This window comes from Mustela nivalis, assembly GCF_964662115.1.
Source record: "Mustela nivalis genome assembly, contig: HAP1_SCAFFOLD_889, whole genome shotgun sequence".
NCBI classification, from domain to species: domain Eukaryota; kingdom Metazoa; phylum Chordata; class Mammalia; order Carnivora; family Mustelidae; genus Mustela; species Mustela nivalis.
In genome coordinates, this window is record NW_028135775.1 from 79,662 (window position 1) to 140,609 (window position 60,948).

Here is a 60,948-nt window from a genome sequence, read left to right on the forward strand (position 1 = left end):
TACATACATATAATCAGTAATGTTATTTGACCTTGTGTACCAGGTGTTTTACTGAATAATATTTTAGGGTAATAGTTGAGACCTTCTGCCAATAGAAGGGTAGAAGATATTCTCAGTTAGGATTATTTCTCTACCCTTTTACTGTAAACCTTTGCTACTGTATGATTCTGATGTTACAACTACTATTTCTAGGGCTGGGTCTCTCTCTCTGTCTATATACTGAAGGAATAGAGTCTAGAGCCTTTAACAGCAGAAATATATATGTATAGAGAGGTTAAAATATAGCCAGGGACCTGTACTATTTTTACTTCTTGTGTTACCCTGATTGTTTGATATTTTAATAAAGATAGAGTTAGAAATTAAATTTGAACTAGAAATTATACTAAACTCAGGGTTCCTGGGTGGCACAGTGGGTTAAGCCTTTGCCTTCAGCTCAGGTCATGATCTCAGGGTCCTGGGATCGAGCCCCACATCAGGCTCTCTGCTCAGCGAGAGCCTGCTTCCCCCTCTCTCTCTGCCTGCCTCTCTGCCTACTTGTGATCTCTGTCAAATAAATAAATAAAACCTTTAATAAAAAAAGAATCACTGCTCAATATACTGATTGTAACATCTCATATGGGTACAAATATGTACATAATGACATAAATATTCATATTTATGTATTTATAGAAATATAACTATTTTCTCATTGATGGAAGCATGAGAGTCAAAGTTGTTCTTCTGTTTATCCTTCTTGTGCCATAAATGTGTGATTATTTTTACCCCACCTGATCCGAAAAATGATTTGAGATAACCTATACAATGAAATCAGTCCAACAGTGTAAAGGTAATCCAAAAACTTGTAATAAAGTAAAAGGTCAGTAAAATAATATAAATTCAATAGTATGTTTACTATGTAAAATATGGTAACACATTACATTACATTACATTACATTACATTACATTACATTACATTAAAGAAAGAATCTAATCCAAATATTCAAGGATGATTTATCATTTGAGTATCAGGCAATGTGTCACTGTGCAAAAAAAAATATGTATCTTGGTAGATGCCATAACATTTTAAGAAAGATTTTATTTGAGAGAGAGAAAGAAAGCACAAGTGATAGAGGAGAAGGAGAAGCAGACTCCTTGAGCAGGCAGCCCTACATGGGGCTCCATCCCAAGACTCCCAAATCATGACCTGAGCCAAAGGCAGATAGATACTTAACCTACCAAGGCACCCATAGACCCCATAACAACATTTTATAAAGTTCAGTATTTTCAGTGATTACAAAATTTTAAAACACTAGGCATAAAAGGGAACTTTTTTTTAGCACAACAAAACCTGCATATTTAAAGACATCATATATGCAATGAACAAATTTTAAGACATCCCATCCCTTGCCAGTTGCTCTTTTGTTGAACTTATTTCTCTGACTTTTCAGGAATTCCACATTTGGAGCTCTCTAGTTTACTTTCCAACCTTGAAACTCAGAACTTGTTAATACCATTCAACTAATAATCTTTCCTGTTTTGGCCCTGTCTGTCACCTTTGGAGGCTAGAAGATATATACTTCCTAAGGAGATAATTGGCCATTCAAAAAAACCTCCAATTTGCTAATAGGCCAACTAGAAATTTATGAAAACTTGTACAATTTTAATTGATATGAACCATTCCTTCTTTATAAACTATTTTCCTGGTTTATTTCTCAATTTGTGTATGCATTTTATATTCTTGTTTTTGTAAGAATATGAGTATATAGTATACATGTATGTGCACATATTATGTAAACAGAGAAATGTCATAAATTTATGATTCTCAAATGATGTTTATGAGTACATTGGTTTTGGTTTTATTTTTAGACATTATTAGAAATATTAAGAATACAGATTCTATTAGGCTATTTCTGACCTAGAGTGTTGATTTCTGATCAATAGATCAGACAGATCTCTCTGAAAGAGAAGAAAAGGAAAAGGAAGAAAAAGGGGAAAGGAAGATACAAATGGAAGAAAAAAAAACAGAATTTGGAGTCTTTGAGATTACAAATAATAATGTCAGCTCTTAATATATTTCTTATTTAGGGGATTTAACCACACCCTAGCCTTCTGGTCCTTTGAGAGAGCCTAAGTGACCTAAGAGGAGAAAAATACTCAATTCCATTCCATTGGAGCCATATTGTCCGACCAAATAGTGTAAGTTTTTGACCCTCCATAAGATTGAACAAGTACAGACAGACATTTACTGTGCTTTTGTTTATTTGCTCATTCATCTAACAAATATTTTTGTACATCTGATGTGTGCTAGGTACTGTATTCAATGAGGATATAGCAGCAAAGAAATACAGTTCCTGCCCTCCTAAACTTGATATTCTAGTGTAGAAGAGAGATGGCAAGTAAGTAAACAAACAAGGGAACTACGTCATTTTATGTGTTAAAATTTTCCATAAGTAAAATCAATTAGGTTAAAAACAGTAATGCATGAAATGAATTATCATAAGGTTTTTGCCTTTGTAAGTGAACTGTGTTCATAATGTTTGATATGCCTACTATGGAAATGGAGGTACATAAAAGCAAAATTCCATGTGGACCATACAAATATAAAGCAATTAAGAAAAAATAAAACCCTGAAATGAATAAGTTATTGAGTTATATTGCGTTAACTATGTGATTTTGCTATTTAGATATATTGTGATATGGTGTTGAAGTGAAATTACTGTGTTTGCATTGGAAGCAAGTTCTATAGTGCTTTCAAAGGCCAGGTCCTCAGACCCCATGATAGACAGCAACATTGAAATATAAGAAGAGATCATGCTTAATTCGAGCACATTTGCAAAGTGACAAAAATCGAAGTTCTCCTATTCCTCAGCATACACAGAGGCAATATTTTAATGAATCACACGTATGAAATTGCCAGTAAGAACTTGCCAATGATGAGATTCATTAAAAAGTTTTGTTGTTGTTCTAGAGATTTAGAAAGATCTGCAGATAATAAACAGGATGTCTGCTGTTTGTCTGTATTGATTAAAAGTTCTTAATTAGTATCTTTTCAAGGTGTAAAGGGAAAAATGAATGAAACAAAACAATTAAAAGACCACAATGAACACATTATTGGATAACTAATTTATTTCAGGTACCAGGTAAAGCACTTTTGTATAGATTATCTCAATGCAAAAAGGAGAAAAAAAGAAAATAATGACCTACGTGGCAGTGGATTTAGTGACTCTAAACCTTCCTTCCATCTATCATTAATAAGGGGTTAAATAAAGGCAAACTCTGGATGTTTGTAAGCAATGTTGATTTCTGTAAGTGTGTCCTACTGGGAGAATGGAGCCATAGGGTCTAATTCTTAGTCCCAAGTATTGTGGTTGCTTTGAAGTTCTCACTAACTTTTTCTTTTGACTGAATCATCTATTTTACTGCATAAAAACTGATTTTTATCTTGAAAAACCTGAGGCTAAAAAAAACGGATGACTGTCAGTATCAATTGAAATGGTGGGGATCAGAAACATTCAGTGAATCTTTGCTGTTCATTGGGACATATCTTTATAAGCATATAATCCCCCTAAGACAGACCATGGAGATTAGATCAGATCTGGCTACGATGTGCTGAATTTTGGTGCAGAAATGAAGGGTAATATATTTGTCCCCATGGGGACAGATCCATGACTGCATTTTTCAAAATGTCAAGGTTACATTTGAAAAGTAGTTGCAATTTTCTCCCATTTCCTAAAGATAATTCTCTGATTGTCCTTCACACATAAAAATCCATGACTTAATGAAAATTTTCTTCACAGTATTAGGATAATAATTCCAACCTAGCATGGCTTAGAGTAGAGTATATTTTTTCTTTAATCTCTAGATTTCAGCGAATAAAAACATAGTATTGTTGGCTATTTAGTAATATTTTGTCTTTTCAACCACTTCAGTTTTGTAGGAGGTCATAGTTTGTTTCAGAATCTTTGTCAAATAAGCTATCTCTTTTTGGAAGTATTAATCTATAAAAGAAGAAAACAAATTCCTATTTGTTCAAGATACTTCTATATAAAACAGTCTGCCTCAGATAAATTGAATCTTACTGGATAAAAAATGTACATTTGTGTATATTTGGTATGCTTTACCAAGTCCTGATTTTATATGAAATAGCAGTATAGCTAAACATTGCAGTATACTTTGCAACTATTAAACCATCAAAGTTTATTGTGGTATAAATGTAAAAAATGCTAGTAGCTATTTGAAGATAGATATTAGATAGTGATGTTTAATGAGATGGAATAAATGGCACATGCAAAATAAAATTCTCAAATAATTTTAAGGAAAATTAATTTCAATTTATTAGAAATCTTTTTTTTAAAGATTTTATTTATTTATTTGGCAGGCAGAGATTACAAGTAGGCAGAGAGGCAGGCAGAGAGAGAGAGAGGAGGAAGCAGGCTCCCTGCCAAGCAGAGAGCCTGATGCAGGGTTCGATCCCAGGACTCTGGGACCATGACCTGAGCCAAAGGCAGAGGCTTTAACGCACTGAGCCACCCAGGCGCCCCTAGAAATCTCAATATAAGAATTATTTTTAAAAGTCCATGTAAGAAAATTTTGGAGGATGGTCAGTTGTAGAAAATCAATAACTAGAAGCATTAATTAAAAATTCTGTCACCATGCTGGGAAGTGAGAGGACATATGGACAAGATTTTAAAGATTTAAGTCATTTTGCAGATGTCAACAGGTAATTTGCCTTTATATTGGACAATTATTTTTAGTCCATAAACCACTGATACAGAAAAATGGTACCAAAATTATGGCCTTTCTGCAGAAATTAAACAGTGTATCTTTGTAAGAAATACTCAAACATGAAACATAATTTGGATTCAACTAAATATCATAAATATTATAATTTGTATATGTTAAAAACAGACATTTTCACATGGATCATTTTTTTTTCAAGAATTCATTTGTTTATTTGAGAGGGAAAGAGAGGGAGAGAGTGTGGGCACACAAGTGGGATGGAGCAGGGGTAGGGGCAGAGGGAGAAGGACAAGTCAACTCCCCACTGAGCAGGGATCCAAATTTCAGGGTCCCAGGACCCTGAAATCCCACCTGAGCTGAATGCAGCCACTTTAACAGAGTGAGCCACCCAGGCACCTCTTCATGTGGATTGTCTTAGGTCATCTTCACAAGGACCTTGTGGAGCAATTATTTCAATTTTAAGATAAGCAGATTAGACTTATAGAGTTAGAGAGTCTAAGGAACTTGTTCAGAATCTCAGCTACTTGATGGTCAATGTGAACCTTTAACTGAGCTCTTCTACCCCCAAATATTGTGATTTTCCCACTACCTACACCAACTGAAGTAATTAATAGCCTCATTTGGACATCTCAAAAAATATTTTATCTCTTCAGTAAATATCTACAAGATGTCTACTATTTCTGACATCTCTGCGTTACATTGTGGAGATTGAAGAGTTACCTTTACTGATCTCAAGTAAATTTTGTTCTTCTGTATGTTGTTTAATATATTGTTTTTCTATGGCTGCTTTCAAAACTTTCAAATGAAGCATACATTTGACTGTATGTGTGTAGATGTTATTTTCCTTGCACTTACTATGCTTATGTTCCAATGAGCTTGAATTTGTACATTTATGTTTTTCACCAAATTTGAGAAACAAGCCACATTTTTTCATCCATTTATTCTGTCCCTTTATTTTTTTTTCCTCTCCTGGTACAATCACTGCATATATGTTGCAATTGTTGCACCTTTTCTGAGTCTGTTCATTTTTTGCATTTAATTCTCTCTTATCTAATTTATTATTTATGTGTCTTAAAGTTCATTTACTTTATCCTCGATATGTTGTTTAATCCTGTCAGGTGAAATTTTTATTTCAGATTGTATTTTCCACTTTTTAATTTCTTTTTTATTCTTATAGCTTCTATTCCTTTGCTGAGATTTGTCTTTTTATTCATCATCAATGTATTTCCATATCCATGAAGATAATTATAGTAGCTTGTTTAAAATCTGTTCTGATGCCAACATCTTGATCCATCTCTACTTTTGTCTTTGCTGATTGTTTTTTTCTTTGAGTGTGGCATTTTTCCATTTAATTGGAATTTGTGTAATTTGGATTTGTGTTCTGGGTATGAATTATACATTGTAGAGATTCTGAATTAGGTTATATACTTTCAAAGAATGTTGTTGTTTTTGTTTTTGAGTGTGCAGTTTGACAGAACTCAAACTACATTTTTTTTCCATGTGATGCATGGCAACTTCGCCAAATATTTAGGCATAATGTGATGTTTCTACCTTATCTCTCATTTTAGAAATCCTGCCCTCACTCTACTCTGCACCCTCTTAATTTTTCAGCTGTGTAGTTGTCCCAGACTCTGCTCTTCTTGGTTCATCAGTCTATTAAAAAAGTTTTATCACATCCGTATTGTAGTTGCACAACATTGCACTAATGTTGGTGCTTTCTGTCCTCAGGCTCTGAGTGGTGAAACTAGGAAGCTTACCTAGGATTTTTCTCTTCTAGCAAGTGTTGACTTACCTGTGACATATGTCTGCTTTGCTCAGTCTTCAGTGACCTTAGATAATTGCTTTTCTTTACACATTACACTGTAGTTTATGGAATCATATAACATCTGGTGTTTGTACCTGGCTTCTTTTACTTAGCATAATGCTTTAAAATTAATTTGCAATTTTGTATATATAAGAGATTATTCCCTTATGTTCATATTCTTTTACTATTGAGTAGTATTTTGTTGTGTGAATATGCCACAATGTGTTAATCCATTAACTATTTAATGAACACTTGGGTTGTTTTTAGTTTGGGCTATTCTGAATAAAGTTCTTTAAAAATTCAAATAGAAGATGTTGGGTGGAAATATAGTTTTATTTTATTTTATTTTTTTTTTGGAAATACTTGGTCATGTGTTGGTGTTACATGTAACTTAAAGTATAATTTTTTTTTCAAAAGCAATGACATTATTTTATATTCCCATCAATAATGTTTGAGATTTCCTGTAGATCCACATTTTCACTTGGTATTATCAGTCTTTAAAACAGTAATCATTCTAGGGATGCCTGGGTGGCTATATCCTCAGAACCTATTCATCTTTTACCTGAAAGTTTGTACCCTTTGACCAACATCTCTCCATATTCCTCAGCACCTAACTCTTTGCAACCACCATTCTACTCTCTAAGTAGAAAGCCTTTTTCAGATTCCAAATATAAGAGAGAACACATGATATTTTTCTTTTCTGACTAATTTCACTTGGCATGATGCCCTCAGTTTCCACCCGTGTTGTTACAAAAGGAAGGACAGGAAAATACCAGGGACTGACACTGACAGAGTCACCACGATCTGGAGCAATGCTGATCAATGTTTCTGGGGGAAGACAATATAGCACTGCCTCTTGAAGTTTTCTGGCATCAAAGCAACACATGTTGCTTCTGCTCTTATTTTATTGACCAAAACAAATCACATGGCCCGACCTATCTTCAAAGCACATTCTTACCATGAATCTGGAAGGTTATTGGTTATTAGTCTTCATGTCAACCATCACTCATTAAAAATAACATTAGATAAGGATTCTAATTCAAAATGTGTAGCCTGCATAATCATTTTAGTCTTGTGGTTTTAAAGTCAAAGGTCAAAAGATTATGCATAATATTGGAATATTTAAGAGAACTTGATGTCCATCATGTCTATAAGTTTAATTTATGTATAGAAGAGTTAAATATATGAAAGATTTTAAATATGTCTGTAAAATGGACAATTAATTATCCAAATAGATATAGATGCAATTAAAAATATTTAAAGAAATCTAAACTAACATTTAAAAAATTTTAAAAAGACTTTATATATTTATTTGAGAGGGAAAGAGACGGTGTGTGTGAGTGCATGTTTCTGAGAGCAAGGGGGAGGGGCAGAGGCAAAGGGAGAAGTACAGGCAGACATGCTGGGTGAAGAGCCCACCTTGGGGCTTTCTCACAGCCCTGAGATCACCACCTGAGCCAAAACCAGAGTCAGATGTTTAACTGACTGAGCCACTCAGGTTACCTAAGCTACCTTTTTAATGTGTTTATAAAGTAATCTCAGTCTCCTGAGAAGTGATTGTTAATATTTTTTGAGTTATAAATGGAGTAATAAATTTTGCCTGTTGAACTTAAAAATATAAGAATGATTTAGGTTTATGAATTTATTACTCAAATAAATAAATATTAATTTTTAAAACCAAAGTAAACCTGAAAAAATGCTATCCTTTTTGGGTATCAAATTCTCACATTTAATACTAGTCAATGCTATTATAATATCAAGGTCTCCTTTATTTTCCTTTCTGAGCACAAAAGCCTGTGAAATGAATACTATTAGAGATTTAGTATGAAGGACATACTAAAAATATATGTTATAACAGAGGAAGACCTGTAGATGCAGTGGGCTAAGTTTTTAACAGAATGATTATCTTTTCTTTTTAGCTTACATTAAAAAAGAGACAAATTTTAGAAGGAAAAAATACCATGTTTTCGAGACCCTTTAACATTTCTTTTTTACAAGAATAACCAGTACAGGTTAAGTTGACGGGATTTAGTGTAAGTAAAGTACTTACTGGAATTGAATGAGGGTACAAAGAGAAGAAAAATATTATATTTGATGAAACCCACTGTGCACACTTCCTTTAAGTATGGGCCTATGCAGTGATTTACCTCTGATGAGTAAGAGCAAGTAAGATACTCAAAAACATATGAGACAATTTATGTAATATGTGTATATTTATAAATATACTTATTTATATGTATAAATAAAGTATAAAGTATATATATAAATATACTTATTTATAAATAAATATAAATATATTTATTTATGGCTTCATCTGTACCGCAAGAGAAATTGTAATGACTCTGCAAAGACCACAAATATTTTGCATATAAGTCAAAGTGTCTATTCCATATGGCTTAGGGATATGTGTAAAGCTTCCATGTGGGAAAAAGATTTTCTGATACCCAAATAAAGAATCAGGCATCAAAGAACCTACTGAAAAGTTTGGCAAATATTGACAATTGTCACAAATCTTTGAATTCCAATTTGAAAGTCTACATATTCTATTTTGCAATATTCTCTATCATTTTATATTAGAGATGTTCAGAACTTTCTTCCAAAGCCATGGGATTTAATATATGATTATACCGTATAAACAATGCATACATGTATATGGATATATATATTAGCATTCATTTCAGTTTGCTTCCAGTTTACACATCCTACTAGATACCCCAATGACTGGTTATTGTTCTCACAGTGAAACTAAAGATATGCCAACTCTCTTGAAGCAAAGTCCAAAACTTTAGAATAATGCTTATATACTTGATTTATATAGTTTATTTCTCCCAGAGTTTTCATTTTAAATTAACTCCACATTGAAATAAGTGATCATGCTAATAGCTGACAGGGCTAGGTTAGGCTGACTTTGTCTTCATGTCATTGACAGTAACAAGAAAAAAAAAGAAAGTCATAGATCCCTTTTTTAAAATACATTGTTTTTTCTTTAAAAGTATTTAAGTTTTGTTCAATTTTTCTGTTTTTTTTTTAATTTTTATTTTCAGCATAACAGTATTCCTTGTTTTTACACCTCACCCAGTGCTCCATGCAATATGTGCCCTCTCTAATACCCACCACCTGGTTCCCCCAACCTCCCACCCCACCCCTACAAATCCCTCAGATTGATTATCAGAGTCCTTAGTCTCTCATGTTTCACGTCCCCTTCCAATAAATTTAATTTACATTTTTAATTTTAAATTTTAATTTGTTTTTTAAATTTTAAATTTAAATATATTTAATTTAAATTAATTTAAATTTAATTTCATTTTTTTCTTTTAAATGCTGATAAATGCTGTCAGCCCCCAAAACTGTGGTCACATAAAGCACATGCAAAATGAGAAAATGGAATGCAGACTCACAAAAAAAAACCCATTTCGCTTTTCTAGGTCCTTGTTTTTAAAGAGTAGAAAATTTACTTTCCCAAAAAGGAACAAATTCGGAAGGAAAGAGTAGGACGAAAGTCACCTTTATCAGCCTATAAACATATACTCAAACCAAAAACACTGTAAACTGCAAAAAGATGCCAACTGTTTTTAAAAATAAATGGCAGACGACTTTAGGTAAGAATAACTTTCATGGAAATTGAGAAGGTAGAGGTGTTCAAATTGTTCAGAAGGCACCAAAAGCATGCGAATCATATTCTTTTATTTTTTAAAGATTTTATTTATTTATTTGACAGTCAGAGATCACAAGTAGGCAGAGAGGCAGGCAGAGAGAGAGAGGAGGAAGCAGGCTCCCCACTGAGCAGAGAACCTGATGCGGGGCTCGATCCCAGGACCCTGGGATCATGACCTGAGCCAAAGGCAGAGGCTTTAACCCACTGAGCCAACCAGGTGCCCTGCGAATCATATTCTATTGAAAGGAAGGAAGACTGAGATTCTGAACAAAAATGTTTTATTAGGCAAAAAAAAAAAATCTAAAAGTATATGTACATATAAATATAAATGTAAATATAAATATATAGAGAGAGAGACATACACACACACGTGTGTGTCTGTGTGTGTATGAATATATACTATCCCAGTCCTACCCCAGCACCTGGGTTTGTGACCTTATTTGGAAATAGGGTCCCTGGAGATGTAACTAGCATGGATGAGATCATATTTGAATAGCCTGGGCCCCTAATTCAGGAGGACTTGTGTCCTTCTAAGGGAGACTGTGGATACACAGATATGCACTGAGGGAGAGGGCCATGTGAAGAAGTCCAAAGTCCAAATACATCAAGCTGGGAAAGGGGCCTGGAACAGATCCTCCCATAATACCTCCAAAAGGAGCATGGTCTATGAGCACTGTAGCCTCTAGAACTGTGATACTGTCCACTTCTGTTGGTTTCAGCCTCTAGGCTTGTGGTATCTTGTAATAGCAACCATAGAAATCTAATACAATCCTGTTAGAGGAAAAGTAACCAATCAGAAGCCCATGAGGAATTGGAAAAGAGTAAAAAAAATCTATCTATATATATAGATATGTCTATATCTATATCTACATAAATTACTCTTTAAAACATTGAAAACGAACGGACATTTGAAAACCATGTGAAAAGGAAAGCAAGCAAGCAAACAAAAAAACAAAAACTGAGCCCCAGGATTCACTCAAATTTTCACCTGGAATAGTTCTGGATGGTGCGTGTAGGGAGGAGATTCCAAGGAAAAGATGGAAGTCTCCCTGCTGTGAGGAAAGAGAGATTGGGATTCAGGAAGGCTGGAGTGATGAAAAGGCCATGGGTTCAAGAGAAAAATAAGTCAAGTAGAAATCAAACTCTTGGAAAAATACACACTGGTGTCCTCTTCAGTCCTTGTTCCATAGGAAGCAGTGTGTGCCTAAGAAAATACTTCAGGTACTAACAAAGAGTCAAGGCAATGGAACCAGATGGTTGACAAAACTCCTACAAGGCTAGAGGTCATTGGAGTAACAAACAGCCAGAGGGAAGAGTTCCTCTGGCTAAGTCAGAATATTCTGTAGAGACCGGGTAAGGAGCCTGAGTTAGTTAGTTGTAAAAAGGGTCAGAATTACCTACTAATCTCTCACTGCCCATGTGACAGCCAATAAAAGAAGGCAGACAGTAGCCTCCAAAGGACTCAGGTTATAAAAAGGAAGGCAGTTCAAAAGGGAAAGGGAAGAAGGAATAGACAGGGGGAAAAAATATGCCTAGTGAGGTAGTAGACTTCAAGTTTAATATTTCAGCAATGACCTTCAGAGTGAACGACTCAAATTCTGTCCATTTGTTGTTTCAGCCTCTAGGCTGTGATATCTTGTAATAGCACCCCTAGAAAACTAATACAAACCTGTGAGAGGAAAAGTAACCAACCAGAAGCCCATGGGGAATTGAAAAGAAAAAAAGTATCTATCTATCTATATAGATATAGATATGTCTATATCTATCTATCTATCTATATATATATCTATATATCTAACTCTTTAAAACATTGAAAATGAACGCACATTTGTGAACCCTGTGAAAAGAAAAACAAGCAAAAAAATAAAAAATAAAAAAAAATAAACTGAGCCCCAGGATTCACTTGGCTTTTCACATGGAGTAATTCTGGATGGTGAGGGTAGGGAGGAGATTCCAAGGAAAAGATGGGAGTCTCTCTGGTATGAGGAAAGAGAGATTGGAATTCAGGAAGGCTGGAGTGATGAAAACACCATGGGTTCCAGAGAGACGGAATTCAAGTAGAAAACAAGCTCTTGAAAATACGCATTGGAGTCCTCTTGAGTCCTTGGTCCATAGGAAGCAGTGTGTGTCTTAGAAAATGCTCCAGGTTCTGACAAAGAGTCAAGGCAATGGAACCAGATGGTTGCCAAGACTCCTACAAGGCTAGAGGTCATTGGAGTTCCTACCAGCCAGAGGGAAGTGTTCTTCTGGTTAAGTCACAATATTCAGTAGAGACCCGGTAAGGAGCATGAGTTAGGAGCGGGATGAAATGATCCCTCGGAGAAAGCTGACTCTAGAGCTTCCCTAAAGAAGGGGAGAACAACTGTAAAAAGGGTCAGAAATACCTACTAATCTCTGACTGCCCCTGTGACAGCCAATCAAAGAAGGCAGAGATTAGCCTCCAAAGGACTCAGGTCATCGAAAGAAGGCAGTTCTAAAGGGAAAGGGAAGAAGGAATAGACAGGAAAAAGAAAATACACCTAGCGAGGTAGTAGACTTCAAATTCAACATTTCAACAATGACCTTCAGAGTGAACGACTCAAATTCTATTGAAAGAAAAGACCTCAATAGGGCAGTGAAAAATAAACTCTACTTAGAAGGAAGCAGAGGCTAGTATAGATTTTGTGGAAAGAAAAAGGATGAAAAGGACTAGACATTACCCAAACGAATACTCAAAGGCTGCTTTTCCTAGGTCTTGAGAAGAGACAATGGAAAGACACCTGATAAATGAACAGAGAAAGAAGATATTTCAGAACACAAAAGGACCCTTTTAGAAACACATGGCTATCCTCAAGTTGTCTGCATCCGATGAGAAAACTCATTGAGATCAACCATATTGAAGCCCATAAAACAAGGCTAAAGACATTTTTTGGGAAACTTTTCTTTCTTTGTGAGAGAATAAGTGAGAGAGAGCATGGGAGAGTAGAATGTCAGTGGGAGAAGCCAACTCCCCAAGGAGCTGGGAGGCCGAGGCGGGAGGAGATCCTGCAAGACCGGGGTCATGACCTGAGCCCAAGGCAGTCGCTGAACTGACAGAGCCACGCAGGCACCCCTCTCCAGAAATTGGTCCACAACAGCTGAGGGACACCTGGGTGGCACCCTCAGTGAAGCGCCCAACTCTTTGGTTCTGGCTCAGGTGGTGATCTCAGGCTCTTGAGATTGAGCCCTGAGGCAAGCTCTGGGCTCAGGGCAGAGTCCACTGGGTCTCTCTTTTGGTCCTGCCCTTTCCCCCTCACACTCAATTGTGCTCTTGCCCTAAAACCAAGTATGCAAACCCTTCACAGAAGGGAACAATGGTTGAGAGTGGGAGGGGTGGGGAGAGAAGGGACAGGCCCCAGGGCGAGCGGGAGGTGCCCTCGGTGCTGCCCGCCCTGCCAGGGCCGGGCTCCCTCAGCGGATGCCGCCTTCGCCCACGCCGCCCTCCATGCTGCTGTGGCAGGGAGCAGGAGGGAGCAGCTGAGCCCAGGGAGCCTTGAGGCAAGCCTCCTTGAGCGCCTCCAGCACCCTCTGAGCGTGCTCGTCGCGGGGGTGGGGGTGGGGCGGGGCCACAGGTCGGTCCAGGGAGGAAGTGAGGGCGGCGCCCAGGTGCCCCCGGCGGGGGAGGGGCAGGCAAGACCTACAGAGAGATCCCCTTGGGACTGCTGGAGCTGCTGCAGGGCTTCATGCTGGACTTGGCGAGGCAGCAGCCTGTGCACCCTGCCCTGCATCTGGCTCTTTCCTTAGCAGGGAGCCTGTTCACCCCTCCCTCTCTGCCTGTCTCTCTCCTTCTCCTCTCTGTCAAAGGAAGAAAGAAAATCTTTAAAAAATCATCAAACAACCCTCCATATTCTTGTCGTTCTTTAGGGCCACATGCGTCAACATTTGATTTTTACTTCTTGAATTGAAGGAATTGGTTGATTGATTGATGAATTGGACAGAAAGACAGAGACAGCGAGAGAGGAAGCCCAATTTGAGAAGGAGTAGAAGCCATGGAAATGGGAGAGGGAGAAGCAGGCTTCCTGCTGAGCACAGAGCCCAGAAAGGTCTGGAGCCCAAGACAATGGCATCAAGACCCCAGCAGAAAGCAGCCACCCAGGTGCCCCACTCCATAATTAAATCCGTTTTTCACAATTCAATCCATTGGATTAAGCAACACTCTTTGGGGTCTGCTCCTTGGGTTAACACTAACACGTTGTGTTTTCCTTTGCTCTTTTGTGAACACTGAGGATTTCAGGAATCTTTTCATGTTTCTTGGCTGATGGTTTTCTCCTTGGGATATTTCTGCTCTAGGATTTTCATTGTTTTGAAGTTACCTATCTATCCTTCTTGATTCCTAGTTCTCCTATTTAGAGTTGTATACAGTTCCTTATCTGGTATCTCCATAGAGCCTTTAATAGTTTTAGTCTTGTCATTTGTTGGGCAATATTTTTTTGTTTGGAATCTTGAAATGAGTAGAGTCCAACTTCCCAACTGCTGGTACCCCTCGGAACAACTTGTTACTTCAACTGTAACCCCTGGAGAATTTTACTAGTTACCAAGCACATTTACATATGACCACTAGAAATACATATACGGGCAACAGGTCTTTGGGGAAAAGGATAATATATGACTGTGAAGCTGGGTAGCTGGGGATGCCCAGCTTGCTCAAGGCGGAACAGAGAGCCTGATGTGGGGATCGATCCCAGGACCCTGAGATCATGACCTGAGCCGAAGGCAGCGGCTTAACCACTGAGCCACCTAGGAGCCCCGAAAACAACTTCTCTTGATAGAACAATGCTTTCCTTAGTCTTAGTCCCTACTCCGTCCACAAACAAACAAACAAACAAACAACAACAACAAAAAAAACTACTTTTGAAAAACATCTTGGTATTTTGAAAATTATAACTGCAGTGAGTGATGAGAGTGAAAACAAATTGATAATCCACGTTTCCTCATTTCTTATCCCTTTTATGAAGATGAACAGTAAAATCATATGTCAGAATTAACCAGAGAGAAGTCCATTTTCCACTCACCATAATGAAGCTGGAATTCTCAACTATTATTTAGTATTAGTTGATTCTGGTGGCAAATGCAAGTATGGTTTCACTTCTTGGGCACATGAGGAAGATTTGGTCGGTGAAACAGACATACCAGGTTGGCCCAGGCCTGCACTGCCAGGGTTCGGAAAATTGCAAGATACAACCTGACACTTAAAACTTCCCATCAACAACTACTGCTGCCCCCCAACATCTTTCTTCCCACAGACAGCTCACACTGAGACCTGTCCACTGTCAGGGTCAAGCTAAAGGGGGATGCCCACAAACTAGGTGGGAAATGAGAGGATGCAACTGCAGCTCTGTGGGGATGCCTAAGGCCACTGAATGCCCCGTCATGATTCTCCAGCACAGATGGGGGCAGCCTGCACCACGTGGGTAGAGCTCTAGGACACAGAAAGTACTGGAGTGGCAGTCAACAAACAAATGTGTTTGTGTAATATATAACCCCCCATAGGGTTGTCAATTGGTGGGATTCACTTTTTCTAACTGTTCACCCCATGACATACAACTTCAGGAAACCCAGAGCCCATGGATTATTGTTAAGGGCACATTCGGACTCAATCAAAGTGTAACTAAGCATAATCATACAAATAAATACAAATATCATTAAAAAATCAATACCACCTCAAACTTTCTTTTTCATTCCCAAATGAGCGTTTATGGGTTTTAATATCAATTAATGTGCTTATAGAACTGGTAAAAAGCAGTCAATGATGAAATTTTAAAATTACCACTCTGCTTTCCCTAATTTCTGTTGATGTACTTTTATCTCACACAAAAATGAATTACTAAGGAATAAATCATACTTCACTGAACACGTTTCAGCTGAAATGATGCACCAAGATGTACAGCTTTGGTCAGGCTTATACTGTTGTTGTCAACATAGTATATGGGGTATAAGAGCTACTGTCTTTTCCTTCTCCCATGAATATTAGTCCTAATAGATTCTTTACGTGGAAAGAAAACTTAGTCTAGAAGATACACTAATTTCTCTCCTCCCTGGTGAAAAATACTGTTAGAGGTATTAGTTTTAGATAGAGAAGCAAGTTCACTTTGGAAAAAAAGCACACACACAGAAAACCCTACAACATGACCTTTAATACAGTGATAAGGGTGAAAGTGTAAACTTCATTTGGAAACAGCACTCAAAATACTGTTTTGAAGGGCCTTTACAACAGCGGTATACTCTTTGAAAAGATTTTTCAGATCAATTGATTGAATCATATTTAATTTACCTAGGGACAATTAGATAAAATTTAAAATTCCAAACAAAAACTTTTAGGACACAAATAAAATTATATGTGCTTTTATTCCCGCAACTATCTCCAAAATCTAATATTCAATGGTTTAAATTGCTGCATTTCTTATTTGCAATGCAGACACGTGTGAGATGAGGTGTGAGGCATAAAAGGGAGCACAAGAGGCAACTGATCAGCTGAATAGAGACTGCCCCAAAGATGACCATACCCTGAGCCCAAGAAGCTCTGAGTACTTTACCTTACCTGGCAAATGGGATTTAGCAAGCATGATTAAATTAAGGTGTGAGGGGGGAGAGATTATCCTGGATTACCTCGGTGGTCCCAATGTAATCATGAGGATCCATAAGGAGACAGGAGGATCAGAATCAGAAGGCAATGTGAAGTTGGAAACAGAGGGATAAAAGGTGGTGCAATGAAGGGCCACAAGTCAGGGAATGCAGGCAGCTTTAGAAGCAGGACAAGGCAAGAAAGTGGATTTTCTTCTAGAGCCTACAGAAGGAACACAGGCTGTTACACCCTGATTTTACCACACTGAGACTGATTTTTGAACTTCTGACCTCCAGAACTGAAAGATAATCAATTTGTGTTGTTTCAAGCCACTGAGAATTTGTCATTTGCTACAGTGGCACTAAAAAACTACTAGAAGAACTCACTGAGACATATTGAGTCTGTACAATGGCAGGGACCATTTCTAGGTAGGACTATCTTCAGGGTGTGGTAGTACTGGGTCTGGAGAGTTGACTGCCAGCATCCTTCCTCCCTCCCCCTCCCTGAACCCCAGTTCACTGCGTGCCTCCTCCACTGCAGTCCAGGTGACTCACAGGAAGCTGGCCCCATCCGCACTACAGGGAAGGGGTCTGTCATGGAAGCCAGTCATGTTCCTCCTGGGCCATTCACACAGCCAGCTGCACGACAGTCAGTGCCTTGTTACTGTTCTATGAGAGACAGTAACCTAGGTTGTCCCACACACACAAATGGGAAGGGCTTTACAGAAATATCTGGGTTGTCTCTGAATGTGAACAAGGAAAGCAGTGCCCCCACTGCGGGCAGCCATCACACAGTCAGCAGGGGGTGGAAGACAAACTGGCCAGAGGGAAAGGGCAGAGTAGGGAAAAATGGAGAAAATCATGGAGACAGTGTGAATAAAACACATTCTCTGCAAGCCCTGCCATGAGCTGCTTCTTCATGAGATTGAAGGGTTTTTGTTTTGTTTTGTTTTGTTTTTTTAATCTTTAAGACAGTTTGAGTTAGGATGAGACAACCATCCAAACTGATTCAGGAGGTCAGACTTTATGGAATCTAAGAAATCCAGATAATAAAAGTAGATGACTCACATGTGTGAAAAGTTTCCTTTCCAACTAAGGGCGGGGGGAAAACTAGAACCTTGAATTTGTGGCTATTCCGTTATTCTTGCTATTTTTCATCACTCAAATGTATTTTTCAAGAATGAGGAACTTATTCTCCCATCCAAGTACTAACCAGGCCCGACCCGAACTTATTCTCAATAAATACAGTGATGGTTCCCTGAAAATTTTTAACCAAGTAAGGAACAGTCAGAGTCTCTAAACAGATTGTTTTGAATTGATTAACAATCACACAAAATAGACTGTAAAATTTATCAAAGAGTGGGGCTGAGTTTCTTATATATGATTTCATGCAAATTTTTGTCTACCTGATGATTTTTAGTTTTTGTCTACAGGGTGAGTGAATAAAGGTGTCTCAAAATGGTCCAGAACTAATGGTGTTCCCTGGCTCACTATGAAATCCAGGGTCATTTCTGTTTCCTTTTCCATGAACTTCTCCTTCCTCTCATTTGGTCTGTTTTTCAATCGGACTGTTTGTCTTCTTCTCAATTTGTAGGCACGTCAGAGACATGAACTCCTTGAACAGCTGATGTTACAAATGCTTTTCACATCCTGTTGCCCACATGCAGCTTTACTCTTTTTTGATATACAAATCTTTTCAAATTTTTAAAATAAAGTGTCATGTCATTTCTTCTATGGTTTGTGGGTCTTATCTCTACCTAAGGTAGTCTACCACTTCCCAAATTTTTACATGTCCCTAGATTGTCTCCAAATTCTTTATCATTTTGTTTGTAGAGTTAGAACTTAAACCAATTTACAAGGTTAATCAATCTGACATCTGCTTACATATGTGATAGGAAGCAAGAGTTCTAAGAAAGAGAGTTCTTTCAGCTCTGAGGGATAGAGCTTAAAGTCAATATTCAATGATACTCTGTCTCATTTTCTAGAAGGAACTGGTGGTTTCTGTTTGGAACTCTGACAATTTTTTCTTAGTCCCTGAAAGTCAAATAGGTTTATGTCTGTTTTGGTTTGAGTCTGTTCAGCTAATTCTCCCTGGGACCTGAAGGCTTTATGAACTGAAGGCATGACTGTTTTTCAGCTCAAGTAAATGCTGCATTAGTTCAGTTATAACTTCTCTTATTTTCTCCTTTTGTCCTCAGGATACTTGCAAGGTAGATTTGGACCTGACCTCAGATCTTACTTATTCGTTTCTCATTTCCATCTCTTTGAAATTTTCCTCAGTGTTCTGGGATATTCCTTTGGAAAATCAATTTTGTGGGGCACCTGGGTGGCTCAGTGGGTTAAGCCACTGCCTTCAGCTCAGGTCATAATCTCAGGGTCCTGGGATCGAGTCCTGCATTGGGCTCACTGCTCGGTGGGGAGCCTGCTTCCTCCTCTCTCTCTGCTTGCCTTTCTGCCTACTTGGGATCTCTCTCTGCCAAATAAATAAAATCTTAAAAAAAATCAATTTTGTTCTCAGCAGTGATCATTACTGTTTACAGGGTTCCTATTACATGTTACAACTAGTGAATTTAAGTTTCAAATCTTTCTTGTATTTTTATGTTTTAAAAGATTTATAAAATTTATTTGACACAGAGAGACAGAGAGAAAGTGAGCAAGACAGGGAGAGTGGCAGAGGGAAAGGGAGAGGGAGAAGGAGACTCCCCACTTAGCAGGGACTCCCCACCACCCACCACAGGGTTTGATCTCTGGCAGACATTTAACCAACTGAGCCATCCATGCACCCCAAAGCTCCCTTTCAAAATCTTCAGTAAGTATTTTGCTGCTCTTTACTGTAACTGTATCCCCCTCAGACTTCTTGACAATAAGTTTGTCTAGCTCTGTAGTCAGTTCTTAATCAATGAGGACACGTGCTCTGGACCTCAGTTTGGTGCTCCTCCACCAAGATGCTACCTGCCACTCAGGTGTGTGAACTCTTGCAGCTCAGGCCTAGTCACACTTTTGGGAACTCTGGGGCATCAGTGAACCTGCTCTAAGGGGACCATGCTTTGTGCATAAAAGCAGGCCTTTGCCATGAAGCAGCCCCTCTCAAACCTCCCCAAGTTGTCCTTCCCTACACAGCACAGAGTCTCTAAGCAACTCAACCTGCTGGGAAAGCCCATTTCTCTATGACCAAAGACCACAAGAGAGGAAAGGTATACCATGGGCCCCACACAGAAAGAGGTCTTCACTGAAAGCCTTCTAAAGAGAGTCTGCCTTTTCTTCCAGGCATTCCATCACAGCACCTCAAAATCCTGAGATGCTCTTCCACTGCTCCCTCTGAGATGCCAAGAGGCACTTGGCAGTCGAATAGGTCCTTCCCAAAGATCACCTACATGATTATTGAGGGCCTGCCTGGTGCTGGGGATGGGTGAAGGCAACACAGGCCCCTGATCTTATGCTCTGATGTCACTGGCTCTTGAGAAAAGGAAGGAAAATGAGAGGGTCCAGGAGACTGCACACAACACCATGTTCTCAGAACATCTCCCTGGCCCCAAAGATCACCTTGTCATGGCAATGTCAGCAGAGCATGGCAAGTGCTATCTCAGAAGTCCCTCTGACACCTCAGCAACAGAGAGAGAGCCCACCCATAAACATAATCCCTAGAACCAGCATCCTTTAGGAGCCAAAACCCCTATGAGTCAATTACTTTGGTATGTGTTAGTGTATTTTTACCTATGTAAAATATAAGAAAAAGAGGAATGACATACCTGTATGATTTGGGGCAGTACAGCAACTCGATTTTGAGTGTTTTGGATTATAGCTAGATACTTTTTTTCCAAAAAGAAATTTATAATCCATTTAATAAAAACAATGTGAATTGCCATGTATGGAATTTTTATACTATAAATGTTCTCATTGTCTTGAGTTGTAGTAATGTACATACACTGGCGCTGGTCTCAAATGGGGGATGTCTGGAAGGAAACAGAATACATGATTAGGGGAGTGAGTGTAAGCCACCACCCTAAACAGTTCAATTTCTCACAAACATATACCTCAGCTATATATTTGGTTGGATGAATATCAACTAAAACTTTAAAATTAAAGTACCAGAAATTATTAGGGATGACATTTTTTGGTAGACTTGTTTCTGATTCTGCCTTGTGACCTGACAAAGGTGGGATGGTGGCTCCTGTTACTGCTTGCTTATTACAGCTATGGCATACAGCGGTGGAAGTACTAAGCCACTAAAAAATTTGAGAAAGGATAAGCAATTCTAATAGTAAGAATATTTTCACATACATTATAACTAATTTAATATTTTAGGACTGAAACAAATCTAGAAGAATGTACAGACATTCTTCATCATTTCAGGTACTTTAACATCCAATACTACCCTAATCAAATCCATGGGACTTTAGTTTTATAGCCTTTTCCTTGTAGATGAATCTGAAGAATAGAATCAGTATAAACTACTTTATGTCTGAAAGAATTCATCTTTGAGTATCAGACTTGACCAGCTCCACAGAATTAATAACAAGTCCCTTTCTTGATGCAGCCACATTGGGAAACAGTGTGGAAATTCCTCAAAAAAATTAAAATGGAGCTGCCCTCGGTATATACCAAGAATATACAGATGTAGTGAAAAGAAGGGCCATCTGTACACCAATGTTCATAGCAACAATGGCCAAAGTCACTAAAGTGTGGAAATAACCAAGATGCACCTTCAATGGATGAATGGATAAAGACGTGGTCCATATACAATATGGATTATTATGCCTCCATCAGAAAGAATGAATACCCAACTTTTGTATCAACATGAACTGGACTGGAAGAGATTATGCTGAGTGAAATAAGTCAAGCAGAGTCAATTATCATATAGTTTCTTACTTCTGGAGCATAAGGAATAACACAGAGGACATTGGGAGATGGAGGGGAGAAGTGAGTTGAGGGAAATTGGTGGGGGAGACAAACCATGAGAGACTGTGGACTCTGAGAAGCAAACTGAGGCCTTTAGAAGGGAGGCAGGTAGGGGGTTGGGTGAGCCTGGTGATGGGTATTATGGAGGGCACCTATTGCATGAAACACTGGGTGTGGTGCATTAACAATGAATTCTGGAACACTGAAAAGAAAGAGAATAATAAAAAAAAGTCCCTTTCTCCTTTAAATTTCATAATCAATACAAAAAGTTACATGGTATTGGACTTGAGCTACTGCTTGTTGTATGTCCAGCTCTCTTACTGACTTTCTTTTTTTTTATTTTCGGCATAACAGTATTCATTGTTTTTGTACCACACCCAAGCTCCATGCAATCCATGCCCTCTATATTACCCACCACCTGGTACCCCGACCTCCCACCTTTTATATACCTGGAGGCACTTGCATGAGGCAGACAAGTTCTCAATAAAGAACTTTAATTTCAATATATTAAAGTATACTTGTTTTCCACAGTGAATATAGACTATTTATCAAATCAGAACAAGTTCTGAAAAAAATACCCATATAGAGATAGCTAACAAATACACAGCCCGGTACCTCTAAAGGTTAGTACTTCTACATATTTCAAAAGGCATCATGTTTTTGCTGTTTTCCCCTGATCCAAGCATGCACATTTGTGTGTATGTAAGTAAACACCCAAAGACAACTGAATTAGTAGTCCACATTCACCACATGGATTAATGCCTGTTGTGATCTCTTTCCCTCCCAAATTGTTTCTGATTATTCACTTTAACTAATTTTGCCTGCTTTCCAATATTAGGGAGAAGAAAATTTGCTTCCCCACCCCAGCACCAATCAAAGGGATACTTATGTCCTGTGAGCCTTCATTTTTCATAGGGGAAAACAAACAAACAAACAAAAACCCAAAAAACCCTGGGCAGTGAAACTAGAAATTCCCTCATGTTTCCTTCCTTTCTGGAGCTTACTGCCCTTAGGTTGCACAGTTGCCCAAATATTGGCCCCTCCATAAGAAGCTGTAAGTAGCACCTAGTGGATGAAAGATCCAGGATATAAGGAAGGGCTACTCTGGGCAGTTGCATGGCCTGGGATGGTCTGCCTCACCACTGGGCAAGGTCTGGGGTCTGCGGTCACCATACCTCAACACCGTTAAGAGAAGACTTCAACAAGAATGTTTATTTCACCATCTTTGCCTGAGAAAATAAACACTGCCTTCAATAAACAGTTTCAATAAAAAATTAAAATTTTAAAACTTAATTTTAAATATAATTATACCAAGAAGAATCATGACACATGTTGAATTATTTTAAGAGCCACAGTCTTCCTGAGGTACAAATAAATAGTTTGTACAAATAGGTAAAATCATTTATTAGGAAACTTTAAACCTCTTACAATAAAGTTACCATTAAATATAAGAATAAAGTGACTATTTTGCTTAAAAATAAACAAAGGTCACTTTGAAAGAGAATGGCAGCTTCCCTGTGGACATCCTCTATACCCAGCCCAATCAGTACTTACCAAGTACAAGTTTGTAGATTTTGCTAACATGGTAAATGATGGAAATAAATGAGGAAGACAATATTTTCAAAACAGTGTAAAAAGAACTTTAAAACAAGTATCTTGATTCTCCTTATTCTACCACTCTAATTTGTAGCCTTTGGATAATATGTGGGAAAAAAATATATATACATTTAAATTTTAACTTAAATGTCTACTGAAATAAAATGCTATCTTATTAAAATTCCTATCCAAAATTTAAAAAAAGTCATGGTGACAAATAATGTTGACAATCATGTAATGTAATCCTATCTTAAAACTCAAATTATGCTAAGAATGAATATTTCAAAACTAAATGGTTCACTTTGTTAAAAATATTCTTACTGAGTATTAAAAAAAATCACCCAATGGTATCATGTTTTTAAACTCATTCTACTCATCATGCCTGTATTTTATCCCACCAGTTCTCTCTAATGACTTAGCATTCATTCTTGTCTGCTCTCCTCTCTCATTTCCTTTCACCAGCACCAAAAACACAAAGACTCCAAAGTCCTGAGAGCAGACTGGAGTATCCCTTTGCCTTCTAGAAGCTGTGCATTTTGACCCTACTGGTCCATTCCACCTGCCCAATAGGCAAGATTGCCCAGTAGGACAGTGCAGTCAGGAAGGGAGGCAAGGACAGAATCTTGAGGGATAGCAGAGAGAAAGAATCACCTTAAGAAAACTGGCAAGAATTCCTATCTTACATTGAGGTCTTCCATCCATTTTGAGTTTAATATTTTGTTCTAATAACACAACTCTGGGTGGGCTCCTAGACGGCTCCTCAGTGGGGACACATCACCAGGAAGACCACACCATGATTAGAATTTAGAATCTTTGGCACCCCCACCCCAACCCCTACATTCCCCCAGAGAGGGGAGGGGGCTAAAAGCAGAGCACATCTATGTAAGGAAGCCTCCATAAAAATCCTCATAGCAGGGACGCCTGGGTGGCTCAGTTGATTACACAGCTGCCTTCGGCTCAGGTCATGATCCCAGCGTCCTGGGATCAATTCCCACATTGGGCTATTTGCTCAGCAGGGAGCCTTCTTCTCCCTCTGCCTCTGCCTGCCATTCTGTCTGCCTGTGCTCGCTCTCCCCCACCCCCATCTCTGATACATAAATAAAATCTTTAAAAAAAAAATCCTCATAGCAGGGGTTTCAGGAAACTTCCAGGTAAGTAAACATATCCAGGTACCAGGAGGGGGATGAAACCCAGCTCTACAGGAATAGACATTCCTGTGCTTGGGACCCTCCCAGACTGTGCCCTTTGTGTCTCTGCATCTGACTGTTCATCTGTATCCTTTATCATATCTTTCATAAATTGCAAATGAAAACAAATGTTTCCCAGAGTTCTGCGAGCCACTCAGTTGAACTGGAGGAGGAGTTGAAGGAACCTCTGATTTGTAGCCAAGTTGTAGAGAAGTTGTGGGTAACCTGGGCCCCTCCTACTTGTGACTGGCACCTGAATGTGATGGAACAGTCTCACGGGACTGAGACCTTAACCTGTGGGATCAGATGCCATAGCAAGGCAGACAGTGTCAAAGCTGAGTGAAACTACAGGACACCCAGCTGGTGTTGCAGAGTTGCCTGGTAAGGGAAAAATCCACAGCCTCAGCCACATTGTTAGAAGTGAAGTGTTCTGTGTGAATATGGTAATATGAAAGCAGATGGGAGAACTGAAATGTTTGCTTGACATACACTCTCACACAAAATATTATGTATGCCAGGTCTTTGCTGATGTGATATAGCACATATTCAAGTTCTAGTGGAATATCATAAAGAGTCAACTCAAAAAACAAACAAACAAGCAAACATACAAAATATGGATGAACTTGGAGAAAATAAGCAATGTTTCCTCTTTCCTATCAAGAGAAAGACCATTCCTGAATTATCCAAGATTTTGCTTTTACCTGAATAACCATACAGTTCAAAGTATTTGAAGGAAAAAGCATGTTTGGTCCTCAGCGATCCTTTCCCCTGATATGGCCGGCAAGAGTGGAGTGATTCTTGTGGATATATCTTTGCTCCAGAGTGGGGAAAAAAAGGAGTTCTTTCACCAACGTTCAAAGGGTTTTATAAAATGGCCTTCATTAAAATACATCTGCCCCTCCTTTGGATCCTGCTCACACTACACTCCAGGCCAGTGAGCATCAAGGGGTTGGAAATACGGTACAAAGTCCCATGAAGCCACCTCTCCCTCTAAACTATTCTTCTCTCTGCCAAATTCTGCTTCGGTCAGCCTAAGGATCAAATACCTGTCTTTGGGCAATAAAGTGATGTGCATTAATCAATCATTGGCCCTAACTGGCAAGTTCCTTAAAAACTCATGGGACACAGATGGTTGCCATGACTTTCCCAGGAAGCAGCTACTGTCTTTCCATGAATGCGGCATGAAAATACAGAGCTGGGTGAGCAGATGAATGTCCACTCGTGAAACAATCATGCTGAGGACAATAAACAGTAGTTTTGGATGGCAGATTTAAATTTCATTCACAGCCAAGAAAACACTCCAGATACATGATGTGTCTCCACTTCCTGCTGTTTCCAACATCTGAGTCCTTCTTCCATTCCTGTTTCCACCACTTCAGTAAATGTCTCCCGTCTTCATTGCATATAAATAAGGCTCTGATTCTTTCTATTCTAATGTCTGTAAGACATTACTGTGAACAAGAGCAGGGGATAATTCCTCCTCCAAACCCATCTACGAAATAAAGGGTTCTATTCAGGATCATGACAAGCTGAGGAATCCCTCAAGAGAACTTCCAGAGTCATTTCAACCTGTAAGGCTGGCTAAAATGTTCCTCACCATCCGCCACACCAGGGCTAGGACTGATGAGTGTCTCCACCATGCAGGTCCCTCTGGATGACATGATCGCTGGGAAACCAGGCACGAGGCAAGCAAAAATCAGCACCTGCTCTTCTGCAAAGTTTGTCTGAAGTGCTTGAAGCCACAGAAGAAACAGATTGACTCCTTCAGATCTTACCTAAAAGCAAAATTAAAGGTGAAAAAATTAAACACATGTTTATGCAGAGATGCACTGCAATGCAGATTCAGTTCTGAGAAAGAAAAACTAGAAGTTAAAGGTACCGTTAAACTCCTGCACCAAGTTCTTAGTGACAAGAAATCAGGCGTGCTGCAAGAAGCCCAAGGGTGAAGAGTTGGGGTCTGGAGCCACAGTGCCTGGTTCCAGTGCAGGCTCTGCTTTTTGCTTTTTGCTAGCTTAGATGTGGCCAGTGGAGAACCACCAAACTTCTCCCTTTGCATCAGTCTCTACCTCTGAAAAATAAGGATGATAAAAGAATTTACCACAAAGTGCTGGCACAGGGATAAGTGACTTACAACAGTGCCTGTATCATCAACTGTCATTTAATCACAAAAATAATGCAAAGACAATCTTCCTGCAAATTTACAGTATGTTTTGAATTTACAGGGTTTTTTCTATAATATGCTTATGTATCATGGAAAGTTCTTGAAAAATCTCAGAGCTAAATAAGACCTTAAAGACCTGGCTCAGTTATTTGACCTTGAAGCCAATTCATCAGGCATTTCTACACCAGCCCTCCTTTTTTTTTTTTTTTTTTTTTGCCTGTGCAGGTAGCTACCTCGAGGGCTGCCACCAAATCATCACTTCCACAAAGAACCATTCAGAAATTTCTGGAACTCATATCATTGCTGGACTTCTGGCATAAGTCCATTGTTCCTGGTGGATGCTTCCAGTAGTAGGAAATGGAACATGCTCAATGAGGGCAGGGGGTTGTGTTTGACTTGCCCACTGCCATATCTCCAGCACCTAGAAATGTGCCTGAAACACATAGCTGGCATCCAGTAAATGTGTGCAATAAATGAATGAACTAGACAAAAATAGACATACACTGGTAGACGTGGCCAGTGGAGTACAGCTTCAAAAGCAGGAGAGTATTGAGACTCCTACATGGTAGGTTGCATGGCATGGAGTTAAAGAAAATGGGTCCTACAATCAGACCAAAGGTTAAACCTCGAAAGTTGTGCGATCTTGGACAAGTCACCTACAAGAACAAAGACCCCTGTCTTCTATTGATAACAGCTGGGAAGAGAGAATCCATTTCAGAAGGAAAGGGGACACAGGACGGCTGTGTACGACACTTATATTGAGGTCAAGATGGCAGTGTAAATTTACTTCATGGGGTCCCACACCATCATCCCCCACTACCATTTGAAATACATGGTAATGATAGATGAAATATATATATATTTTTTTTCAGTGTAACAGTATTCGTTGTTTTTGCACCACACCCAGTGCTCCATGCAATCCGTGCCCTCTCTAATACCCACCACCTGGTTCCCCCAACCTCCCACCCCCTACCCCTTCAAAACCCTCAGAGTATTTTTCAGAGTCCATAGTCTGTCATGGTTCACCTCCCCTTCCAGTTTCCCTCAACTCCCTTCTCTCCATCTCCCCTTGTCCGCCATGCTATTTGTAATGCTCCACAAATAAGTGAAACCATATGGTAATTGACTCTCTCTGCTTGACTTTTTTCACTCAGCATAATCTCTTCCTGGAAGAGATTATATATATATTTTTAAAAGATTTATTTACTTACTTATTTATTTGACAGAGAGAGATCACAAGTAGGCAGAGAGGCAGAGAGAGAGAGAGAGAGAGAGAGAGGAGGAGGAAGAAGGCTCCCTGCTGATGCAGGACTCAATCCCAGGACCCTGAGATCATAACCTGAGCTGAAGAGACAGGCTTAACCCACCCACTTAGCCACTCAGGTGCCCCTAGATTAAACAGATATATTTTTTAAAGATTTTATTTATTTATTTGGCAGACAGAGATCACAAATAGGCAGAGAGGCAGGCAGAGAGAGAGAAAGGGAAGCAGGCTCTCTGCTGAACAGAGAGCCTGATGTGGGGCTCAATCCCAGGACCCTGAGATCATGCCTTCAAGCCGAGCCGAGGGTAGAGGCTTTAACCCACTGAGCCACCCAGGCACCCCTAGATTAAATATATATTTTTTTAAGAGAAGAGAAAAGTTAGCAAGTGAACCTCAGTAAAAAACAAAAGAAAACAAACAAAACCCAAAACTGACAAACATCTCCATGAAGCAGCAACCGCAGAAATTCTCAGTGATGCACAGATGTGTAGTGACAGGAAAAGATGTCTGGAGGCTGACTTCAAGGAGGACAAGTCGCTCCCACTGGAGATAAAGGCAGACAGAAAGGCCTGCTCGCTTGCTGCCTGAAGCCACAACTTCAACTGGGCTGGCGGAATTGATTGCACACCACTTGCTTCACCAGAACACTGTGAGGTTTCCAATAGCTCATTACATCTAAACACTACTGCCTCCTTTAACAAAGTTTCCCTTCCGGATTGCCCCTGACTTACAGGGATAGGCAGTAGGTGTCCCTACACGTGCTCCTTCCAAATTCTCTCCTCTCTCTTTCTTCTGATCCACTATTTATTTATGGGCTAGCTTTACAGGATATCCCTTCTGTGATTAAACAGATATTAATAATTCTACCTTTTGTAAAGGAAGCCTTCTCCAATTATTTAGATTTTGATAAATATTTACCTCTGAATCTCCATAAATCATCACTTTATATGGCACCAACATGTAGAAAATAAGAATGAAGTTACCCAATTTTCAGAATGAACCATACAAATTACAACCTACCATCTAAAGCCAGAGACAGAAAGAGAACATCTGCATAAACTAAAGTAATGCGGGTTCCTTATTCATTCATATTTATTATGCAAAATGGAAGTTTTAGGAAGATTAGAATAATGCATACTTGTTCTATTATATAGGCAACTAATCCTCTGTAGATGGTAATGTATGCATAACTCAATCTCCAATCTAGAATTTCTGAACACAAGGAGAGGATATTAAAATCTCCTCTGTGGGAGGCAGAGCATTACAGTGTCTGGCTCTGGCCTTCCTGCTGCAGGATGAGACTTGCAATTAGTGATGGCAAATGGAATTCACAAAACATTTCTGGGCTTTAGAGGACATCGGAAAACTAACAAAGGACTTAGAAAATGGTAGGAAAGGAAGCAGGAAGAGGGAGGTGGCAGAAACAAGTGAGCCAAAACCTGATCTGTAAGCAACAAGCTCAAGAGAAACAAATCAGGGTGCCAGAGAACAAATGCCATTTTCACTGCAGGATCTCTACAGGCCTGTGCCCTCCAGACCCCGTTCCCACCACATGGTAAGTTGGGGGAACTGAACCTGAGATTTCCTTAATAAACCAGGACCCTCAAATGGAACCAAAGTGATCCCAACCAAGAACACTCCCAGCCTCCTGGCAAAAGAAAGACAAACCCTCCAGGAAAAAACAAACAAACAAACAAACAAACCACTAAAAAACATAATTAAAAGAGATTACATCTATGTTCCAATAAATCTGGTCTCAAAATCCCTTCACAGAGCATGCAAGAAATGAGGCCACTGTGAGAGACAGAAGACTGAGGGAAAATGAAGACTTCAGACACTGGAATGATCAGATACAGAATAGAAAATATTACATGTTAATTGTTTAAGAACACAAAAGAGGTTTAAAAATGAAGAAGGATCAAGAGCCTATCAAAAGCAACAGGCCAAGTGTGAACATGGAACTGAAGGAAGTTAAACAGGGACCAAAAATCACTGAGACGTAAAACACAACAGAAAACACACCAGAATGGTGGGGCAGTAGATGAGCCCCGAATGAAGGACTTCACAACACTGCACCAAGAAGTGAAGACATTCCCCAGAATGCAACACAAGGAGGCAGGAGAAGAGGATGAACGCGAGCTTGAGAGACACGAACAACAGACGGGAGGTTTAAATAAGAATCCTGGGAAGTACAGCAGAAGGACAGAGTCAACATTTCAGAAGAAAACAGCTGAGGATATTACAGAAATGATAAATCCAGAAATACAGGAAATGCACAGATACCAAGCAAGATGAGAAATCTTCAATTAAACATTTTGTGGTAAAGCTATAGAACACCAAAAACTAAGAAAAGGTTTTAAGGAAAGCCAGAGAGAAAAGGCATTTAAAGGAATGAACAGGGTGGAAACAGGGTTTAAAGCTGCTACAGTGGTAAGGCCATGCTAGTAAAATGGTACCTGTAAAGGGTGACAGGAGTATTTTTACTGCCACTACTGCTAATACTGTGTCTAATGCACATAACAACTGAAGACTGCGAAGGTTAAGCTGGAGCAGAAAAAAATTAAACGAATTATGACCCTCAAAAGAAGAATCATTTCGGGGCGCCTGGGTGGCTCAATGGGTTAAGCCTCTCCCCTCAGCTCAGGTCATGATCCCAGGGTCCTGGGATTGAGCCCCGCATCGGGCTTTCTGCTCTGCAGGGAGCCTGCTTCCTCCTCTCTCTGCCTGCCTCTCTGCCTACTTGTGATCTCTGTCTGTCAAATGAATAAATAAAATCTTTAAAAAAAAAAAAGAAGGATCATGCCAATGAATTTCACAACTCTGGTGATTACTTTAAAAGCATCTCTTCTTTTTATCATAGCATTTGTATCATGTCCAGGATGAGATGTTACAGCACACATGATAGAATATTTTAAAACAATAGTCCATTTTGCTCAAACTCCATGTTGAAAGCAAACGACTCTGTCAAACACTTTGAAGAAGGTAAAAGTAGTGGAACCATGTTTTGTCAAGAAAGCCCAGGGAGAAAAGCAGGTAGTAAAACCAAGTAGCAGTACGGAGGAAGGGCAGCCTCAGGAAGAAAATGAACACCGTTTTCTTCTGCTTTGTTCTCTTTTTTGTTTTCTTGTTGTTGGTATCTTTTTTTTTTTTTTGGTCTTTTTAGAAATCACTTCATATATATACATTTATCTGTTCAACTTCAGTGAAAGTTGGGAGGAAAAGGTGCCAGAACTTTTGAATGGTCGTCTTCAGCTGAGTGCTTATTTTCTTCCTTCAGTTTCTCTGGGGTTTCCCACTATTCTTCAATAAACATGTGTTGCTTTCTGGCAGGGTAAAGCCAAATGCATTTTTAAAAGAAGTAATGGCAGGTCATCCGTCCATCCAGATCAGGAGAGAGCCCATACCAGGGAAGGCAGAGAGGGTAGTAGACTCCCCTCTGTGAGTTCCTGCCCTCTTGGTCTTTCCTCAGCCCTTGCTCTCTGCTCGGTCTCTCCAGTCACACCCCAAACCCAGAGCAACAAAATGACTGTTCAAAACTTAAACCCTGTGAGAAGGGCCACGCAGAGGCAAGGAGAGCCTTGTCAGACTCTGAGCCATGTGGTCTGTATCTGAGACTGCACATCTCCTTGAGCCACGTTCCATTCCCTCCATGCCTAATGTTGGCCTCGTGTTCTACAGAAGCAGTCAGGGCATCCATACACTCCTCTCTGTGTGCTTTTCTATATACAGGATCCCATCTCAACCCACAACACCCAGCAGCATGCACCATCTGTCATCTCCCTTCAGTCAACCTGCAAATAGGTAAACACAGCCTGTAAAACCCACCCTTGTCCAAGCTATGTCTGGAGTTATGATCATCTGTGTCTTTACCATCAAACTTTCTAAAAGGCTATTCTTGTGTGTGACCTCCATGGTCTCACGCCCAGTCACTCTATCTCTCTGTCTGGCTTAGGACTCCACTACTCACCTCCCATTTTCTTTCAGTACTCAGTGACAACCTCCTCGATCTACCCCTGCCCCCTAATCAAGCTGCTTTGCAACTTTTCACATCATCGAACATTGCTGACATTTCATTCCTTGAAATCTCTCTTTTCTAGACATCTGTGCAAAAATGCCTTCCTGGCATCAAAGCCACGTCAATCCACTTCCATCCACTACTCCTTTATTCTTACCCTTTATCTGCCCAAGAAAAGAAGGAATTACCCTAAATCCTTAACTGTCACTTCCTCTCCAAGGAATATATCCCTTGGCAACAGCATGATTGCATCTCTCTTCCCCCAAGCACCCAACACCTACATTTTGACTGTCCAACCAGAACCTACACCTGCGGGTCCCACAGACACCTCAACTCAGATTGCCTAAAGCTGCACTCCTCCTCTTACCTCCTGGACCCGGCTCCCTTCCTGAGTTGCTACGACTGTTGTGGCAGTTGACACATCAGACTCAACATTCTGAAAGCACAGATGCACCCCTAAGCCTACTGCAGCATTTTTTTTTCCATAGCCGAGGTACGGAAGCAGCCCAAGTGTCTGGAACAGAAGACGAAGTGGTACATACACACAATGGTATATTACTCAGCCATCAAAAAGGATGAGATACTGATATTTATAACAGTTTGGATGTACCTAGAGGGTATTGTGCTAAGCAAAATAAGTCAGACAGAGAAAAACAAATACTGTATCTCCAGGGATGAATCCTTGAAAAATGCCCTACATATTCAAGTTTTAATGCAGGACCAGAAGCAACAGTTTTAGCATATATCACCACGATATAAAATAAAATCTTAAAAAAAAAAGGGAAATAATAGGACAACAGCAATTAGGGTAAAAAGACTTAACAACTGTCTTGCTCAACATCACCAGCACCTCACCAGTTACACGTCTGACCCCCAGGCCAGCATAGCAGGTGTGAGGACAGGTCCAGGCAGAAAAAGTGTTACTTGTCACATTTTTTGAAAAATGATAAATAGAAGGGATGCCTGGGTGACTAGGCTGGTTGAGTGGCCAACTCTTGATCTCAGCTCGGATCTTGATCTCATGGTGGTGAGTTTGAGTTCCACACTGGGCTCTGCACTGGGTGTGGAGCCTGCTTTAAACTAAACTAAACTAAAATAACACCTCTGTCAAAAGTACGTGAATTCACAACTTACATGTAAGTCAAGTTCTACTTGTTCTAAGACAGCATGAAAACCAAGATGTCGTTATCAAGACAGGAAGCAAGATAAATTGTGTATTCCATGTGCTGTGAGATGACTCCAACTGCATCCAAGTCAGCCATGGCCCTCCACACATCTGCAAGAGAGGGTATATTATCCACATTAGCACAGAGGAAACCAAGGCTTAGAGAGGTTAAAAAAAAAAAAAAGAGTTCAAGATCATAGCATCATTTAGCAGCATAGCCAGATTGTATAGGAATTACCTCAAAACAGGCCACACTAGTGGAAGAATACCTTAGTGTGGAGTTATGAAAACCCAGGTAGAACGCTGCCTCAGAAAGGCAGATAATCAATAAAGGAAAAATAAAGAGGCGCCTGGGTGGCTCAGTCGGTTAAGCATCTGCATTAGGCTCAGGTCATAAAAAATCCTGGGATCGTGCCCTATGTCCGACTTCCTGATCAGCAGGGAGTCTGCTTCTCCCTCTGCCTCTGCTCCCCATTCATTCTCATAAACAAACAAATCAATAAAATCTTACCCCCAAAAAAGAAAAAAATAAAGATTATAAGCTTACAATAAAGATATGAATGATGAGTCAAAGCTTTCAGTGACACACCCAGACCTGCCTACAGTTCTCTGGCTAAAACATGGGTGGAATTGATGGGGTTAGAAGAACAGGAGGCACATAGGCCCGGACAGCACAGCCCCAGCAGATGCAGAATCCTGGTGTAGGTTTAGCTAGCTTTCATTGTCCTTCAAAATGTCAAAGCTAAAGAAATCTGGTAGGGTTATTGAAGTCTGATCCTGGGGGAGGCCTGGTTGGCTCACTCTGTTAGGCAGCAGCCTAACATGATTCAGGTCATGATCACAGGGTCCTGGGATCAAGTCCTGCATCAGACTCCTTACCCAACCAGAAGCCTGCCTCTCCCTCTGCCTGTTGCTCCCCCTGCTTGTGATCTCTCACTGACAAATAATCTTTAAAAAGAAAAAACAAAGAAAAAAAAAAGAAAAATAATATCTGATCCATAGTATAGAACAACACAAAGGATGGTACTTTCCTGGGCTGATTTCTGTTTGTTTGATTTTAAGTAGGTTCCACAGCCAGCACGGACACTAGTGCAGGGTTTGATCTCAGGACCCTAAGACCACGAACTGAGCCAAAGGCAGACAATCGATTAAGCCACCCAGGCACCCCACTTTCTTGGGTTCTAATGGGACTTTTCCTAGGTTCTAATCCTAGCTGTACTGGCTGCCAGGGGGAATGAAGTCCAGCACCACAAGAAAAGCATCCCAAGGCAGCAGTCCTCTGCAGAAGATTTGCTGGTGGCTGCCATCATCAAAGAGTCAGTGGGTGAAGTTGTTGAAGCACAGTGGGAACAATGATAGCCACTGCCTTTTGGGTGTCACTGAATCATCCTACTCATCTTCAGGAAGCCTGGCCGTTCTTCAGTCAATGCAGCAAAAGCAAACTTGTTAGAAGAACAGGGGAGGGGGTCATCTCCCTCCCTCCCAGAAACTGAAGCAACCAGCCAAACAGTGCAGCACTGGAGTAAAAATAAAAATATGAATGAATGTGGCTGCACCTGGGTAGCTCAGTCTGTTAAGCATCTGCCTTTGGGTCAGGTCCTGATCTCAGAGACCTGGGATCTGAGACCCACATCAGGCTCCCTGCTCAGTGAGGAGTCTTCCTTTCCTTCTCCCTCTGACCCTGTTACTAGCTCATTCTCTCTCTCTCTCAAATAAATAAAATCTTTAAAATAAGAAATTTAAAAATGAAGGAATGAATCAAAATGCAGAATTCAGAAACAGAACTACAGTTATAAAAACTACATATAAAAACCTGAAATATGACCCAGTGAGTGAGGAAGGATTATTAAATCATGATACTGTATGAATTGATTGCCAATTTTTTCTTAGAACATAGAGCACACTGCACTACATGAAAACGAAAACACAAAATTAGGATTGAATACAAAAACAAAATTATCAGTGTTATTCCATCAAGTGTTTCTCTAACCTACTGATCAAAACCTCAGTTCATCCTCCAAAAGAAACTGGGCACCACCTCAGCACACATGAACACATTTTCAGGCCACAGTTCACACTGCTCCAGTCCCCACTCTAAGTCCTGAGCCATGGGCTCCTCCAGGCAAAGCCACCACCAACTAGGCCCCTGCCCTAGAAATCCCCAAACCCAACCACTTCACAACAGGGAGACTCAGGGAGATTCAAATGCGCAGAAACGTGGGACTTTGACTTTTTTAATTAAAAGAAAAATACAGCAAGAAATATTTCTAGCACAAAGTGAAGAGCTAATCTTTCACAATGTCGAGAGTATTAGAGTTATCAATACACCATCAGTAGTTTGATAGGTCAAACAGGCCAAAAGCTGGAAACACAAGAGGAAATGCTCACAGCAAACAGACCTGAAAGCCAGGGCCTGGACCGGCTGACATTGCTCTGCCGCTTACCACAGCGAGAAAGTGTAACTTTCCTGGGCCTCAACTTCCCTCCTGGCCAGCAGGAAAGTGGCAACACCACAAAACTCATGTGTGGTCGGGGATTACGTGAAAGGAGAATGCTCGGTGAGAGCCCCGCCACACCGCCCGTCCAGCCACAGTCTGTGCCCAGTGAATGGGAATTTCCTCTACTGCAGCCACACGAAGAGCTGAAGGATCTGCACAGGAAGCCTGTTTATTTACCAGTCCCAAAACCACGTTCTGCCATAAACAGAGAGGGCAAGAGACCCCAAGAGATGGGAATATCCCTCACTCTTGCCTGGACCAGGCTTTCAAGACAAGTTGGAAAGCCCACAGCAGCTCTGCCACTGACTCTGAATGAGCCTTTGGAAGACAACACCATCCCAAACAACAGTTTAATTTACTTCTCTTTAAAAAGCAGTGAGACAAGGTCTTGGCCACATCTTCATAAAGTAACAGCTTAGGAGGCTAAACCCCAATGATTTAGTTATGTCCCCAGCAGGAACACCTCCACTCGTGGGCAGCTTCAGGGAGAAAGGGTGCCTCCCCATCCATGAGGACGCACTCTGACATTCATCTGAAGATGCTTCCTACCCATGGGCATTTACTCCCTGGAACCCCCCCATCTAAGTTCCTCTCTGGATGCTGCACGAGGCAACTTCCTCACACCCCCATCACCACTGGTGACACCACAGCTACCCCCGAGCCTTCAAGCAGGGTGCACCTGTCTTTGCTGCCAAGCGTCCCATCAGCCCAGCTCCATCACTGATTTCTGTACCCATAATTAATTAACTTATGCATGTATGTATTTATTTATTTTTACAGCTTCATTTATCTTAGGGAGAGATATACAGAGACAGAGATACAGAGAGAGCACACACACACAAATACAGGGAGATAGAACCTCCAGCAGATTCTACACTGAGAGCAGAGCACACCTCAGGGCTCAATCCCACCACCCTGAGATCATGACCTTAGCTGAAACCAAGAGTTGGATGCTTCAACGACTGAGCCACCAGGCACCCCTCTGTACCCTTAATCTTAAGAAAAGACAGACAATGCTTCTTTCTGTCAGCCACGGCCTCATAAGCCATCTGTCACACAGCCAAAGTTTCCAGAGGGTAGGACCAGGTCTGCAACACCAGTGATGCCAGAGTATCACAATAAAACTACAATCTAGTGAGTACCAGGCTCTGCTCTAAGCTCCTAATATGGCCTTCTATTTTGTACCCCTCACAGACCTACATGCTAGGTATTATCCACAGTGCACAGAGGGGGACACTGAGGTCCATGGCTTACCCAAGCAATCTACTTTTATGTGGCAGCAGCAGGGGCCTGAACCCAAGTCTGTGACTCCAAGGCCCCTCCGTCAACTCTGTTACTCATGCAGCCCCAACACAGTCATCAAATACCTCCCTAAACCCTCATCCCTCCTGTGAAAAAGCATGGTCTTCTGCCATTTCCCAGATGGAAAGAAAGCCGGCGTGAGCCAGATATAATGACCTGCCCATGATGGTACAGGCGATGTCCCCCCTGTTCTCCCTCCAACACCCATGTCATTCTGCACGAGGCCCCATGGGGTTCTTCATGCTTCCAGTGGAAAACTCTGGTGAGACCACCAGTCTCCTGGCAGGCCTTCATCTTGACCCTGGAGGACACGACCAGTTAGGAGAAACCGGCTAGTTAAGCCTCTGAAATGGGGTCCTACCACCCAGGAAAACCCCCTTATCTCCAAGGCATCGCCCGTGTGAATTAGCTGGCTTTGTAGAGGGCTCCACAAGCACCAGCCTTGCTGAGTCACTTTCTCTAAGGTGGTGGCGGAGACAAAAAGGACCCAGGAAAGAAAGGCATAGGCTGTTGTGGAACTCCAGTGCCTTGGCATCAACAATTAATGTGAGCAGCTGCCTCTGCTCACCAGATCTGCATTTTATGTGGGGCACACTGTTCAAAATTTACACACCCCATCTCTGTAACCTTCACGACAACCCCTGGAGCTCCCTGCACCATCATTACCACCTCACAGACAAGGAGACAAGGCATGAGGGGTGTGTAGAATGATGCAGCTCTGTGCTGTGGCCAACCTGGGGAGGACTCCCACAGGCTTGCTCTTCCCACTGCTGCAGAAACAGCTGAAAACAACGAGTTTTTCAGTTTGCATTATGTAGAGTGGAAAAGTGAACCATAAAGATCATTCAATTTTTAAATGGGTTATTCCTCACGATAAAAACAGTTCCAAAAAATAATTTCCGAGAAGTTCAACATATTCCTCCTTCCAGGTGCCTGGAATGTGATGGAATGTTGTTAAAATAAGTTCTGGCCCATCAGCATGCCAGACAGAAACTGGAAGTAAGCTGTTACACGTCTCCAAAGGCTCTGTCACAATCCTAAGGAGAAGACATATAACTTTCACTGTCCCAAAGTGGTTATGTTTAAAAAAAAAAAAAAAAAACAGGCACAGGTGGAACATTTTAAATTACAGACTTTCAATGCAGGGCCAGTGGGGGCAAGGGGGGGTGTCCCCCCACTACCCCCAAATGTTTCAGCTATATATAGTGACTTACCAAAGTGACTCATCACAAGTACCTACAAGGTGACTGACAGGCAACTGACCAATGAGGAAGGTATTCGGACTGCTTAACAAAACCAACACAACTTAGAATCTTCATTATTAAGAAGAGAAAACCATTTATTAAACACTCGCCAGGCAACAAACCCACTAGGCACTGTCACACGATCTACTCATCACAAGGCTGCCAAACTCAGTGCAGAAACTGAGGCTGAGTAAGTCACCTAAGGTCATGCAGCACCAGAAACTGGATTCCAACCAGGTCTGACATCAAAGCCCACCCCAGCTTGCTGCAATGCTTCAGAACCTAAGCTTTGTGATAATCAATAAACTACATGCTTAACAATGTTTACACATCTCTGTTAGAATTCAGGAAAAGGTTTTTAAAAATGACATACACAAGGGGAAAAAATAATACAGGTTCTGGAGGCAGGCTGCCCAAGGTTCAAATCTTGGCTCCTCCACTTGCAAGCTGTGTGACCTTGGACTCTTTTAGCTCCCCTGTGCCCATATTTCCATGCATTAAAATGGTAGCCATAACAGACCCTATCTCCTAAGGCAAATAAAGCATTTTGATGTTGTTGTTCTTGTTTTAAGATTTTATTATTTATTTGACAGAGAGAGTGAGAGGGAACACACACAGGGGGAGTGTGAAAGGGAGAAGCATCCTTCCCACTGAGCAGGAAGCCTGGTGAGGATTAGATCCCAGCACCCTGGGAGCATAACCTCAGCTGAACAACTGAGCCACCCAGGTGCCCACAAATAAAACATTGAGAATCATTCCTGGCATGAGTTAAACCTCAGAAGGTGTGGGCTGGTGTTACTTCTTGCTGGGCACTAGATAGGGTCAGCAGCCTCAGGCCCACTGTTTTAGCAACTCATTTGCATAAACAAAGCCCAGGCTCAGCCACTTTGTGCTTACCCTATGGTTTCTTCCTGTCACTAACATCTCTCCTCACTCCTGCTCTGTGGCACTAAGCTCTGGGCCTCAACTTCCCATCTGTCAAATGAGGTGAGGAGCCCAGCTGATCTAACTGAGGTCCTTCCAGCTGGGCATGAAATGCCAATTGAGTATTACCCCCACCTTAAAAGACTACCAGAGACGTGAGTCAAAGCCAATCAGCAAGGGTCGTTTATTGCAGGTTCGAACCTGGACCTCTGCAGCGCTCGTTCCCGATAACGCCGAGAGGTCCAGAGCTGGGTCGTGCAGGATTTTTATAGACAGATACAAACAATTTTCGGGTGGGGCTGAGTTGATTGATTGATAGTTTGAACAGGCATACTTGGCGTCAGTGGATTAGGTCAGGGGACCCGCGCGCGAAAGCAGACAAAGCAATCTTACAGAAGCAGAACTGGCCGGTTAGCCCACGCATGAGAAAAAAGCACTACCAGGATATTGAAGGCCTGGTTACTTATCAAGTAAAGACAATTGGGAGTCTCCTGGTGGAATGTTACATTCCTGCTATCAAGCATACTTGTTAATGAGATTTAGGTTTAGAAGAAATTTAACTTTATTTACTTTTCCTTCTACCTCTGCCTCTTTGCCTCTCTGGTGTTTTATGGAGGGGAGGGTGACATTAGGGCTATTGATAAGGTAACTTATTTGTTGTAAATCTCAAGGACATTTGCAAACCAAGGGAGACTCCTACCTTGGAGGACTGTGATCTCTGCAAGTTAACTATTTATCGTTTTATGGCAGTCAGGGGTGCCTGAGGAATGCTACACATATGGAGGGGAGCGGGTGAAGGGGGGTTGCAATGCGCCAGCTTTTGCTTTGTCCTCAGCCAGCCTCCTGCTCTTTCATTCCTCCCTGAACAACTTTGACCCTTAAGTCTTTAAGGGGGTTGAAGGTGGAAGGTCTCATCTTCTAAAACTTCTTCGTGCTGAATAGGGGTGTAGAGCTGTCCCTACCTACTGGGGTCAATATTGATCAGGGTAGGAATGTATAAGGGAGTTACGAAAGGTGGAGGCAGCTGAATCCAGCGCTGATAGTGAAGAGGCGTTCTCGCGCGCGACAAGGATCATCTGTCCTGGTGTAGTCATTGTAGCAATGGAGTCTCGGCACCAAGTAGAGAAACATGGAACAAAGCAACGTATTAAGGTTAATAAGGCGATAAGAATAAGAAGCCCGAAAAGGAGATTTGGCCATAGCCCTCCTCCAAGCCAGGAACTTAACCATTCACTGAGAGAGAGAGAAGGATCTTGTAGGCCCTTAATTTGGGCATTCATATCTTTTATTATTCCTGTGACATTTTTATGATAGTCTGGGATGTACACACAACATTCTGTCTTGATAATTGCACATGTGCCACCCTGGGCTGCTGTCAGAACATCTAAGGCCATCCTATTTTGTAGGACTGCCTTGTGTATCTGTGACACTTCGGTATTAAGCAGGGAATTTTGCTATTTAGTGAATCATTGAGTGACTTTGTAGTATATTTATTAAGGGCTTCTACATGCCACATGACATCCTCTAGTCCCGCAGATGGAACAAAAATGGATGCTAAGTGATCATACCATTTAAAAACAGATCGTGTCCATCTCTGTTTCAAGTTGGGGAGATTAGCTGGAGTTGTAATGGTTTTAGTAATGCGCCCATGAATCCAGGCAAATCCTAAAGTACAGCGACCTATCCACCCTGGAGGAAGCCAGGGCCACAGGTTGGTTCCACATATCCAGTGGGTTCCGTTTGGAGCTGGCCATCTGATGCCAGGTCGCCTTACCCAGTCAGTAGCAAAACATTCAGTAGCCTGAAGTACTATTATTTGGGAACACATTTCTAGTGAGCCATCCTAGACATCGTGTGTTATTTGCCCAAGTACCACTCGTATGATTCTTTTGTTCCCAGCATAAAACTGCATTTTGAGTGAGCTGTCCAATGGGTGTGGGTATGAAACACAAATATGTATCCTAGATTTGATATACACCATCCTTTAGTACAGCCATATGGAGGGTCTTGTAATTTAGACCCATATTTGATTGGGGAGTTATGGCGTGACAGCAAATAGTTCCATGGACATGTAGTACCAAGAAAGCATATTTGGAATCAGTGTTAATGTTTATTCTTAGGCTTTGGCAATTGCAAAGTGCTAGTGAGCACTATGACATACCTAGCTTATCTTATTTTTTCTATGAAAACTATTGTCATCAGAAAACCAACTGTCATTCGTATTTTTAACAGGGGCATCTTAAATCTGGGCAAATAGAGTAAGCAAGATCAATAACTGTTTTTGCTCTATAGAGAAAGAAGTACAGGTCAGGTTCAGGCATACAGGTAACTAGGTTTAAAGTCTGACAAGTTTTAAGTATTAATTCTGGCATATCATATTTAATTAGTTGGTTTCTATCATCCACTGAAGGCCTTTGAATTCTAAGACAAATCTGGACCTGATGTGAAGTCATTACAGTCAGGGATTGTTTTATAGTGAGCTTTGAGACTCTTTTTATGAGCAGGGCTGTTCTATGCTTAGCTAAAGCATCTGTTTGCAATTGCACCTCAACAGAGGTGGCCTCTAGGATAAATATGACTAAGGGATGAAACCAGTAAGAAGACCTTTGAGTGGTCCAACCTTAACAATATCCTGATTACAGAGGATCACTGGCAAGTGAGAAAACTTGTCAAGAGATAAGGGGAGTCCCCCATGGATCATTCAATCCACTCAAAGAAAGTGGGGTCATCCATTATCTCCACAAGTCCATAGTTAATCCTATGGAGTGCGGTATGCTGGCTTTTAGGCAATTTCATTATTCCAGTTGTTTCATCATGTGCCGTGGGGTCTGCTAATATCCCCACAAAACAGTAAGATCGACTAAAGAAGCTATTGTACAACTTCTCTGAAGTTTATCTCAAATTGTTTAGCTTAGGTAAACATTTAAGACAATCAAATCTAGAATTTAACATCCATAAAGGTGTGTTACTAAAACATAATTTTTCTCTCTAAAATAACCCTCATTTACAGAGATAGCCAAATCAGGACTAATTCACTTGTGAAACAAGTCCAATTTTAACAAACCTGGCCTATTATTTACATAAGCTCAGCAAGAACAGTTGAGTGTGACCATATAGATCTTTTAGAATCTGCTTTGCTGGAACTTCTTATAAGGAATCTCTAGGTTGAACTTTTAGTAGCCTCTCCGGGCCAGAAGTCCAGCCCTGTACTTGCCATCAGGCATGCCTGCAATATCTGTTGATTTGGGCGAGTTCCTCTTCTGAGTCTCTGCACCTACCAAGGAGTGACATCCTTTACTCACCTGGTGAGGCTGCTGGGAACTCTGTAAGCAAGGTATCAGGCCAACAGTCCCAAGGGGCTTTATGGCTCCAGGTTTCATAAAGTCAACCTTAGTTTCTTTAAACTTTCTGCTACTATCTGAGTCTTTTCAAATATGACATCCCAGTCAAAGCCTTGGTAAAATATAACCAGTTTCCAATGGTGTCCTGTTAAAGGAGAACAGAGTCTTATTGAACTTATGCAAATGACTGATTGCCATGGAAGAATGAGTACTTACTGAGACCTTTTGGTTTCAGAGGGTTCAGATAGAGAGAAAATTTGAATGCCTTGAGCACTTTTACATCTCTGTAAGTTACAGATAACTAGGAGGAAGTATCCCTAGTCTGGAAGAGCAAACATTAGAGAGAACCAGCAATGTTTAAAGTAAGATAAAACATTAATAGACACAACACTATCATCTTTTAGTTCATTTAGTCCCATATTACTAATTCTGGTGAATGCGGCTTTAGTCAGTTTTGGAAATTCTTACCCATTTCAGTTTTAGGATTATCAAGTATATCAAATATCTGTATTTGTCCTGTAAGTCCTTGATAGGAATCTCCTTGAAGATAAAACTCATTTTTCAAGAGAATTAAAACAATTATAAATGACAAAAACTCAGAATGGATATGGTTAGAGCTAAAGAGACACGGGAGTTTACAATTTAGCTGGCATGGAAATCAGGTTATTTCTGTGACACATAACATTCCCATAATTACAATATCAAGCAGTGATCTCTCAAAACATTAAAACTTTAGGAAGTGCGTAGAATCTCTAGAATAGTTATAGTATTTTCCCAAATGTAATCCAAGGTTTATTATTGGTTCAGTAGTACTTCATGAGCAACTTCACATACCAAGGAAAAGCCTGAGTTAAAGAGATTTACAATTTAAATCCTGTCAACATTTGCTAAAATTTTATGAAGTTTTAAAGCACATATGCCTAAATATATTTAGGGATGTTGACACCTGATAAAACTGAACATAGAAACTGGTTTTTCTGGACAGGCAAAGAGAAAACCATTTACATTTTCTTAACAGCAGATCAATTGATAAGAAAACATTGTCCTTTTGAACAGAGACAATTTCAGTCTTGTACCAATGTACTGTACCTTTAAAACCCATTCATTTAGTCCATCTTAGTCCGTCCTGACCATAGTTAAAATTCCTTTTCTGGAGATTTCCCTTCACAAACCTTCTACAACTTTCCTTTGCATTCAGGTTTTGTCCCAAGCCATTTCCCTCCAAACAACCGTCTCATTTAGGGCAAAATTACCTTCCCTCACCTTCAACAAAATGTATTCCCATTCCTTAAATCTTTCTTACTTATCATCTACTTTCCTACAGAGTTTCCCTTATTTCCATCAGTCTTAGTTACACTAAGCAGAACTTTGTATTCTTAGAAACACCTTTAGTTATTAACCAATTGTGAACTGTTACACAATAGAATTCTTCAGGTGGCAAATTTATGCATCAGTTAAGTGGCAAACAAGTTTACCAACAGATTTAAATACTCTTAGTTTCTTTGCAGTAAGAGGTCAAAAAGCACAAACCTACATCCAGTAATTAACGACTTAGCATTTTATCCTGTTTGGTTAAGACCTAGATGTCCACAATTCAATTCCATTTGTCATCCAAGCAAAACTTTAAAACTTTTTCAGGTTACCAAAGACTTTGAAAGCTACTTCAGCAATTACCCATTAGAACTTTGAGACAGACAATTAACCATCAGTTTAGTCATTTCTTTGCTAACAAATTTTAACAAATAACATGAGCTTATTTGACCTTCAGTAAATTTTGAAGTTTCACATTTACTGCTGATAACTTAAAAGACAGGTCTTATCTTAATTAAACCAACAGACGTAACTTAGTTCCAACACTGATTTACGTTCCACCTGGACCCACTCCACTTTGAATATTTACTTGAGACATGGTTGGGAAGATCTGGAGTGTGGGGGGGGGTGTTAGGTCCAGGGGGTACTCTTCTTGCTCCTTGACAGTGAAGAGAGAGGAGCTGTGGTGCATGATCTAGAGGCCAGTCATGCAGGATGCACACACGTTGGTACAGAAACACGTAAGGGTGAAACAGAAGAAACAAAGCACCGCCAGGAGGCAGAGAAATGATTCCCGGTTTTAGAGCTCATAAGGCCCAACAGAGGAGCAGACACCATGCTTTCCCATCAGCCAGGGAGGAGGGGTTAGGCAGTCCAAGTCAGGCCAGAGAACACAGGGAAACTTCCCCGAAACAAAGAGAGTTTCGGCAGCTGCTTGGGAATATTCCTTATAGTCTCTGTCTCGAGTTAGACCAACCCCAGTTGGCTCCAGTTATAGCCATTAACATGGGAAGTGAGTGAGGGAGAAGCCCCCACATCTATTAGGAGTAGCAGAGAGAAATAAAGCCAGAGTCCCCTTTGCTAGGGATGGCCCAGCAACCTGGGTTTACTAGAAGGCTTATTTATGTAATGTCAGGAGGAAATTTACTAGCTGACTCATTGAATCTGGTTTTAGCTCTTAATACCTATCTCTTTTATTCCCTCCCGATATGTATGATGTTGCAGACAAGGGGAGGAGGACCTTTCAGGTGCTGTCCTGCTCGCGTCCCTCGCGGGAACTTAGGAGCGTCTTAGATAAGGTCTATCCGTATAAACCCCGGACCAGGCTACTCCATGGAGTAGATGACAGTTATGCCGTATGACGCTCCGCGAGACTCAGGGTGCAGCCCACTCAGACTCCGTAGCCAAAGCTGGGGAGCCACACAAACACATTCATACAGTCAGGCATTCCTCAGATTCAAACGGGTTAGACACCCTCCCCTTAAACAGAATGTAACCTTCATGACCAGTACAAGGAACATATATCCACATTTAAAGACATAACATGGAGACATACATGAAGACATACATTGTTGGCCTCCGAGGTACTCGAACCCACGATCTCTGCGAGGCACTCCTGGCCCCCGAGGTGGGACTTGAACCCACGATCTCTGAGAAGCCATTCCCGCCGGGCACGAGGACGTCTCCGTCGGCCCACTGGCAACCCTATAGCGCGTCCGCCAGGGCATATTTGCCAGTCACCCCTCTGGGACTCTAACCCAGGTCCTCCTGAGACTCTAACCCAGGAAAAATCACAGAAAGGACAAGACACACAAGACAGGACATACACAGCCAGGACATAAGAACAAAGTATACAAAAAACATAGAGACAAAAGACAAAGCCGGCTTTCTTACCGATCGGTTGCAGCGACCCGTTGACCAGTTGTCTGGTGGGCTTGAAGGGGAGATCTCGGTGGGACCTCCAAATGAAATGCCAATTGAGTATTAGCCCCACCTTGAAAGACCACCAGAGATGTGAGTCAAAGCCAATCAGCAAGGGTCATTTATTGCAGGTTTGAACCTGGACCTCTGCAGCGCTCGTTCCCGATAACACTGAGAGGTCCAGAGCTGGGTCGGTGCAGGATTTTTGTAGACAGATACAAACAAGTTTCGGGTGGGGCTGAGCTGATTGATTGATAGTTTGAACAGGCAACCTAGGATTCTTGGTAACTCAGGGCCCAGAAATTTCAGAACCATCCTAACACAAACATTACCAGATGACACCCACTCAATTTCCTCAAATATTCTCTTCCGTGTTATGTATAAATGCTTATTTTCATGGCAAATCTTCTCCAAGATCCCAGAGCTCCACAAGCACCCAGAATAGGCTTGGCAGGCATCCCCAGTGCTGAGGCTGGGGACATGATGGTCAGAAGCTCTGACCTCCAGGGAAGACAAATTCCAAATCAAGCTGCTCTGATAAGCAGGTCCTCCCTGTTAGAGAGGATTTCAACAGAGCACAGTTAAGAGGAAGTGCAGGCAAGAAACTCAGAACTTGGCCCACTGGACAGAGGGCAGTAGGACAGTGGGCCGGAGGGGTGACAGAGGGATGGAGAGGAACGGCACGATCAACAGAGGCCAGCCAAGGCAGCACTGATGCTCAATTGGAGAGAGTGGGCTGGGGACACACTGTGAAAATGGCTTCACAGGCAGGAAGCAAGCCCAGTTCAGCACAAAGCAAAGTCCTGAGCAGGAACCTTCTGGGACCAGGTTGGACACTAAGGTGAGCTGAAAATGGCTGTGGGACCCAGTGCAGTCTGAATCTCACCCATGCCTCTCACAGGCTGGGTGACCCCGGACCAGTTATGCTACGTCCTTTAATGTTTCCTAAAGGGTATATTCACTCCATAACCCTGAGCCATGTTCTCATTTCGGTGAGTGTGGGAGGCCGCAATAAGGCTTGAGATGAGAACCAAACCAGACCCTGACTTGTGCCTCCTTTAAAGTCCAAATAACCTAACAAAAGGTTTAGGACGGGAAAAATTCAGTAGCACTGGGAAAGAGTCTGTGCTATGTGTTGTGAGCTCGCCTACGTGACTTCCCACATGCTTACTAAACAAATGAGAACAATTCGGTTGGGCTAAAAAGTTCGTTGCTGGCCCTTGCTGCCTTAGTACAGCCCATAAATTACTTTCAGGTTTGCTGTATTTGTACTGGCATCAGCCATTTGGTGTCATGAGGAACCGTAGTTGCTTAACTAAACACAGACGTAATGTCACTATATATATGGCCTTAATGCTTTGAATAAACTTAGCACTGTTGGACATCCTCCTCAGTGCTCCTCCTGCCCCCCATCTCTCTGCTTCTCGAGTTCTTTTCTTCATCCTCTTACCCTCATGTTCCTGGTTGATTTGTTGCGCCGGCCACGACAGGTGAGGATCTGACAGTGCCCACAATCTACAGAGATCCAATATATACAACTAGGACAGCCTGGAGGTGGGTGGGCAACCCAGGCTGGACAGGGAGTTAAGAAGGAGTCAGGAAGGGCGCCTGGGTGGCTCAGTGAGTTAAGCCGCTTCCTTCGGCTCAGGTCATGATCTCAGGGTCCTGGGATCGAGTCCCGCATCGGGCTCTCTGCTCAGCAGGGAGCCTGCTTCCTCCTCTCTCTCTCTCTGCCTGCCTCTCTGCCTACCTGTGATCTCTCTCTGTCAAATAAATAAAATAAAATAAAAAATCTTAAAAAAAAAAGGAGTCAGGAAGAAGTCATTCCCACACTTGAGGCATGGGTTGGTACTGACCAGAGACACTGGGCAAGAGACAGTGTCCTAGGACTGCTGTAACACTAGCCGGGTCCAGGCAAAGTACATAACAGTGTGTAGATGTAACCCATCTGTAAAAGGTGGATGGGGGGTGGTGGTTGCAGCTGGTTGAGCATCTGACTCTTTGTTTTGGCACAGGTCCATTCACCTGGCCCATTCACCTGTGCCTGCATGTGTTCTGTGGTGTGCTCTCTATCTCTCTCTCAAATAAATAAATCTAAAAAAAAAAAAAAAGTCAGGAAGGATTAGGAGACCTCCTGTTAAGGTCCCAAAGACTCCACCCTCCTCAACTAGCCTCCGGAAGTAAAGTAAGTGGATGCCCAGGAGCCTCCTGGAAACAAAACTTTCCAAAGCAAAGCTTTCAATTTCATACTGGAGAAAAGGTTGCTGTGCAAATTCAAGACAAAAAAGCCGGCCATGGTGGGGTGGGTTTGGACGGGGTTGGTCCTGTAGGGCTCTGGCCACTAAATGCCCACTGCCCAAGCCAGGAGCCTGGAGTCTGTGCAGCCAGTGCTTCCTGAGGCTTCCACCTCATGGCCTCGCCCTGAAGTTTCCTCCTGGAAGCTCCTTACCCAGGGAGGCCACCTGTGAGCACCCCCTCACACACACCCCAGCTTCTGCCCCTCCATCCAGCTGGAGTGAAGGATCCCCAAGCCTGCTCTCTCTGGTCTCTCCTGCACAGAGAGGAGTATGTGCCCCGGAAAGAAGGGTCCCTGAGGATACCTGAGTCCCTGGCCCGAAGACAGCTGGCTTGAGAATGTGGGGTTTCGGTGCTCTAGGCACAGCAGTTCCTAGAGGAATCAGGGTAGGGAGCTCCAAGGTGGAGGGGAGTCCCGGGAGTCTGGGATCGCAGAAGCCAGTGGCCCCCTAGTGGAAGGGTTTCGGTGACCCCAGAGGTGAGAGGGGCCAGGGGTCAGGCCTAGAGGTGGACAAGGACCTGTGGGCTAGGGGGCCGGAGATGGAAGTGATCCCAGGGTGGTCACAGGCCCAAAGTAGAGGTGTGGGGGTGGGGGGAAGGGGTCCATGGGCCAGAAAGGAATGGTATCCTGGGGCTCCTGGGTAAAAGGCAGTTGAGGTGGAGGGGGCCCAGTGGGGCCCAGGCTGCGCGGGCAGAGCCAGCTCCTCTAGGGCTGGGGAGCCCGGCAATTCTGAGGGACAAAATTTTCCATCAAGTTCTGGAAAAGAAGCCTGTCAGCACAGGCGTCTATCCGGGGGCCAGACGAGCCCAGTGGTGCTGGGCCCCTTGATGTCAGTAGGGCCCCACGGGTTCCCTGGATACCGAGAAGTGGAGCGAGGGCTGTGGGGCAAGGGCTATGGGGCGTAGGAGCACCAGGCCAGCAGGAACCTGTCCGCCAGGCCCCCCTCCCGCTCCCTTGGACGAAGCATCAGGTGGCAGCGGGCAGGAGGAACACAGCCTCCCTCTCTCCCTAGCGCCCCTACCCCTCCCCAGCCCCTCAGTACCTGAGTCAGCGGGGCACTCCCCCGCGCCCTGCCCCACCAGCCCAGAACCCCTGCCTCCCCGGGAGGCGCTACTTGCACAGTGATTTCGATGGGCCCGCAGAAGGCGGTGGGCGGGGCAGGCAGGTGCGGGCGCGCTGCGGCGGGTGGGGGGCGGCAAACAGCGGTGCAGGCCTCTGCAGACCCACGAGCCCTAGCCCAGCCTCCTGTCTGTCCTGTCGGGTGAGGGGCCTGGCTGCGCCCCCTGCCGGTTCCCGCTGCTCTTCTGCTGACTCCAGGACCCCAGTCCCCCACCCAGTCCAGGCCTCCCTGCCGCTGCTTGAGCTCCAGGCTAGGCCCACTGCCGCTCCTGGGCGGCCGAGCTGCGGCCCCGGTGTGGTGTGGCTGGCCCTTTTCTCTCCCCAGGGCACAGTGGAGCCACGAGGGAAGGCCTGAGGGGATCTTCCGTCTGCTCAGCGCCAGTGGACACTCTCCAGCGGTCTCTCTACCTGGTGGGCTCCACCCATGGCCATCTTGGAACCCCCAGAATCCCCTTCAGAGACCAGGTGAAGCCCTCCTTGGGGAATCCAGGCTCCTGGGACCAAGGCGAGTTGATCTTGTGTACTGCTGTGTTTGTTCCCTGGCCTGGCATGGATTGAAAGTTGCTGAATTGATCTATTCTGGGGTCATCAAGGGCAGAGGAAAGAATTCAGGGCTGGGATCCCCAGGCCTAGGGTCCACACAGGCTTGGAGCACTCTTGGCTGTCCCCGGTTCCAGGACAGCCTCCCGTGGTGCTGAGGCAGAGAGTGTGGCAGAGAAACCAGCTCTTGGTCCCTAAGCTGCCAGCACACCCGAGAATGCATGGGATCCCTTTCCTGTGAGGGGATGGGAGCCACACCAGGCGGCAGAATGCGAGAGTCCTGCTATAGAGCCTGAGATACTCCCCTGAGAGAGGTATAAAGGCCCCGCCGGTGCCCTTTGATACACGCCCTTGTTTCAGAGCCTGCACCAAACTCTCGCCCCAGAGAGGTGCGCGAAGGCCCAGCCTGGTGCTCTCGGACCTGTGCCCCGTTCTCAGAGCCTGAGACCCGCGCGCGAACCTCTGCCTTCCCTGAAACTGGTGCGTGCAAGGTGGGCGCTCTTAGACCCAGAAAGACCAGGCACTCCCAGCCCGGGCCAGCGGGAAAATCTCAGTGTGAGATTGCTGCTTGGAACCTCTCTAGCGGTCTGGAGGTGCCCAAAGCTGCTGCTGCTGTGCTTTTGGGTACAAGCAAAAGATCCTCCATCCCCAGGGACAGCGACTTGGAACCTGCTCTGCCAGCGGCCAAGGGGGAACTTATTTGGGCTTTGCAGCCAGACTGAGGCTTTTCTCTGAGAGGGAGATCAGGGTGCAGTTTGTTTTCCTCTAAAACTACAAAAACCATCAAAAGCGGTCAAAGTGAGAAAAAAAAGTGAACAAACAAAAAACCGCCAGAGAACAAAAGCCTGAAAAAAAAAGAAAGTTTCCTCAGAGCCCACCCCCTTGAGGTGGGAACATCATTGTCAGGGAAGATCATTGTCAGGGAACATCATTGACTGAAAACCCACATGGCAGGCCCCTTCCCCAGAAAACAAACCAAGAAAGAAAAAAAAAAAGAGAGAGAGAGAGAAAAAAGTACTACAAGAGAACTACCACTACTTCATAGGAAAACTTTATTTTTCATTCATCCCCACTATTCTGGTTCTTTTTTTTTTTTATATATAGGTAATTTTTTTAACCCCAGCAGGATGGTGGAATGGGACATGGCTGAGTGCCTCCCGGGTCTGACCTACTGTGACGCCACCGGGTGCCTGCAGCTGCCCTCTGGAAGGTGTTGCTTTTGCGGCAGAGCCGGAGGGCACCAAGCGTGTGTCTGTCTCCAAAGTCCTGGGCACCACATCACAATGCCTTCCTGAGAAGCAGAATCAAGGACAGTTGCTGATCTTCATTCCTTCCCACCAAAGGTAGCTCATACACCATCTTTGGAAGTTGGAGCCAGGGGGCGCCTGTGTGGCTCAGTCGGTTAAGTGTCTGCCTTCAGCTCAGGTCATGATCCCAGGGTCCTGGGATCGAGTCCCACACATTTGCCTCCCTGCTCAGCGGGGAGCCTGCTTCTCCTTCTCCCTCTGCCATTCCCCCCACTTGTGCTTTCTGGCTCTCTGTGTGTTCATCTGGTCTTCTGTTAGTTCCTTTATTCAACAAACAGAGAGGACTCACCGTGTCCTAACTGTGACCAAGACATCCAGCATCTCATCCCACAAGGGAAACATATTAGCAAATGTGGCAGCAAAGAGGGATGGGGTAAGGCAGTGACATCTGAATCAAGACCAAACTAACAAGCAAGGACTGCCATGAAGAACATTCCAGGTATGGGCCCCATAGGCATGAAGGCGGAAATGAATAGATTATGTGCAGACGGCAGGACAGGGGACTAAGGGGACACTGGAAAGGAAGGCTGCGGAGCAGCTGTCGGCATTGGAGGCCTTGCGAAGGACTCTGGAATTCCCTTTGGTTTCAACTGGAAGCTACATGAAGCTTTAAGCGGGGAATCATCAGATTAGCCTATATTTGTAAAAGATCGCTCCTCTTCCACAGAAGAAATGGGGATGGGGTGGGGGTGTCCACGAGCCTAGAAGCTGGAAATTGAAGCAGATGAAGTTTCCAATATCCTGGCCAAGGAGGTAGTCTGTCGCAGTGAGAGTGTCAAGATTTGCAGTTCTAAACTTTTTAGTAAAGTGGCTTATTAAACACACAGCTAACTATTGCCCGGGGTTCCTACTTTTGTAATAAGTTTTTTCTGAAACTCGAAAAGGGGAGAGGGGCTCTGCACCACGTGCCAGTTGGGGCGGAACATCATCGTCACATTACAGGGTGTTTTCAGAGCCTGTTATCCTTTTAGTACGACATCCCTCCCACCCTGAGACAACACCGTGCCTCTTTCCGCCAACAGAAGTTGAGTTTTTCCCTTTCCCTCTTCCTTCTTTCAAGGGCACAGCTCAGGGCTTCTCCAGAGATTCCATCCTAAGTTCATAGATCTCACCAAGCCGACCACATTCCCCTCCCTGTGGGCGCCAGGAAACGCCGGAAACATCTGTATCTGCACCTGAACATGGGACCTTGGATCCCAGCTACAGTTACTTGTGCTGTGGTAACAAGGACATCATGTCGCGTTTCAGGACATTTTCGTAAATAAGGCCTCGGGTCGGGATGCTCAGGGTAGGAAAAGGGTGGGTCCACCCCTGGGCAGAGTGGCATACCTTCTCTCTCCTCCTGGCCTTTGCCTGAGTTGGAGATGCCCTGTTCCTTCCTCTTCACCTGAGTAATCATTATCTCTGCTTCCAGAAGCAGCTCAGGGGGCCACCTCCATCACAGAGGCCACCCCTCCCCAACCCCACTGGACCAAGTGACCCTCCCCAGAATTCCATATAAATCCCTGTTAATGTTGATCCCACTGCTTCCCAGAGGCTCTTTCTCCTTGTCTTTACTTTGTCTCTCCTGCTGGACTCCAGGAGACAGGTCTCACTCATCATTTTATCCCAGCAGGGTTCAGTATGTTGCTGAATTAACACATGGCATATCCCGCACATTGCTGGCAGCTGGATGAACTGGAACACAGTGTGCCAGCATGTACTGAAGCAGGGGTTCTCAGAGCACCAGGGGGTTCAGTCGGTGAGGCATCTGCCTTCGGCTCAGGTCATGATCCTAAGGTCCTGGGATCCAGGCCTGCACCGGGATCCCTACTCAACAGGGAGTTGGCTTCTCCCTCTCCCTCTGCTTCTCCCCTCCCTCTCAAATAAATAAATAAAATCTTTTCAAAAAATAAATTTAAAATAAATTTTTAAAAAATTAAGCAGTTGTTCTCACCTGCAGGTGATTTGGCTCCCCAGGGGACATATGGCAATGCCTGGAGAAAAGTTTGGTTGATGTAATTGGAGGAAAGGGTGCCACTGGGCATTTGGTGGGGAGAGGCCAAATGGAGGTGGCCAACATCTGGCCATGCACAAGACAGGCCTCAGCAAAACATCACCCAGTCCACGAGGTTGAGAGGGGAGACCCGCATCTAATCTAGGACCTGGAAAACCTTTTCCTAGGTTTACATGCTCAAGGGAAATGTATCTGTCCATCAAAACCACAAGAATGTCTGAAGCAGCTTATCCTCAGAAGCCCCAAACTGGATACCATGTAAAAGACCATTAACAGGAGAACGGATAACCGACTACAGTACCTACGTGATGGAAGACAACAGACGATAACGAAATTTAAGATGCCACATACGCGACAACAAGAAGGAATCCACAGATGTCCTGAGGAACCGAACCACCAGAGCAAGGTAACAGGCAAACTTGATCGCTGGTGATGGAAGAGAAGCAGGGGGCAGGGAGTGACTGACTGGGAAGGAGCAGGAGGGAACCTCTGGTGTGCTCAGAACGTTCCTGATCATCATCTGGGTAGTAGTTACACACAGCGTGCTGCATGCTAGGACTCATGTGCTGTGTGTGTGTGTATTACACCTCAGCAAGCTTTACCAAAGGCAACGGTCCTCTAAGAGCCCCAGCGGGCAGGAATCACACACTGGAGCAGGTCCTCCGAGCATGACTTTCTAAGGATTTCAGTGCACAGCCGGCAGGAGCATTGTAGATATGTTTCTGGAGACCTATTTCACCACAGACACCAAAAACCTTACAGTGGGTCCTTGATTCAATTCTGCTTCGGTCATTTTCTGCTAAGGATTGTGCTACAGATGTGCAAACAGACTTAGGTTTCAAGAATATTTATCATAGCAGAACAAATACAAGAGGGAGGCAGCAACAACACTGACCCAGAGGAAACTGTGTGATACCGTGGACTCATTAAAATCGACATTTAAAAATGTAAATGGAAAATGACTACAATATATTAATTACAATTAAAGAGCAGGTCACCCAACAAGCTGACACCTAAGATATATGAAGAATATACTCAATATGATTAACTATGATTAGTTAAGGTCATGAGGGGTTATGGGATTTCTTAAAATTTTATAATTTTTCCCCTAAAATGTACATATATTACTTATTAATAAGAAAAAATACACAATCACACTTCTTAAAAATAAAGGTGAGTTTTCAACTCTAAAACTGAGTACCAGGGGCGCCTGGGTGGTTCAGTGGGTTAAAGCCTCTGCCTTCGGCTCAGGTCATGATCTCAGGGTCCTGGGATCGAGCCCCGCATTGGGCTCTCTGCTCAGCAGGGAGTCTGCTTCCTCGTCCCTCTCTCTGCCTGCCTCTCTGCCTACTTGTGATCTCTATCTGTCAAATAAAATAAATAAAATCTTTTTTAAAAAAATAAAATAAATAAAATAAAACTGAGTACCAGACCCCACACAACCCCCAGATTCCCCATGGATTCAGAGCCCTGATGCCTGCAGAAGCACTCTATTGATGCTCATCACAGTGGCTGAGACAGATTAAATAAATAGATAACATTCCAGATTTCCTGTCTCTTATCCGACTGTGCAGATTGTTTACACAAATCCAAATCCTTACATGCATTAGACCTCACTGAACTGCATACGCCCTGAGAAAAAGTTATAAGCAATTCCTGTAAAAATACGAAAGTATTTCTGACAGCAAAAGTTTTCAGATGCTGTAAAGAAAAAAAAAAAAAAAACTAAAAAGGCACGACCTTCCCTGATTAATCAAGTCTCCCTCGAGAGAAGGCTACCACTTCCCCAGGTAATCTCATCGCCTCAGACGAAATCATGTTTCTCCCTGTGAAGTGGAGGTGATCGCGGCTCTCTCGGAGTACTCGGAGTACTCGCAAAGGTTTGGCGTGGTTATGAAACAGAACGCTATGACTGGGGCCCGCTGGTTGTGGTCACCGTTATGCCCACAGCCTGAACACCACCTCCCTCCAGGAAGCTCCCTTCTCTGAATTCTGTGTGGTAGGGGCACGTGGCTGACTATTAGGGAGCACTGCATAAGGCATACCCTGTCGCTCGCCCAGACACCCAGCTTCTCCCGGAACCACCGAATGCAATACAGAGCTAAAGCTGGGAGCAGTGGCTCACCGTGGACACCAATGACGAGGGCCCAGGTACCTCAGCTCACAAACCCATTACAAGCATATACATTTATCTCTAGCTTTAAGATGTTTCTCCTCTTACTTCTCAGTCAAAAAAGACTTTAAGCCGAGTAAACCAACAACAAACCCTAAGATAAAACATTTAACCATGTTAATTTCCAAAGCCCTATGGTTGTCTTCAGCTTCTCAAGGTCACACCTCCCTGCTGAATGATTACGGAGGGTTGCTGACGTGGTACACAGAAAAAAAAAAAAAAAAACTCTTGGGATGTCCAGCCTCTAAGAGAAAAAGCAAACAGCTCAGAATCCAGCCAGCCACGGCAAAGGAAGCACCAACAAAGCCAAACACAGAGGGGCCCCTGAGCATCTGGGAATCTGCCTGTTCCTTTGCCTCCTCAGAGGGAAGGAGTCACAAGACTGCTCGGAATGGGAAATGAGAAGGGCAGAAGCCCGGAAACCAGCGCGTCCTGAATTTCGTGCTGCTTCCAAGGAGTGAGCCCGCCTGCTGTGTCAGTTATTTACACAGTGGGCAGGTGAGGCTGACAGCTTGAAGGGGTTATTTTAGAGGGAGAGCTGTAAGTCTGATCAGGAGAAGGTTCTGGACCCTGGGGTCCCAGCACGCATCTTCAGCTTCCAGGCTGACCCTCCCTTCAGACAGGGTTTAAGAGGCAGCAGGGCAAGCATGGTCTTTGTATTTAAATCACCTCAAGGGGTCCCATATCTCCAGGCACAACCAGAAGCCAGGGAGGAGAGGGAAGGGGGAGAGGGAGAGGGTACCTCCACTCCTATCTGCTGGCTGCACTTCTGGAGCGCCTGATCCAGGAAGCTAAATGCATGGACAGAACAGAAGGAAGAATCTGGGAAGACTGGAAGACTAGAAGAGCTGCTCGCGGACTAGTCTCAACCTGAACCACAGAAACACCTCTGCCTCCCTGCCCTCCTCCCATTGGCTGGGCACCAGGTGCCTCCCTACTGCACTCCAGATGCAGATCCAAGCTCAGGGGTGCCCAGTGCCGATGCCTCTCTCTGGCGCAGGGAGTCTAGGGCATCAGAGGGACTCCTAGACAGCACCTGTGATCTCTAATTTAAAACCAAAACCAAAATCCCCAACCAGCGCAAGCCAGCACAAGCAATACATATTTATGTGTAAGACACCTATGTACACATACACATTCATTTATCTACACACACACACACACACACACACACGCTTTTGCAGCAGAAAGCAGGCATGAAACCTGTTCCCTAAGTCCTTTGCTTTCCTCATCTGCTTCTAGCAGCAACAGCCATTTCTGCTACGGATTTTCCTATTCGAGGGTTGATTATAGATCCAAATGCCACCGTCCTGTTTGCCACCCTTTCCTACCCCACCGGCCCGCTGACGTCTGTCAGTGAACCAGGGAACAAAGATGGAAGACAGGCCCAAGCTGCCTTCCTAAAGTGGGGTTATATTTGACACTTTAATAAACCTCAGAGCCTGAGCCTCTCTGCTCTCAGACTGGCCAGGGTACAGCTCTCACTCTTACCAAACCCGTCCAACTCTCCCCCCCCCCCCCACCGTGGGGCACAAGGGTTTTCTCTGCCCGGCATCTATTTCCAGGCCCCATAAATCATATCCCATTGTTCCAGGCCATCTGAACTCATGCTTAATAAACCATCCACCTCACGCTTCCGCCACCACCCCGAATTTCCCACAGGGAAAGACTGTTTCAAGAATAAAAGGAAATTCTTCATTAGGGCTGGATTTTAAAAGCAAGCTTCCACAAAAAACCGGAAAACAAAATTGGGTATAAATACCATCCAATAACCACTAAATGTCTTTGGTTAAAGCACCTGCCTGCCTGTGATTCTTGGGTCCAGATGTGAGCTCAGTGCACATCCAAAGGAAGCAGAATTTGAACCTGATGCTAAATGACAAATGATCCTGAACTTCATGACCATTTAAGTGCCGCAGTGGCTAGACTAAATTGCTCTGATGCAGAATTTCTCCCAAGTATAGGTTACTGAGAAACATAATATTGCTTGAAAATGTATTTAGGTGCGCTCATCCTTCTCAGACCAACACTCATGGCTCTTAGTCATAACCAGGCTTAAGCTAACACGATTCCCCTATTTTCGCCAGAGAGGGAGGGAAACAAGAGGACATGTCTCTCATGTTCCAAGATCCAAAACTGGATCACAGCACTCACAGCATCAAGTCTGCCAAACCAGAGCTCTGGGTACGTACAATTCTTAAAGAGCTAATTGAATGGAAAACAGCCATCTGGGGCTGGAAACCCTTATGACATTCTGGGAAATGTATGGGGTTTAAAAGGATTATGCAGGGTGATGTGACTTTCAAAATTCCCAAACTCTGAACTGAAGCCTAAATGAGAATATGTTAAATTCACCCATTCCAAAACACAGCACAGTTGACTCGGACCCTAGAGCCCAGCTGTAGCTCAGGGTGTCCACACGGCAGCCTGTCCGTGGGAGGTCTGCAGACCACTCCCTGCTGAGAGAGTCCAGCCAACCCAATCAGCCTACCAGCAGGCTGTGGCACAAGGTCCAGATCCAAGCTCAGGCACCAGCCAGGGTTCCCTTTGGCCTGCCTTCCATGGTTGAACAACAATCATGGAGAGCCACAGGGAGAGCAGCATTGGGTCCAGTATGGCCACCCCCTGGTCCTCCACAACACTGGTTGCACACTCTTCAACACAAGAAAATGGTGTGCAGAAACAAGGGCCTGCCACAGTAGGCTGTCGAGCAAGGAACAGAAAGCATCAGGGGACAGGTGGGACTGCAGGCTGGTCTCCACCTCTCCCAGAGGGCAGAGGCCGCAGAGCTTCTGCAGGCTAAGCAGAGACATGTCAGAATTACCTTTCCAAAAAGTAGGCAGTAAAGGAGGATTTCAAGCAGCCACAACCGCCAGCAGGCCTGCGACCTCCAGATATCAGGGGCTTGACCATGACCGTGTCGGTAAGCAGAACACACAAGTGCCTTCTGGAGCGAGAGCAGACAGCTTAACGCTGATAACTGGTCCTCTCACTCTTCTCTGCTCTCAGCAAGTGATCCTGAAAGGCATGGACAATGTTGGTCAGATTCACTGGAGAAAACACGAGCCAGTGAAGACATCCCGGCTCACACTAGGCCTCCCTCCAAAGGCTGGCTGCCCCACCCCTGGCACCTGGGTAACGCTGCTCTGGGGCCATCCACACAAAACGATTTACGTACCCCCCCACCCGCAACAAACACACACAGACACAAACACACACACACACACACACACACACACACACACACACAAGCTGCATCGGGCTTTAGGAACCTAACTCAAACGCACCCCTAACGAGCAACCCCACAGGTGTGACTGGGTTGGACACTACCAGCAAGAGAGGGAAGGCCCCCCCCTTGGGTCCTTGCCAGTGGCAGGGTGCCACCTGGGCCTCCGCCTCATCCTCTCCATCCGCGGGGAAGTCGGAGCGGCCCCCACCAACCACCACCACGCAACCAGATTGATTCTCGCACTTCAAATCCCCGCTGCCAGGGCCCCATCTGTGTGCTGACCGAAAAGCCGCCTTCAAGCAGCCCGCCGGCGGAGCGTCTGGAGTTCTCCCAGTCCCGCGCTCAGGCCACCCCAGGCCGCCCCCGCCCCCGCCGGCCGCGCCTTACCGCCAGTGTCCACGAAGCGCGGGGGCGGGCGGTCCCGCAGCGTGGCACTCCAACCCGCGCTGGCCTCGTCCTCGTCGGACTCCTGCGCTTCCGGGGCGTCGGGAGGCAGCGGGGGGGCTGGGGCGCTCGTGTTCGGCGTCCGAGGAGGCGGCCGAGGAGGAGCGCCAGGCGGCGGACGTGCTGTAGAAGGGGTTCCCGCCGCTGTCCGGGCCGGACTCGCGGAACACGTCGTCCCAAATGTGCAGGCTCTCGTAGCGCTCGCGTGCCGCCTCGAGCAGCGCCGGCGCCCTCCTCCGCGCGCTCCCGCCGACCTGGGCCATAGCCCCGGCCGCCGCCGGCGCGCCGGCCCCACAGAGCGCCTCCCGGCCGCACGCGCCGGGCACTGGGCCCGCGACGCGGCCCGCCGCCCCCCACCAGCGCAGCCCGCAGCACAGCGCCCGCCGCGCCCGGCCGCCCGCCGTCTTGGCCGCCTCGGGCCCAGCGCCCGAGGAAGCACCCTCGAAGCTCCGGCGCCGCAGGCTGCAGGCCGCGGAGGGACGCAGGGCGGGAGGCAGGGGCTGCGGCCGGGCCCAGGCGCCACCGCTACCGCCGCCGCTGCGTCTCCTCAGCGCACGCTGCGTCCCCGCGCGCCCTCCCGCTGCACCCCGCGCTCCCTGGCCAACCTTGCCGGGCGCCAGCGGCCAGAGACGGACCCCGCCTCCTCGCACCTCCGGCCCGCCGGCCAATGGAGAGCAGGCCGGGGCGGGGCCCGCGCGGGGCCCGCCCCACATCCCTCGGTCGAGCGGGGCGAGGAGAGCAGCAGTGGCGGCGGCGGCAGGGGGGAGAGCGGCCGGTGGCTTCCTCGCCTGCGGGACGTGTGGCCCGGGACGGCCACCCGCAGGCCCCACGCGGCCCTGCAGGGGGAAGGGAGGAACCGAGTGGTTTCCGGGGTTGTGGGGGACGCAGCCGGTCTTCCCGCCGCCCCAGCCGGCTCACGGAGCGTGAAGCCCGCGCTCTCGGTCCCCTTCCGCAGTCGGCGCCGGCGGCCTTGGGGAGCTGTCCCCCCCGGTGGTTCTGAACCAGGCGCTGCGGAAATTCCAGGTAGGCGCCAGGCCCGAGGGTCACGATTCCCGTGGCTGCTGTGGCTGTTGCTGCTTCGGTGCTCCACAGCCGGCTGTGCCTTGAGCTCTTGCAAGCACAAGGGCTATCTGGCTTCCGGGAGCCTTGCTCTAATAAGGAGCCCGCCTCGCTGGTTCATTTCTGGGGTCAGGTGGTGACTCAGTCTCGCTTCAATACCCCTGTAATTTGAGGGGGTCAACATCCGATCTTAGTCATTCCTCCCGTCTTTGACCTTTGACATCTTTAAACTCAAAGTATTCATTACCTTCCAAATATTAATTACTCTAACACCACCACTGCAACATCTTCACCCATACACTTGACACACTTGTCTGTTAAAATACGGCACAATCACCCAGGCTTCAGTGTTCTGATAAATAGATCAGAAAGGTTTCATCATCCCTCTGCCTTGGCCAGGAGTGCGTGGCACTCATTCCATTGATGACGATACACGTGATCAGGCGTTTCTTGCTCCTCTCTCCCTCCCACACTAATGCAATAAGTCACAATGATGGTAATTGGGCCATAAAGTCACTTGCACTCTGAAATAAAATAAATCCACAGAGATGTGAAGGGCTTGCAAATCCTACTGGGTATTAACTAAATAAGGATTACACGACAGGGAAAGGCATATTGCTATTTCATGCATAAAGGATGCAGATGCATAAAGGGTGAAGATGTTGGTACCACCAGCTAAGGTCAGTTCTAACAGCAGGTGAGCAGCTTCTGCTCTCGCCCTCCCCTCGCAAGCCCCTGTTTCCTCCTCCCAAACCAGAGTCTCTGTACCAGCATGAATTCCTGATCATCACTGAAAGATGATATATAAAAAGGAAAGGATTCACATGACATTGCTTTGTATATGAATTGGCTGATATACGTGAAATTGTTTGCAAAGCATTTCAACTCCGTTGGAAGAATTGTGTCACAGAAAAGAACTGGTTTCCAGCACTTCTCTATACTGTGTTAACCAGGGAAAGATTCTGAAGAGAGTTCATACAGGTAATCAGACTTAAAAGGGTCAATGACACATAGATTGAAGACGAAAAGTAAGATTGCGTAGCTCAAGTTCAAATTCTGCAATTAGGAATTCTGTAATACTCCTGTAAAATTTAATGATATATATTTTAAAAAATAATTGAAAGGGATCAAAACACTGAAATACATAGGCAAGAACTCCTTCTCTTCTCCAGGCAGCCAATGTAAAAGTCAGCAGCTAAAG

The 60,948-nt window shown here is 43.8% G+C and overlaps 1 protein-coding gene across 2 annotated transcripts; it reads right to left on the reverse strand.

Annotated features, from left to right (window-relative positions):
* Positions 1-20,658: 20,658 nt before the first annotated feature.
* LOC309857559 (piggyBac transposable element-derived protein 5-like) lies at positions 20,659-58,967 on the reverse strand. 2 transcript variants are annotated; one of them, XM_082750279.1, is made up of 6 exons: positions 58,632-58,967; positions 57,840-58,033; positions 26,319-26,507; positions 26,037-26,214; positions 22,832-22,885; positions 20,667-20,710 (listed from the first exon to the last, which is right to left on the reverse strand). In XM_082750279.1, exons 1-2 carry the CDS (start codon positions 58,949-58,951, stop codon positions 58,021-58,023), a joined length of 333 nt encoding a protein of 110 aa, XP_082606405.1. In that variant the 5' UTR covers positions 58,952-58,967; the 3' UTR covers positions 20,667-20,710; positions 22,832-22,885; positions 26,037-26,214; positions 26,319-26,507; positions 57,840-58,020. The 2 variants fall into 2 exon arrangements, 1 of the variants encoding a protein (XP_082606405.1); XR_014307771.1 differs by lacking the exon at positions 22,832-22,885 and having other exon boundaries at positions 20,659-20,710.
* Between the last annotated feature and the right edge of the window lie 1,981 nt (positions 58,968-60,948).

What these genes read in the sequence shown, in the direction of transcription:
- LOC309857559 (XM_082750279.1), bottom strand. Translation starts at nt 58,951, where the DNA reads ATGGCCCAGGTCGGCGGGAGCGCGCGGAGGAGGGCGCCGGCGCTGCTC.